Source organism: Gossypium raimondii, chromosome 7 (genome assembly GCF_025698545.1).
Source record: "Gossypium raimondii isolate GPD5lz chromosome 7, ASM2569854v1, whole genome shotgun sequence".
NCBI classification, from domain to species: Eukaryota; Viridiplantae; Streptophyta; class Magnoliopsida; order Malvales; family Malvaceae; genus Gossypium; species Gossypium raimondii.
Genome location: NC_068571.1, coordinates 47,436,962 through 47,509,050, shown reverse-complemented (window position 1 = coordinate 47,509,050; position 72,089 = coordinate 47,436,962). Strand labels below are relative to the sequence as shown.

Genomic DNA, 72,089 nt, shown 5'->3' with positions numbered 1-72,089 from the left:
TGTTACAGATGTTGATTGGTCCCCTTTTGGAATTGATGGACTCAGCATCCCAAGCCTTATTTTACCATCCTCTTCTGGTGCTTTGATAAAAAAGTATGTTACAGAGGCAGCTGAAGAGGCAAGAGTAAAATTCATGAGATTCGTGCTTACAAGTTTTGGCACAAAGCCGGCACCACAAGTGGCTGATTTCTCTTCGAGAGGACCAGACCCCATTAACCCAAACATTCTAAAGCCAGATATAATTGCTCCAGGGGTCCAAGTGTTAGCAGCATTCCCACCATTAATTCCAATTGAAGGAATGGGCAACTATGGAGTAGCTACAGATTACGCATTATTATCAGGCACATCAATGGCAGCACCTCATGCTGCTGGAGTGACAGCTTTGCTAAAAGCTATTCACCCTGAATGGAGCCCAGCAGCTATCCGATCAGCCTTGATGACCACAGCAAACACCATTGACAACAATAGAACTACTTTGACAAACCAATACACTAACCTACCCGGAACACCTCTAGATTATGGGGCAGGTCATATCAATCCGAACAAAGCAATGGATCCTGGACTCATATATGATATAGATTGGCAAGGTTATGTTGATTTCTTATGTGGCCTAGGCTATGATGATGCTGAGATGAGAGCTATTCTTAGACAAAGCCAATGGACTTGCAACCAAGACGGAACTGACATAAACTACCCATCTTTCGTTGCCATGTTTAGCAAAAATGCCAGCGCTCCAAATGTAAAGAACTTTACCAGAGTTGTGACAAACGTGGGAGATGACCAATCAGTTTACCAGGCGACTGTAGAAGCAACTCATGGGATGACGATTAAAGTAGAGCCTGCCACTCTAACCTTCACAAATAAATATCAAAAGCAAAAGTTTGTTGTGAGTGTGCAAATGGATGGAAAAGCTCCTCCGGTGGCCTATGGTTATCTAAAGTGGGTTGATCAGAATAGCCACATCGTTGCAAGTCCTGTGGTGGTCCTAAACACCTAACATACATTCTTAGCATAATAATAATAATAAGATGTGATTGTTTATCATGAAGCTTTAAGCCTTAAGATAGATCAGCCAGTCATAAATTCATGTGGACGTAATGTTCTTGGTAGAAGAAAAATTATGTTTTCAATTTCCTAATTTTGTTTGAGCAAGAAAACTTGAAGTATTATTTGACATTATGCTTTACTTTTCTAAAATTGATTATTTTGAACGTGGAGGTGAACTCTTGATTCCAAGCTTTTCATTTTTAAAAAATCTTAGAAAACTTTAGGGTAAATTAGCCTATGAGATAAGTCTAATGCTATGTTTGGTTTTAGAAAATTTTAGGGTAAATTACATTACTAATCGTCTAATTATGTTTTTTTTGTCACCCACATATGAAAAGTTACAATATGATCACCTAACTATGTTTGTTTTTGTTTCGGTCACCCAATTATGAAAAGTTACAAAATAGCCACCTAACTATTCAATTTTTTCTTTTTTGGTCACTAGTTGGCTAATGTACAAAATCAAAACACCTAAAAATTCAAAATAGTTAGGTGACAAAAAAACAAAATTACATAGTTGAATGATCAATTTGTAGTTTTTCATAGTTGAGTGACCAAAAATAGAAAAAAAAGATAATAGAAGGATCATTTTATAACTTTTCATTATTAGGTGATTACTACTATAATTTACCCAAAATTAAAAAATGAAGTTGCTGACGCAAAAGTTGGGTGATTCAAATTTTTACTACCACAAATTATATGAAAATATTTATTTTAATATTTTTAAGTGTATTTGATATATTATATTTTAAATTTATTTTTATATAAAAATAATTTAAAATTATTTTATTACAATAAAATCGACTCGAACTCAAGTTTAACATTTTTAATATAAATCGAGTTTGAATAAAATTTTTAACTTATTTTTTAAATTAAATCAAACTCAATTTCAAAAAATAAATTTAAAATTCTAAATCGACTGACCCCACTCAACCCATATTTTAAATGATTAAGATGTAGACTTTTGCATTTCTACATCTGAAAAAGACATACTGAGACATTAGGTTGGCCGGCAGCCATTCTCTCTAGGGATAAAATAAATAAATAATGGGATAAATGATTAAAACAGTCAATTTTATTTACCTCAAATTATATTTTGGTCATTTATATTTGAAATGTTACATTTTAGTCATTTACATTAACGTGTTGTCACATTTTAATCACTAAGCTGTTAATTACAGTTAACGATATAACGGTAAGCTGACGTGGCATATTAAATCATCATTTCAAATAAAATTTATACAATTGGTCATTATATTTTTTCATTTTGAGCAATTTAATTTTTTTCTTTATTTTCATTATCTTCCGCTTCCCTCTGTTAAAATAAATAAAAAATAAAAGGGCTAGTTTTAACAAATGGAAAACATAGAAAACTACGTTAAAATAAATAAAAAAAGATAGGAAAATAGAGGGAGAATGGGAAGATAATGGAAAATAAAGAAAAAAAAAGAAAGTTCAAAGAACATAAAAAATTGCTTAAAACGAAAAAATATAGGGACCAATTAGATAATTTAATCTAATTTTTTTGTTTGAAATGATGTTAACGTGCCACCGTTACACCGTTAACGACAATTAATGCTCAGTGACTAAAATGTTGCAACATTATAACGTAAGTGATTAAAACGTATCGCTTCAAACATAAGTGACTATTTTGGTAGTTTACCCTAAAAAATATATCATTTGATACTTTAATTTGATATTTTTTTAATGTAGTATTGTATGATTTTTATTTAATATAGTATTTGTATTTGATAAAAATTATATATTTAGATTAAAATGAAAATTTCCCACTATACTATTAGTGAGTGTTGAAATTTCTCATTATATTTTATTTTGATTAATAATTGTCATTATACATTGAAAATATGATTAAATTTAATACATTTTGCCATTAATATTGATTTTGATGATTTGAAAATAAAATTTGACAAGAATTTTTTCAAATATTTTATTTTAATAGTTAATAATAAATAAATTCATAAATATTAAAATATAATAATTAACATATATATTTTATTTAATAAAAATGACTTGAAAATAAAAATGAAAAAAATTAAGTTTACTTTTTATAAATAATTTTTTATTTATTGTTGATAACATATTTATTAATTATTTTAAGTTTTAAATTATAATATTATTTTTAATTAAACTTTTCTCGAAATCTTTTAAATTGAATTGAATAGTAAATTCAATCAAAAATAAAATATTAGAGATAAAATTCAATATAAAAGGGTTAGTTTGCAAATTTACCGTTATATTTTAAGTTAAATTTTGAAAATTTTCACTATATTTTATTCTAATTTGATATTATGCTTTTGAGTGAAAGAAATTTGAGAGTTTTATCATAATAATATAAAAATTTTAATTAAGATAATAATATAAATTATTTACGAAAATACAATTTATAGTATTTTTTAGAGTTGCACCAGGGTTTTTTACCAAAATATTACAAAAAAATAAAAATACTAAAATAATATACAAAAAAGATTATTTACCAAAATAATACAAAAAAAGACGGCTGAATGGTGCCACTGCCACAGGTGGCACCCCCCTTTGTTCGTATTTCAGCCATTTGTTCGTATTTTTTTTCCGGATTTTATTACTTTTAAAAAAATACTATTTTCTAATTTATTATTTTATATTATTTTAGTACATTATGCTTGAAATGTATTCATTTAGTGTGTTTTTTATTGAAAGTAATAAAATTTGAGGAAAAAATACGAACAAAGGGCCGAAATAAGAGTTTTTTTAAATTTATTTAAAAACACAATAAATGAATACATTTCAAGCCTTTAATGAAGTAATAGTAAATATTCAAGGCATTAGTTGAAGTAAATTACATTTCGAGAAACAACACTGAAATATTGAAGATAATATGATTAAGAGAGATAATTATGAATTTTGAACATAAATTGTAAAATAAATATTAATGATAAAAGAAATTTGTAATTATTTTAAATTAGTAGTGAAAATGAAGGCTACAAATAATAGAGCAATAAAATAGCACGTATCTCTAGGACTCTAAGCATATTTGAAAAACTAAAATATAAACAAAATTGAACATTTATCCTCGTATTAACAACATGAGAGGCGGCACCAACGTGTTCGTATTTCAATATTTTATTCGTATTTTTTTCCTGGATTTTATTACTTTTAAAAATATAATATTTTCTAATTTTATTATTTTACATTATTTTAGTACATTATGTTTGAAATGTATTCATTTAGTGTGTGTTTTAAATAAATTTTAAAAAACCATTGTTTCGGTCATTTGTTCGTATTTTTTCCCCGAATTTTATTACATTCAATAAAAAACACACTAAATGAATACATTTCAAGCATAATGTACTAAAACAATGTAAAATAATAAATTAGAAAATAGTGTTTTTTTTAAAGTAATAAAATCTAGGAAAAAAAACGAACAAAGGGCTGAAATACGAATAAAGGGGGGTGCCGTCTGTGGCAGGCCCTCCATTAGCTGTCTTTTTTTGGTATTATTTTGGTAAATAAAAAAAAGTTTATTATATTTTGGTATTTTTTTATTTTTTTGTAATATTTTTGTAAAAAATCCTGATAAAGTTAAATAATTAAAATCCATTGTGTCACGAGTTCAAAATCTTAATATGATTGAATTTTTATTGTTTTTATATAAATATATATATACATATATTAGACAAACATTGTTCTCATAATATAACTTGCTTTGCGTATAAAGGTACTTTAGTAATTTCTCAATTGAGTTGATATTTAATTGACTCGTGACACCAACTTAATTAATGACTTAATACAAGTATAGGTAGAAATTATAAAAAAATGTAAAGTCTACAAACGTAGTTATCTAATTATTAGAGCATTTTTATTTTGGGCCATCTAATTACAAAAATTTCAATTTCATCACTAATATTTTCAACATTCTATATTTTAGTCACTTGTCCATTAAATAGTTAATCAAACGCTAATGTGTCCTTTTTTATTAGTATAACCATAGATTTGGTCTTCACAATTTACATATTTTGTCAATTTGATTTTGATTTTAAAATAGTCAAATGTATGAATTATCATTTCTTTTAATTTTATGATTTTATGATTTTATAGTTTTTTTAAAATTTGGTTCTTATTCTTTATAACATTTTTATGATTTTTATAATATTTAATAATATTTAAATATTTATTGATTTTCTAGAATTAAAATCAAATTAATAAAATGCGTAAAATATATAAATCAAATTTATTATTATACCAATCGAAAAAGGCCATATCAACATTCATTAACGACAAAGATTTACACCCTTAAAGAAAATTTCATTAATGACTTAGCAATTGAGAGAACAAAATATCAAAATTGAAAATGTTAATGATAAAATTAAATATATATAAAAATTAGTGAACAAAATGAAAAGGATATTATAAAAAAGGTTAAATTTTTTATTAGTTCGTACTTTTAAAATTTGAAATAACAATCACTATCAAATGATAACTCTTAAATCCATTAAGTTAAGTTCTTCTATTTCTAAAATCTGATACGATAAACATATTATCATATATGTAATAGATTAATGTCTATCATTTCTATCAATATTGAAATTTCAAAATTCAAAAATATAAGGATTTTAAAATGATGCAATTGGAGAATATGAACTAAATCTATAATTGTACATATAATGCATAACTATTAATTGAAGCTAAAATTTTAAAATTCAAAAGTAAAGGGACTAAAATTGACCAATTCAAAAAGTACAGGGACTAAATTAATCAAATTAAAGTATAAAAATTAAATTCATAACTTTCACAAAGTACAGGGACTAAAGTAGAATTTAACCTAGAAAAACTATTTTCAACGCCGTTACATTAAAATCAATAATCTAAAATTGGTAGGGCACGTCATAAATTACATCAAAGTCACTGTCAACAGTCAACTGTCAAATCCTAATATAAATCCCCATAAAGTTACAGTCAGCTTACATCTCAATTTCCATGGCGGAAACGGATCCCAAACGTTTAATGGATCCGAAAACCGGATTCAGTCACCAAACCGGAACTTACAGTAGCCTTAGACCGCCCCTCCCTTTGCCGCCTATCAATCAACCGCTTTCCGTCGCCGAATTTTGTCTCTCCCTTTTATATCGGACTTCCACCGACGGCTCCACCGCTTTCGTCGTCAATGAAATCGCCGGCGAATCGCTATCTTACTCTCAATTCGTTTCTCAAGTACGTTCCCTAGCTTATTCTCTACAGCAGCGTTACTCTCTTTCCCAAAACGACGTCGCTTTCGTTGTCTCACCGCCTTCGATTCATATTCCCGTTGTTTACTTCGCTTTGCTGTCTTTGGGGATCATCGTTTCTCCCTCAAATCCACTCAGTTCCAACTCGGAAATCGCTCACCAGATCCAACTCAGTAAATCCGTTATTGCCTTCGCTACTTCAAAAACCTTCCATAAAATCCCTTCTCTTAAACACGGAAACATACTCCTCGACTCGCCCGAGTTTCTCTCCATGTTAACTCAGTCCAATGTCGATAACATCATGAAAAGCGTGAAGGTAAACCAGTCCGACATGGCAGCGATATTGTATTCTTCTGGAACCACCGGCCGAGTTAAAGGCGTGATGGTGACTCACCGAAACCTAATCGGAATTATGGCGATTATTCATCGCTATAACATGAATCAAGGCAAAGATAACGATAAGCCGCCGCGGCGACCGGTGACGTTTTTCACGCTGCCTTTGTTCCACGTTTTCGGTTTCTTTATGTTGTTGGGGATGGTTTTGTCAGCGAGTACAGTGGTTTTGGTAGAGAGATTTGATTTCGAGGAAATGCTAAGAGCAGTTGAAAAGTACAAGGTTACAGGCATGCCAGTGTCGCCGCCGGTTGTGGTGGCGTTTGTTAAATCGGATTTGACAAAAAAATACAATTTAAGCTCGCTTCAAAGACTTGGCTGCGGTGGCGCGTCGCTTGGAGAGGAAATGGCTCAGCGATTCAAGAAGAAGTTCCCCAATGTGCTATTGACGCAGCTACCTTTTATTTGGTTAAAATATGCTCTTAGTCCTTCTATTTTTTATTTGAAGATGTCAACCTAATCATTAAAATTTTAAATACTTTGTATCAAAATTTCTCAATTTTAAAATTGGCTTGCCTCATTTGATACGACATATATAAATTGACAAATTTTGATAGAAATTATCTATGGTTATAATAATTAAACTAAAATTTTGAATTGAAAAAATAAAATTTTGAATTTTAACATTTAAAGTTTAGAAATTAAATATTAAAATTGTTACAAATATAAGGACTAATAACATATTTTAACCTTTTATTTACTTGTTTGTTTATTTATTGGCTTTATGTTCAGTACGTAGCACTTTCTCTAACGATTAAAAATATAACAACAAAAATGAAAATTATTAAATCATTTAGATTAAGTTGGACTAAAATAATAACCATAATAATTAAAATTTAAAATTTATTTTTAAATTAAATTTAACAATCTCATTAAATAAATAAATTTAAAACAAAAATTTTAATGTTCCAAATTACACTATAAATATTTTAAAGCATTATAATAATATAATTGTAATGGTATTTTTATATATTTTTAAATAAAAATTATAAATTATAAATCAAGAATCCAATCATTCAAAAATTTTAAAATACAAATTCATTATCACTCCATTTATTTCATGATTGAATAAATTTTTAAAAATAATATAAAGTATATTTGACTCACACGAGAGTGACAAAATCTTATATATATAACTTTCTTAAATATTTATTTACAATGAGATTTTTATTAAAACATTGTTCTTTTATGAAAATATTGGAAAATAAATTCTTAAATGTGCCTTTTAAAATGCAAATTAACTACCCTGAAAATTTTGATTGAATCTCAATCTCCATTCATTATATTAACGTTGATGTTCCAAAAAAAAAAGTAATGAAAATATTAGGAAAATACTAACATCATAATTAGTATAATAACACATAACATTTTAAAATGTCAATAAAACAACATATTACAACATTTTGATAATGAAAATAACAACATCAAAATTTCATAGTAGAATCAAAACACTAATTCACTATAATACTGAAGTATATATATAAACTTTTTTAACATCCTAATCAATACACTGACATATAACATGTCAACAATCACAATAAAAATAAGGTATAATGCATGATAAAATAAAATGAAAATAACATTTTCAACTTTTATAAATAATTTTAAAAATAAATACTTACAAAGCGTCATGGTAAATTTTCAGAGTAATTGAGGGGATTATGGTATTGGAAGAGGTAAAAAGTGAATACGAAAAGGGAAGGAGTATATATATTATTAATTAACATATATACTTTATTTTGATTAAAATGTTTGCACGAATTTTAGGAATCGTTAACACGATTAAAATTCTCTGTTAATTTAGGATCATTACGATACTATTTTTTTGTCATGTGACTATGGTTTTCTTTTTTAATTTTAGAATGTCACGCCAATAAATTTAATAGAAAAATTTTAACACCGTTAATAATTGAAATTGAATAAAAGTATAAAAACTAAATTCTAAATATATAAATAGAACATATTGTAAATTTTAAATTGTAATTTTATAATTTAGTCCGAAACTAATTAACTCAGAACTATACTAGTTGAAGATTAAAACAGATAAATTAGAACCATAAGATTCTTAGATTAAAATGTCCGGATTTTTGTTTTTTTTCAAAAAAAAATTCGGATGTTTGTAGGCTTCTCGTTTACACCCACCTTATATATATGCGACCATTCCCATGCCCACGTACCATGACAGGCATTAGCGTCCAGAAAACCGGCCAATCCCTTGCCTCTTAATTAATAATTTAAAGAAACGGTCAGTACTAATATAAATAAATGATACTAAAGAAGTTTATGTTTTATTATCCAATTTTAAAAATTTATCAAATACCATTGAATTATTTAAAAATTTTCATTTGAATCATCTAATTGTTTGAAAACTTTGATTTAAATCGTTAAACAACTAAGGTTTTCTTTTAAATTCGGTTAGCAAGTTCTAAGCGATGATTTAGTAATCAATATGATGGTCAATAGCCATCGCCATGTCTTAGATCCAAGTCAATCTGACAATTAGCGTCAGAGATCGAAAAAAAATCATTTTAATTTTAGTTCACATATTCGTGACGTCCAAAGTTATTTCATAAAAAATAAAACTCAACTGTAGAAAAGAAGCAAAATAAGAGTTTTTGATTAGTGCAAACAATGCGAACATAAAAGGTCATATGGCAGCAATTTTAATTATTTATCTTAGTTACAATGATAAAAGTTAATTATTTATCACTTAATTAACTTGAGTTCAAATATTATTAGGATTAAATTTATACAAGGCGACCATGATGTCTAAAATCACAATCTTACATTTATTTTTAATTTAACTTTTCTATAAATATATTTGGTATAAAAAAATTCATGGTCTTGCCATAATCCAGTATGTTTTACATTTTTTCATCCAAGTAGTAGATTTCTAACAACTAAAATATATTTAATCACATTTTCTCATTTGATTACTAAATATATTTTAGTTTTTGAATTATATCATTTATACTAGAGAGTTTGACTGAATTTGTGCTACACATTAATTAGAATTAATTCAATTATAAAATTACTAAAAACTATTTTTTAATAAAGTAACAAATATTATTTATATTTATAAAGTAAATTATGAAATTTGAACCCAAAATATTATAATCTTCACAGTAAAAGTATCATGGAGGCCTTTGTACTAGGAGTCAAATTGTATTTTGTCCCCTTATTCAAAAAATCGATAAATTGGTTCTTTTTTTAAAAAAAAATTTATCTATTTATACTGTTAAAAATTGATGTGGTTGACAGAATAATCGGATAATGACACGTGGCATGCCATATGTATTTCATGCTGACATATAGAGACCAATTTTTAATAGCAAAAATGAATGAAACTTTTAATGGAAGAATCAATTTACTCTTTAATCTAACGTACAAAGACTAATTTGTCTATTTTTTTGGGTAGAGGGGGCAAAATGCAATCAAACTCTCAGTACAAGGGCCTTTATAGTACTTTTATCTAATCTACTATTTCAACTTTACCCTTTCAACCAAAACCATATTTTTTATATCAATCTTTATTAATTTATCCTTTTTTCTATTTAGAAACATTAAATCAATTTACGTTTTTTAATCAAAGATTAGGTTAAACTATTAAAATAGTTACTTTTGTTTCTCTCAAGTTACATTTTAGTCACTTATGTTTGAAATGTTACGTTTTAGTCACTTACGTTATCATGTTATAACATTTTTGTCACTGAGCATTAATCGTTGTTAACGGTGTAACGGTAAGCTAATGTGGCACGTTAATTCATCATTTCAAACGAGAATTTTAAGTTGAATTATACAATTGATCCTTATATTTTTTTTCGTTTTAAGTAATTTATTTTTTTCTTTTACGTTAAAAGAGATGAAGAATAAAGGAAAATAGAGGGAAAAGCAGAATAGAATGAAAAATAATGAAAAAAATTAAAATAACATAAAAGAAAAAAATAAAGTGCTCTAAACGAAAAAATATGGGGATCAATTGTACAATTTAACTTAAAATTTTTTGTTTGAAATGATGATTTAACATGCCATGTCAGCTTACCATTACACCGTTAATAGCAATTAACGCTTAGTAACTAAAATGTTATAACAGGTGGCTAAAACGTAACATTTTAAACAAAAATGACTAAATATAACGTGATGAAAACAAAATTGACTACTTTCATAGTTTACCCAAAAATTAAAATGAACCTTTTTGCGGTACTTACAATTACTAAATATATATATTTTTTTGTATTACGTCTAAAATTATCTTTTAAGTTATCATCATCATCATTATAATTATAAACGGATTAAAATTATAATTAATACATTCGTACAATTATAATCAAAATAATTTATTATAATAAATAAAATGATAATTAAAATATATTTTAACTTAAACCATAATAAATTTAATTAAATAATTTTCACCTCAATTACATTCAAATATTGGTAATAAATAGTATAGAAAGAATCAAATTACATAGGTAAATAGCAATCAAAACCCAAATCAAAAGAAAAACATAAAGGTTAAAATATTCATTTAAGTATTTCTACTTTTCATAAATAAAATTTAATATTTTTACATTTATATTAAGAAATTTAATTTATCAACTTTTAAATTTTAAAATTTAAGTTCAATTGTGAACACAATTAAAAATCTTCTATTAAATTTACTGGTGTGACATTTTAAAATAAAAAAAGTTACTTACCTAGTAGTCATATACAAAAATTGACATTGTAACCAACTTAAATTTAATAGAATAATTTTAACGCCCTATCTATCCTCATGAGGAGAAGTTTAATTTTAAACACCGGTTCGAACAGTAGAAGTACAACATGCTAATGTGCCTTGGATGATTCACATCTCAAGGTTAGGCGTTGATGAGCACATTGAACTATCTATATGGCTGAGAGCCCTCAGTCTAGGCACAATGACACAATTATTAGAGACGCATTTTATCACTAAACTAATAACCTGGCACGCGGGCCACTCACTGGGGGCCCGCTATGCCAAAAGCAAGAGAGACTTCATCCCTCTCTTTCTTTTTTGCGCCCCCATGTCGATACATGGGAGAGACTCGAAGGCGTAAGAGGAGATCCTATCAACTTATTCCGATCTAAAATAATAAGCTCATGAGCTTGCCGTGGAACCTGAATTAATAAATACTAAATTTCTTAGAATAAAAATAGAAAGTAAATTTCAAATATAAGAAAAATATAAAAAATTATAACACATTAAAACCAAAACACAAATAGCCTGTTTCAGCCAATTTTGAATCCGTACTATTTCAAAATCATTGCATCAACATACACTTAATCCTAATATAAATCTCCCAAAAGAATTTCGAGTCAGCTTTCATTTCAATTTCAATGGCGGAAAGGTATCCAAACCGTTTAATGGATCCGAAAACCGGATTTTGTCGCCAAACCGGAATTTATAGTTGCCTTAGACCGTCTGTCCCTTTGCCGCCAATCAGTCAACCGCTTTCCGCCGCCGAATTTTGTTTCTCCATTTTCAACAGTACTTTCACCGACGGCGCCACCACTTTCTCCGTCAACACAACCACCGGCAAAACGCTATCTTACTCCCAATTCGTTTCTCAAGTCCGCTCCCTTACTTACTCTCTGCAACAACGTTACTCTCTTTCCCAAAACGACGTCGCTTTCATCCTCTCACCGCCATCGATTCATATCCCCGTGGTTTACTTCGCTTTGTTGTCGTTAGGAATCGTCGTTTCTCCTGCAAATCCTCTTAGTTCCAACTCGGAAATCGCTCACCAGATCCAACTCAGTAAACCAGTTGTTGCCTTCGTTACTTCAGAAACCTCTCATAAAATTCCTTCTCTTAAACACGGAACTGTTCTCCTCGACTCGCCCGAGTTTCTCTCCTTGTTAACTCAGTCCAATATCGTTAACGGCATCACTAAAAGTGTAAAGGTTAACCAGTCCGACACTGCTGCGATATTGTATTCTTCAGGAACCACCGGCCGAGTCAAAGGCGTGATGATGACTCACCGAAACCTAATCGCAATGATGACGGTGATTCATCACCTAAATACGAACCAAGGCCAAGGTAACGAGAAGCCGCCGCGGTCGGTGACGTTTTTCACGGTGCCTTTGTTCCACGTGTTTGGTTTCTTTATGTTGTTGGCGGTGGTTCTGTTAGGTAATACAGTCGTTTTGGTGGAGAGGTTTGATTTCGAAGAAATGTTAAGAGCAGTTGAGAAGTACAAGGTTACAGGCATGCCGGTGTCGCCGCCGCTTGTGGTGGCGTTTGTTAAATCGGACTTGACAAGAAAATACGACTTGAGTTCGCTTCAAAGGCTTGGCTGCGGCGGCGCGCCGCTTGGGAAGGACATTGCTATGCGGTTCAATGAGAAGTTCCCCGGTGTGTTATTGGTCCAGGTATTTTCTAATTATTTATGTTTATGTTTTAATAATTACCACGTAATGGTTTCTTTTTAACCAAGGATTAAGGTAATATATAAAAAAAAAAAACAATATGAAAGTTCATAACAATTTTATACAAAAATTTATATAATAGTAAAAGATTTAAATTTTATAAAAATATTAAAAAATTTATAATAAAACACGTGAATTATCATGCGTATGTTTAAAATTTATTCAATCAATATTTTTGTTAAAAAAATAACTCAATCCTTTTAAAAAGTTTAGCGTGAAATTTACCTAAAAAATAATAAAAAGCAAATGACAAAGTTATAAACGAAATAAATTTATTGTTATATTTTTATTTTATATATACAAAAATATTTTAAAAACTAGAAGATGATAGAAGTAGAACATGAAAATGTAAATAAAAGTTGTAATTTGTAAAATGTGAAAATATTTCTTAAAAATAGATAAAATTTAAATGAATAGTTATAATTTAAAATTAAATAGTAAATTTGAAATATTTTATTTATTTCTAATTTAATTGATGTTAATTAAGATTCAATCATAAAGGTTCAGCCATATACTTTGTATTGGTCAAAGCTCGGATAGAAAATGAAAAGAAGTTAAGTTGGATAGAACAAAATTAAATAAAAAAATATTTTGAGAAATGTTAAAAGAGAATATATTTTAATATGTACTTATTAAGTGCATACATTCGTATATTTTTATTTTAAATTTTTATAGTATTTCTTAAACGTTTTTTTATCAATCTATAATTAAATTGATGCTACTTAATAATGGATTCAGTCAAAATAATTAGCATGGTTTTTAAATATTTGCTTGACTGTGCTATAAAAAATACCAAAAAATGAAAATAATAAAAATAATAAAATTAGATCTTAAAATTCACTTGCAATTTTTCAAAAGTTTTGATTTGGTACATAAACTATAATTTATTAATAATGTTGAGGTGAGGCCGACTTCTTCCAGAAAAGTCTTCCAAGTATATATGTTCAGAGCCGATGAGCTTCTTAACAAGTCGGTATTGTCCACGGGTCGAGCCACATTTTGGCTCTAAACTTTGTTAAAAGCTTAAGCCAAAAGCAAGATTCACAAAGTGTGAGCACCTTGTCGGATTGAGCCTTGCATCTTTATAAAGAGTCGGTCTCATTTCAACAGAAATTAAATTTGTTCCCAAAAACTTTTACCTTCTGATTGATAAAAATTGAGACATCATTGTGTTCTAATTATACCCTCAATTTATGTGCTCTTCAAATGTTTTAAAGTTAATCTTTTATTAAATTTCAAGTGATTAGCATATTATTTGATTTAAAAATTAAACTTTATTTGATAGCATATATTTAAAATTGATAGAAATCAATTGATAATCTTATCAATTAAATTTTAATTTTTAAATTAAATATTTATTTGAATATCAAATACAACATATTCAAATTTAACATTTAATAGAAATCTATTTACATGTTATCAACTGAAATTTATTTTTCAAAATCAGACCAAATAAAGGGATTAATACAGAGATTAAATTTCAAGAGTCTGAAGAGCACAGGGACTGAAGGGATAATTAAACCCTGAAATTGAATCCGTCGATAAATCTGATGAAAAAGCAGTTCAAAAAAATAATAAAAAAGCCTAATTAAAACTCACTGCAAATCACATTGACTTGAAAAAGTTAAAAAGTTCACATGGCGGAAACAGCATTACTGTTCACATCTCTTTCTACGTTGCCGGCTTAACATAATAAATTAAAGAGAACCAACTTCAGTTTCCTCAGTCCTGTATTCAAAAATAATAAATAAAAAGTTAAACCTCCCTGTACTCCATCTAATGAAATTTAATCTTACTCTTTATATTTCAGAATTTAAGTCTGCTAAATTTATTGTTGTAATATTTTTTAAATGAAAAAACACACATAATCATATAACAAAAATTTAATAATTTTAATAGTTGAATCTTAATTTTAAATTTAAAAGTTAGAAGAATTGAATTCTATATAATAAAAATATAATATAAGATCTAAATTCCTAAATTTTAAAAAGTAAAAGAACTTAGTGCCACATTTTAACCTAAATTAAAATCACTTAATTGATCATCTCCTCGTCATATTATTCGCTATCTAGGCCTAAACTACTCTCACGTTGGGGTTAATTTTTTTCAAGTTAATCCTTGAAGTTGGTAGGTATTTTTAAACTAAGGCCTGAACTAAATAATTGTGTTCCCTAGCGTCTAAGCTTTACGGTTTCTAAGGAAATATTAGGGATTAATTTAGAAAAAAAAATTCAAGCTTTAATACAAGAAAAATTGTCGTTTAGGGATTAATTTGAACAAAAATTTTTTAACTCAATACAGGAATAATTATCAAGTTCAAGAAGATAAAATAAATAGGCCTCAATATAAAAGTAATTGTCAAGTTCAGACTCAAATACCTATTTAACCCTATATATAACTATATATAATAATGATTATATTCATATTCGGTATATATCCACCCGAATTCAGTTAATAGAGTGTAATTGTCTATGCTTTTCATGTTACTTTCGTTCAAAAAATTTTAGATGTTGGGCTTTTGGGTGCAAAAGTAGATTGATGTCAAATTTAAATCAGTACAATCTTATTTGGGTGAATGTTAAAGAGTATTGTTACTGTTAATTTTGATGTGCTAAGGGGTATGGGCTGACTGAGACCAGTGGCGGAGCAACCAGTGTAATAGGGCCTGAGGAGGCAGCTCAGTACGGTTCGGTTGGCCGCCTTGCTGAAAACATGGAAGGCAAGATAGTTGATCCTGAAACTGGTGAAGCATTGCCTCCTGGGCGGAGAGGAGAACTATGGTTGAGAGGGCCAACAGTCATGAAAGGTACCGTTCTATCTTATTTATTTTTATTCGATATCTATATAAAGTCTTAGTTAAATATATGGATATGGCAATACACTTGTATATGAAACTTACAACAAAATCTGAATAATTTAGATTTATCATAGGGGGAAAGAGAGATTGTTTAAAGAGGTAAATGTGCTGCCAGAATTGTATGCTTGGGAATTGAAACCCACATTAATTTACCGGCTTCTAATAGGGAGTTAGTTTTCTTTTTTCTTTTTAAAAGCCTTGGGCCCTTGGCCTATAAGTTTATTTAATTATGTATGGCTGATAGTTGACTGAAGAGGAACTTCCCTCATTGGTCTACTAGTATTGGGTGTTCACTTCAAAAATTCAGATCGGTTTGAATCATAAAGAGAATCTTGTTTGTGCTATGTGAGTTAGCAGTAATTTGTTCCTATCAATTCTAAGTTTTGTTTGTGGTGTGTGAGTAGATCTGTTTATTCATTCTCAAGCATAAAGTTCCATTCGTAATTTAGAAGATTTGAGTAAAATTATTAAGTTTGAAAATTGAGTTTTAACAAAAAAATTTAGATCTTATAAAATATGGACTAGGATCAAGCTTGAACATTCAAGACTCGAGCTGGACTCATTTTTTTTTTAATTTTTAAGGTTTTATATTATGTTATTTTTATATATTATGTAATTTATAACAAATAAAAATTATAAAGTGATTATATATCAAATTTTAATACATGAAAATATATAAAATTATTAAATATTAAATAAAAATAATATAAATATATCTTTTAAAAAATAATATGGCGGGACTTAAAATGAGTTTTAGTTTAATTATTTACAAATATAATTAGGATTGGATAAAATTTTATGCTTGTATTTTGAATCGTACTAGACTTAAGATAAATATAAATTATTTTAATATTATGCTTAAATCCAGCTCAAGAATACTTTTATATTTTGAGTTGGCACTAAATTTTCCTATTAAAGGACGATTGATAATAATATCTTGTCACTATCGTTCCTTTTAATTACGAATAACTATTCTAATTTTGTAGCATAAGCATTCTTGATATTTGAAAATAAGTACCTGACTAGAATTACTCATGTCTATAAAATAATTAAATGTGTCATATATATATATATAAATATACAACTCACACTCCATTAACATGAATGAATTGTCGAAGAAGGCTAACATAAATGTGATACGTCAAAGCCAATTATAAATGAGCAAAATGACATAGATTTTAGGCTTTACCAATGTATAGAAAATTGAAAAGATTGAAAATATAATTTTCCATTTTCATAAGTATGCGTGGTAGTAATTATTGAAAACATTAAAAGACAATAATTTTCTTTTCAACTATTACTCAGTAAATTTGAAAAATAAAAGTAAAGGAAATAAAGCATATAACAAATGAATGATTTTGAATTAATATAACATTCTTCTTTATTTTTCTTCTATCGTCATTTCAATTTGGAAGAATTAATTTTGATGCAGATGACGGAAAATAATCGTATCTCTTATTTATTTTCCTCTCACTTTTCTTTGCTACTAAGTATACTCAGAATTATTTTATTTATTCTACTTTTCCACTCTCTCCTTTCATCTCTTTACTTTTTACTCAATTAAACACACTCTTAATCCTTCGACATTTTATGAAATTCATAAAAGCTTATTATTGTTTATATATATATATATATATATATATATATATATATAGGTTATGTAGGTGATGAGAAGGCAACAGCAGAAACCTTGGACTCAGAAGGGTGGTTAAAAACTGGTGACATTTGTTATTTTGATTCTGAAGGGTTTCTCTATGTTGTTGATAGGTTGAAAGAATTGATCAAATACAAAGCCTATCAGGTAAATCATCATTTACTTTACAGCTTAGGTTACTTAACCTCAAGGGGGAAACTAGAAATTAATTTAGAAGAGCTCGAGGTTTTTTTATTAAAAGTTGAAATGCAATTTCTGTTTATAATTTATGATTTTGAAAAGGATTAAATCAAAATTTTATTATTTTAGGGACAAAATAATAATTTTACTATATATTAATTTAGGATTTTATGAATTTTGGGCTCAAGGTTTAGAGTCCGACTCATTAATTTTTTTCAAAGGACTCGAGATTAAATTACATTTTTTTCAATAGTTAAAATACAATTTTACCCTGAATTAAAATTTTAGCATTTTTAAAAGATGAAATTATAATTTTACCATCTAGGATTTTATGAATTTTGGGATAAAAAATAGCAACTCCCATTTTAGGGGAGTCAGTGCTTGCCTTCCTCCCTTCAATTGATTAAAAACCGACGAGAAATGACAAAGACATTGGTTGGACTTGTTGGTTTTTAAACCTTTTTGGACAATACAATCAACGTCATTGTATGGAAAACCAAAATGCAGGTCCCTCCAGCTGAATTGGAACATTTACTTCTCTCCCATCCAGAAATCGTTGATGCTGCGGTGATTCCGTACGTACTTTATATATATATATATTATCATGTGTTCTTTAACTCAACATCATAAATCTTATATTGATTGATCAGGTACCCGAATGAAGAAGCGGGACAGATTCCCATGGCATATGTAGTCAGGAACCCTGGAAGTAACATTACAGAGGCACAAGTCATGGATTTCATTGCAAAACAAGCATGTTTCTAAAACACCACCACAAATATTATGTTTCTTTTTTCTTTAGGCAAAACTGTGATGCCGGAGCTGATTTTTCAACATTTGCAGGTTGCACCGCACAAGAAGATCCGACGAGTTGTTTTTATAAATTCAATACCGAAAACTCCGGCAGGGAAGATCTTAAGGAGGGAACTCGTTAATCATTCTCTATCTAATGGTTTATCTAAATTATAGAACCATATATATATGAGCACATATAATCTTATTATAGTGGCGAATATTGACACTGGACTTTGATTTATCTAAATAAAAAATTTATTTTATCATGAGTTAAAATTTTATTATGAATTATTTTATTATTTATAAAATCGTGAAAAAGCTTTAATGGTAACTCGTTTATTTTTATATAAAAATATTTTAATAATATTTTAACTAAATTGTTGACTCATACATTAACTCAATGACTTAATATAAGTATAAACATACATTTTATAAAAATATTTTATCAGGTATTACCAATGAGAACTATATATGTAAGTTTTGCACTAATAAAATTAAAACATTTCTAAAACCATAAAATTTAATGATTCATATGCAATAAATATAAGAAAACAAAACATATAAATAATATACGTTGCTTGTAAAATTTTTAGATTTAACGAGAAAGTTCAATGAGTTCACAAATTTTCTATTAAAATAAATATTAAAAAAAACAAAATACATGACAATTTTAAAATTTATTCAGAGAATAAAAAATATACTGTCGATGTACTAAATATTAACCTATAATATTATTTAAAATTTTGAATAATGTTTTTGAAAGAAATAAAATGTTCATGAGATGAAACCAAAGCGAATGTCTTTTAATATATTAAAATTATATTAATCAAATTTCCATGCCAAGGCATTTTTAAAATTAAAGAACTAATTAATAATAATAAATGTTGTGGAAGAAATATTGAAAGCATCTCAAATTACATACAAATATAAGGACTAATAACATATTTTTACCTTTTATGTTTTTTATATTTATTTTGTTGGCTTTATGTTCACTGCGTAGCACTTTATCTAACGATTAAAAATATAACTACTAAAAATGAAAATTATTAAATCATTTAGATTACGTTTGGACTAAAATAATATTAATAATAATAATTAAAATTTAAAATTATTAGCTGTATATGTTATTTTATAAAAATTAAATCAAGGTTGAGCGTAATTTCTTTTCTTTTTTTAATTAAATTTGAAGATCACATTAAATATATAAATAAATTTGAAAACAAATATTTTTAATGTTCCAAATTAAATTATAAATATTTTAAGGCGTCAAAATATAATTTTATGGTATTTTTAACAAAATTGTAAGTATTACATCAATATACATAGTTTTATCTAGATTTATATGAATATTTTTTTACATACACTTAATAACATGCAAAATAAATATTCGTTCTTTTAAATTATAATAAAATTATTGTAATGATATTTTGATCGGATCTCGATGCCAACCAATGTCAAGATCCTATCTATGTCCAAACATCATATCCAATTTATAGGATTTTAACCAAGCATCAATACTTAGTCAATGTCAAGATAAATATTCAAACCGACCAACCAACCCCCTTCATCTTCAATTCTATATATAGTTCTTCCCCAATTGCTATTCTCCCCTACCTTGCAACGTTCAACTAGTCACTAGATGAACAACCATCCCAACTCCTCATCCTCCAAGTCACCCGCTTTTTAATATAAATATTTCTCCAAATGTAAAGACTTTTTTAAGGGATCACTAGAACCCACTTAAACATAACAACTTCATACTGTTTGAAAGGAATATGAGAATGAGTCTCACCAATTACATTTCCCATGCACTCCATGATGATAATCCAATGATAACAACTTGCCATATCACCACTACCAAACAAGAGGGCCTTCCATATAAATACCCTCCATAACGATGACATCCATTAGCAACCCTAAACACTTAATCTTTACACCCATACTCTGTTACCTTCACAGCAATCATCCTCTTCCTCTTGACCTTCACAACAATCGGCCTCCTTTGATACACTACCTCCTTTTTCTTATCTCTTCTTTTGTTGATATCTCTCATCAACACATTTAATTCAATATTCTTCTATTGATGCGGCATAAACGTGTTGGCCATATTGGTTCCTATCTCTAATATTTGAAACATGTGTAAGTCTTTATAATTATCACTAAAGTGTTGCTACGACTAGAAGTAGGATTATATTAAACTTTTGATCTGCTAAAGGAATCGTATCATCAGTTGTGCTGAACTTTAAATCCACAATTATGATTGTATCGCATTTAAATTAAGTCTAATTTCCAACCACTTTATTTTATAATCTCCTAAACTTGCTTCTTTTTTCTTATATGCGCTCCCTATACCCGCCCCAATTGCATGTTTGGCTTCATTATGCATTTGATTGGTGTAGACTCGGTCATGTTTTAGTCTATCAAACCTTGGTTGTTGTGAGCATGACCTCTTTTGATGAAAATTGTAGCCCAAAACAGAGATCAATACTACATACGAAAGAAGGAAAATTCAAATAGGTTACTATATGGGTATATTCCAGAAATTAATCTCCATCCATTATATATGTTGATGGTCCACAAAAATAGTAGAGGTTGATGTGTAGATGCATCCGACAGCAGCAATTGGAATTTCCTTAGCCTTGGAATCACTATCCTCCTTATCTTTGACCTCCTTAAGGTAGCAATATTAGTATAATAACACATCACATTTCAGTAACGAAAATAAAAATAACATATACATATTAAATTCTTTCTTTCTTTCTTTCCACGTATATATATATACTAAATAAAATAATAAAATATCATTAAAAAATTCAAATCAAATATTATAAACTAATAATCTAAAATATCTCCAACATTATCATTGCCTTCTAGATTTCTCTCTCCTTCTAATTGACTATTTTGCCCTTCATGATCTTTTAAAATTCCATCCTTGAGTCATCACTCAATTTGGTAAAATTACGATTTAGTCCCTCATAATTCTTCACTTATTCAATTTGGTCCTAATTCATCCATTTTCCTTAGTTTCTATATCATTCCACCCTTAAAATATTTGCACAATTGATCCTTCAATTTTTCCATATTTACACTTTAACCTCTCAAATTTTAAATATTTACTCTTAGCCAACAAAACTTTTCTCACTTTTGTGAATTAGTCCTTTCTTGCATTAATATGTCATAATATACTTCCCAATGTTGACATAATCAAAATTTTCCTTTTGTCACTTTATTTCCTTATTTTACTATATCAAGTATACCTACTCTCTTCTGTAGTAATTTTCGGATATTACATTCAAGTAAGAGAACATTAGTACATTAATATTGTTCACATCTCTTTCTACTTTGTCGACTTAACATGATAAATTAAAGAGAACAAGTTCAATTTCCTCAGTCCTGTATTAAAAAAAACATAATAAATTAAAAGTTAAAATATGCGTTATTATACTTTTCAAAGTGAAATTTAGTCCTATTTTTCAGATTTTAGAATTCAAGTCTAACTATTAACACTGTTAAATTATTAATTTATTGTTGTGACATTTTTAAATGAAAAAATACTCGATAGAATTTGAATTTTAACATTTTAAAAATAGAAAAATTAAATTTCATGAAATAAAAGTATAGGGACTAAATTAAAATCACTTTATTGGTCATCTCCTCATCATCATTCACCACCGAAGCCTAACCTTCAACTACTCTCACATTGGGATTAATTTTTTTTAAGTTAGTCCTTGAACTTGGTAAGTATTTTTAAATTAAGACCTGAATTAGACAATTGTTCTCACATTAGGGCCTGAGTTTTAGGGTTTTCAAGGAAATATCAAGGACTAACTTAGAAAAAAAAGTTTAAGCCTTAATATAGGAACAATTGTCAAGTTCAAGGATTAATTTGGATAAAAAAAGTTCAACCCAATATAGGAACAATTATCAAGTTCAGGAAGATAAAAAAAATAGACCTCAATATAAGAGTAATTGTCAAGTTCAAGACTCAAATAACTATTTAACCCTATATATAATTATATATAATAATGATTATATTCATATTCTGTATATATTCACCCGAATTCAGTTATCAGAGTGTAATTGACTATGTTTTTCATGTTACTTTTGTTCAAAAAATTTTAGATGCTGGGCTTTTGGGTGCAAAAGTAGATTGATGTCAAATTTAAATCAGTACAATCTTGTTTGGGTGAATGTTAAGAGTGTTGTTACTGTTGATTTTGATGTGTTAAGGGGTATGGGCTGACTGAGACAGGCAGTGGAGCAACCAGGGTAATAGGGCTCGGTACGGTTCGGTTGGCAAGATAGTTGATCCTGAAACTGGTGAAGCATTGCCTCCTGGGCGGAGAGGAGAACGGCCAACAGTCATGAAAGGTATTGTTCTATCTTATTTATTTTTATTCGATATCTATATTAAACATATGGATATGGCAATACACTTGTATATGACACTTACAACAAAATCTGAATAATTTAGATTTTTTATAGGGGGAAGAGAGATTATTTAAAGAGGTTTGTGTGAAATGTGAACGTTTGGACAAAAATATTAAGCTAAAAAAAAGTTTTTAGTAAAAAAAATTAAATCGTTCAAAATATGGATTGGGTTCATGCTAGAACATTCAAGGCTCGAGCTCGGTTTAACCCTTTTTCTAAGTTAATAATATTTTATATTATGTTATTCTTATATATTATGTAATTTATAACAAATAAATATTATAAAATGATTATGTATCAAATTTTAATGCATAAAATATATAAAAATATTAAATATTAAATAAAATATTTTTTTAAAATGAAAAAACCTGAAATAGTTTTGAATTAATTATTTACTAACATAATTGAAACTCGTATTTTAAGTCATACCAAACTTAAATAAATATAAATTATGTTAATATAATGTTTATCAACATTAATTTGTTTCATTAATCCTAAACAATAGGACGAATGATAATAATATCTTGTTACTACCGTTCCTATTAATTACCAATTATTATTCTAAATTTGTAGCATAAGCATTCATGATATCTGAAAATAAGTACTGACTAGAATTTCTCATGTCTATAAAATAATTAAATATGTCATACATATATATATATATATATATATACAACTCACACTCCATTAACATGAATGAATTGTCGAAGGTTTCCTTTTGGAAGTTTGATTGAAAATAGAAAAGGTGAAGATAAATGTGATATGTCAAAGACATATATAAATGAGTAAAATGATAGATTTTAGGGTAAAATGCATAGAAATTTGAAAAGATTGAAAAAATATAATTTTCTCATAGAAATGTTTGGTAGTATAGATAGGAAAATTAAAAGACAAAATAATTTTCTTTCATCCATTGCTCAGTAAAATTAAAAAAAAGTAAAATATTTAAAAAACACATGATTTTGAATTAATATAGCATCTCTTTTATTTTTCTTTTCTCATCTTTTAATTTGAAAAGATAATTTTGATGCGTTAGTATGAATCACTTTTCTTTACTACCAATTACGCTCAAAATTTTATTTTATTTCTTCTATTTTCTACTCTCTTTTCATCTCTCCACTTTCTTAACCAATTAAACACATCATTAGTTTTTCGTCATGAAATTCACAAGAAGCTTATTATTGTTCCATGGTGTGAATATACATACATATATATATAGGTTATGTAAGTGATGAGAAGGCAACAGCAAAAACCTTGGACTCAGAAGGGTGGTTAAAAACTGGTGACATTTGTTATTTCGATTATGAATGATTTCTCTTCGTTGTTGATAGGTTGAAGGAATTGATCAAATACAAAGCTTACCAGGTAAATCATCATTTACTTTACAACTTGGATTTTTTAAACTCAAACGCGAAGCTAGAAATTAATTTAGAGGAGCTCCAGGTTCAATTATGTATTTTATTAAAAATGAAATACAATTTTATTTTATATTAATTTATATCTTTGTGATTTGAAAAGAATTAAATTAGAATTCTAATATTTTAAGAATCAAATTATAATTTTGTCATATATTAATTTAAGATTTTATGATTTTTAAGGTTTAAAGTTTAGAATCCAAGTCATTATTTTTTGAAGGAATTGAGATTAAATTATATATTTTTTCGTTAGTTAAAATGCAATGTCACCATTAGATATTTGTGGTTTTTGAAAAGAAATAAATTAAAATTTTAATATGGTTAAGAGGTCAAACTATAATTTCACCATGAACTTTGACATAAAAAGCAGCAACTTCCGTTCTAGGGGAACCAATGCTTGCCTTCCTACCTTCCCCTAACTTGAGTATGTGTGTCTGATACATATATTTCTTGATTCAATTGATGACATGGCCGAAGAAACTGGTTGGCAATGTTGGTTTCTAAACCTTTGTGGACAACACAACCAATGTCTTGTATGGAATATCAAAATGCAGCTCCCTCCAGCTGAATTGGAACATTTACTTCATTCCCATCCAGAAATCGTTGATGCTGTGGTGATTCCGTGCGTACTTTCTTTATATATATATTATCATGTGTTCTTTAACTCACCATCATAAATCTCATATCGATTGATCAGGTACCCGGATGAAGAAGTAGGGCATATGTAGTCAAGAACCCTGGAAGTAATATTACATAGGCACAAATCATGGATTTCATCGCAAAACAAGCATGTTTCTAAAGCAACACCACAAATAATATATTGCCTTTTATTTTAGGCAAAACTGTGAATCGGATCCTCTTTTTTGACGCACCATACAAGAAAATCCGACGAGTTGCTTTTATAAATTCAATACCAAAAATTCCGGCAGGGAAGATATGGAGGAGGAAACTCATTAATCACTCTATATCTCATGACTTATCTAAATTATAGCGGCGAATATTAACAATCAACATTGAAGCCTACTTAATTATGCAACAAATAGAATTATTTGAATCCCATATAAAAGCTAAGTAAACTTTCTACCTAAATGATCAAAATTTCATTATATCATGAGTTCAAAATTTACCATAAATTATTTTATTAATACCATATAGAACTGTAGAAAAGTTAAAGCAATTTACTTTGTATATTTACTGTGGATATAAAAATTTAATAATTTTTAACAAAATTGTTTACTCTTTAACATTAACTCAATGACATAATATAAGTATAGATATGTACCTTTATAGTGTATTATCAATGAGATATCAACGAGAACTATATATGTAAGTTCTGCACTAATAAAACCAAAAATATTTTTAAAATCAGTTTATTAATTCATGTGCAATAAGTATAAGAAAACAAAATACATAAATAATAATATTAGAAAAATATTTAGTAGACTGTTACTCAAAATAGTCAAAGATTAATACATGCCCGATAAGAGTATAGCAAAATATTAAAAAATAAATATTTGTAATTTAATTAAGAAAAAGATTTGTTATGGGTGGAAAAAAAAGCATCCCCATAAGAGATTGACCCACATGCCATAGAAAAACTATAAATCGTGGCCAATCCTAAAAAATACCATGAAATTTATATGGAAAAAATCATGAACCGCGGCTTACACAAGAAAGAATGTAGCTATATTCTTTCTATTTCAGATATTATAATCAAAATTAATATCATGAATAAAATAAATTCTACCAATTATATTCAATGTCAAGGTATATATAGCTTGAAATATGGAAAACTTAAGCCTGGGGCAAGCTCGAACACACATTACCCATCTATCATAAATTTTTACAGAATACGGCGTGAAATCTACAGATTTTTAATACTATAAAATTTCAACCTACTAAGCACGTCAGTAAATTGGCCACCATATGAATCAAGGATTTATTAGAAATTTCCTAGAATTAACCTTCTTTTTTTGAATTCTTGTTCTAAGTTCTAAATCTTCCGATATTTATTCAAGTTTTACTGCATTTTTATGGAGTTTGAATTATATTAATAATTAATAATAATTGAATTAAATAACATAAAAATTCTTACATAAATTTGAGACATAAAGACTTGAACCACTGACTTCTACATAATTTACTTCCTAATTTTCATTAAAACATCGCCATGCTAGCATATCAAATACCAACCCTTTTCACAAAAAATAACGTTATGAACAAATAAGATTTACATAATAAAAATCAATACTTCAATTCACAAAAATTATAGACATTGAAGCAAAGATCACAATTTTAATTATATATATTTAAATCAATTCAAAATTCAAAAGTATATGTATTTTGAATATTCAGGCTTCATTTACCATATGCTTTTTCCTTGAGAAAGAAATGGAAAATAACAAAATAACCTCAATACCATATATATATATGAATCTAGCAACGTCTGTAAAGCATTTTGTGATGTTTCCTGAAGTATTCAGCAATCAAAGAGACACTTATACTGCACAGAGACACCCGGTGCATAGTTTTCACCCATTTCGCAGTAGAACCACCACCCACCCCATATGCCATATCATTTATTCAACGTCGTCGTCGTCATCATCCCGACAAGAAGCTTCATAGTTACGAAATTTTGGTCTACAGCAGTAGGCGGGGCACCACTCATCAGTTCTGCTTTTTAACCGTTCCCATGTAGAAAAGTAACAGCAGCTAACACTACTAACTCTCACTTGCGTTCTAATTGGCAGTTAATTCCTTCAAATCATTATTAGCACATATATCTTAACAGCAAACCCAGAAAACCATCCATCATGATCATTTCATATAAACAACCATACCTCTCAAGTTGATGATCCTTCAGAGTCGACTTGGTTTGGTTCAATCACATCCGCTTGTACCATACAATTGTTTCATTCTTACAGTTCAAGATGGTAAAAGCTGTAAGAATTCCTTAATGAGGAGAAAAGGATAAATGAAAAGAAAAAGTAAACTTTATCCATCTTCAGAGTCAACTTGGTTTGGTTCAATCACATCCGCTTGTACCGTATATTTCACTTTTACAGTTCATGATGGTTAAAGCTGTAAGAATTCATTCATGAGGAGAAAAAGGATGAAGGAAAAGAAAAAGGTAAGACATGATACACTTTAACCGTCTGCAGAGTTCAACTTGGTTCGATTCAATCACTTCCACTAGAATCATATAATTGTTCCATTTTTTACAGTTGAAGATGGTTAAAGCTGTAAGATCCATTCATGAGGACAAAGGAATAAAGGAAAAGGAAAAAGAAAAGAAAGAGTAAGAGATGACACGCTTATAAGAGTTCTTTTTATCTTATATTTCTCCATCAGTAACATCTGCATATGTTAAATCAGAAACATCTGTTAATCATATCCAGCCAATTACTCCATAACATCAATTCTTTTGGTCATAATTATACTAACAGTTCGATCAAAAGATAATAAGGTAAGACCAGCAATGCATAAAGCATCTTACTTGCACAATAAAGGATAACATAAATGCGTGTAAGCTGCAAACCTTCCCGCAATGCTGCAACAATTGCAACAGACAAGAAAACAAAACCAGCATCTCATTAATGATTTAATTCATTTCCAAAGCACTCAACTTACTGCTTATGAGCAGGAAAGACCAATGCTGTTCGCTTCCAAGCATCAGTAGACTCTTGCAAGCAATGTGAAAAATTGAAGGAAACAATGTGAGCGATAATTTGAGTATGACAGTAAGGAAATTTTTAAACATGGCTAAAGATATATACACAAGCATCTGATACAATATACTAAGAAAAGGTAAAGTCAATAACCTTCACCTTTCAATCGGTGCCAAGGACCATTACAATTCATCACAAAATCATCCTAATAAGTGAATTGAGGAAGGCTGTAACTCAATCACCTCGAAAAATTAATCTCTACAAGCAAGTCATCTATGTGCCTGCCAATCAATGATATAAGTTTCTTGCAATACTTTGCCACCAAAACAAGCAATTTCTGCAACTAACCTCTTGTTAATCATTGGACCAAGATACAAGCAGAATGAAAAATAGCATAGTGGCTCTATGCACCAATCCGCTAGCCCCACAACAGTATAAAAGGGATTTTTTCCCCACTGCAGCTGCATCACATTCAGATCATGGTTCCTTGTATATGTCTCTAAATCAACACAAAAACTAAGATACAACTATCACTGCAAACCGATTCAAACTTTAGGGCGGAAAGTTGGCAAGAATTCTTTAGATTTTGGTAGAGGAAGCTCACGGAACCAATCATGTTTAAGAGCATCATCAGCTGTTATTCTCTGCATAAATAAGAACCTTCAATTAGTTGGGACCTATACATATAAGCTTAAGGTTAACAAATTGGAATGTTAAAAACTTATATATTTACCTTTTCAGGATCGTATGTAAGAAGCCTGTTTAATAAATCAAATCCAGCATCAGAAAGAACAGCAGATCCTGTGAAAGATGCCACAGGGAACTTTTTACGCAACAAATTATACCTGCAAAAAGAAAACAAAATCAACTGTTCATTGAACTGAATAAATACTAAACATATAGACACCGTAATATATAATAACAAATGATAACATAAGAGTGACCAATAGGGCACTTACCGTTGCTTAGAATAATTTGCCTTGGACCCAGGTAATTCAGAAAAGCCAGCCCAAATCTTCTCATTTGGAGTACCAAGAGTATCAAAGATCTACAACCACCAACCATAACAACCAAACATCAGAAAACAATTAAAAAATAAGATAAAAGATATCCAAAAGTTCAAATAGGAACAACAATTACCTTGCGAAGCTGATCAATTTCACTTGTCCCTTTGAATAAGGGTTGCTTAGCTAACATCTCTGCCATTATACAGCCTACGGACCACATGTCAACTGCTGTTGAATACGTCTTTGCTCCAAGTAAAAGTTCAGGTGCTCTGAAATGAACATAAAAAACGGTGATCAAATTAAAAGCTCAGAAAATTTCATATGAATGTATAAAAGAATACATAGACTACTTACCTATACCACTGTGTAACCACTTTAGTTGTATATGGCTTTTGAGGGCTTCCATACTGGCGCGCCATACCAAAATCACATATTTTCAGTTCCCCTTGGCTGCTCAAGAGAAGATTGGATGTTTTCAAATCCCTATGGAGCACCCAATTATCATGAAGATATTTAACACCCTCCAATAGTTGTAGCATCAAACATTTAACATCACTTGTACTAAAGGGCCATTTCATGGACTCCATTAGAGCCTTCAAGTCATGTTCCATATACTCCATAACCATGTAAACATTGTCATGGTCATCTACAACAACTTCTTTAACTTTCACAATTGAAGGGTGGTTAAAAGAAGCAAGAATGTTAATTTCCCTCAGTGATGTCAAAGGGAAACCGAATTCTTCTAATTCTCTTCTGTCTAGAATCTTTACCTTCTTCAAGGCCACGATTTCACCCGTCTTCTTATCCCTAGCTCTAAAAACAACACCATATGTACCTTCACTTATTTTGTTCAATCTTTCATATTCATACACACTTCTGCAACCCAAAAGCATGTTCATACCTCCAGCTAACTCTTCAACATCTGAATCTGACTGATCATCAGAAGCATCTTCACCAAATGTTCCATCAATGTCCATCACACCATCCGATTCCAACTTGCATTCCATATCTTCATCCTTCCAAGCAGACAATACACTGCTACTTCTTTCGTTGGACAGCACCCCATCTCCTTCCAATTCCTCTCTTTCAAACTCTCCACTCTCTAGACTCGAACTCCTCCTAATCTTTTCCTTGCTTCGAGAATCATCTTCATCATCACTATCAGAGGCCCAACGAGATGTGAATATGTTAGGCCCTAGACGTTTCTCTTTTCCCGTCATATCTTGTTCTTGTTCATCACCCTCACATTGCTGGCCAACAAGCGGAGATAAAACAGAACTAAAATCAGACACCGTAGACTTGGGAAGCGAATTCTCCACTAGATTCGCAAACAGCGGGGCCCTAACTGCATCTAGGGCTCCATTCCTAGACGAAATTCTCACTTCCTTCTCTTCTACGTCCCATACAATCGGGGAAAACTTCCTCTTTTTCTGTGCGGGCTGCTGAACCCCATCATCCAACATCGGGGCTAAATCACTCTTAACTCTCATAACATCCTCTAACCCACATCGCCTAGGACCCAAATTGAACCCATCATTACGCCTGGTAGATGGGTAATCGTAACCATTCTTATCGACCCAATTCAAATTCCCAACATCAGTTCTCCTAGGAACATCAACTCGCCCTGCCGCCATATCAATAAAGAACCACAGGTCCTCTTCTCAATAAAATTTTACTAGATCTCAAAAAACAGATACCAAACAAAACTAACAATCAAAGACACCCCTAAAAAATTACAAACCCTAATAAAAGAAACAAATCTCACAAATTCAACACAAACAAATATCAAAACAAACTATTACACCGTAGAATCACAGATACGGCATTTAATCAGAGTAAAACAAAAAACAAAAAAACAACCCTAGAAATTGAAATTTTTGTGCTTCTCTGGGCGTATCTAACGTGACCTCAATAAAAAATCAAAGGCAAACGAAGATCTTACCAAAAAGGGATGTGAGAGAGAGAGATCGAAAAGAAACAGAAAATAAAAAATTGAGATTTGAAATCGCTAGAAACCCTTGTTGAATCAAACGCGTTGATTGAACCAATCTATTTCTAGCCGCCTCTAACCTTTGCCTTCGTTGCGAAGGGATCCTATTTATAGAAAAGCGCGTTAGGTAAAGGATTATTTTTATTCAAAGTCGGTGTTTATTCTGTTAATGGGTCATTGCTCGGCCTAGGCTTTTAACGGTTCAATCCAACTTCCCCAATTTATTCATATAGGGATATTTGGGCCTTTCCTTAAAAAATTCGAATTTAGCAGATTGACCCTCTCTAAAAATTTTGAAGCAATTTATTCTTTGTCGATTTTGAAAGTAAATAACTAAGGATAATTAGTTACAGTGTTAATATCTTAATGTGAATTCTACATAATTTTAATTAGTATATATAATAACAATTTTAGCTCTCAATGTTTATATATTATATGTGAATGATTGCATAATGTGTAAATGTTACAGTAAATTTGTTAAATCAATATTAAATTGATAAAATATGTAAATTGGAGGCTAAATTTATTATTATACCAATAAAAATATGTACAATTGATGAAAACATTGTTCGATTAATTGTTCTTAATTGGTCATTTTCAAATTGATAAGAATTAAATTACTCTAATCTTTTAGTAAAACCAATTTACTTAATATTAAAGTTGAGAGGGACCAAAGAACTCCTTTTACCTCTAAACTCAAATTTTGGACATCTTCATGGCTCCTAAAATTTCTAGATAAATGAGGTCAAAATATACAAAGAGTTTTTATACTATTATATAAAGTTCATTTTAATCCTTCAATTAAAATTTATTCTAGATTAGTCCTTATATATTAAAATTTATTCAAATGATATTAATTTTTTATTAATTTAAACAAAATATATTATGCCCAATCAATTTATCCATCACTCAATCCATATTCGCCAATTTGGGCCTTAAAAGCTCAACCCAAATTTTGGATTATGAACTCAATTTTTTTTGTCCATAGGCTAGCCTCCGTGAGGAGCCCAACTCTAATGTGCACAAGCACAACATTGAGAAATATAAAGAAAGTTATTTCAGCTTTTCAAATAAGTGGTCAAACCCTGTTAGATCATTGGTTTATCAGATTTCTCAATCCAACTAAACTTTTTTAAAATTGGATTTGTGATCGAATTAATTAAACCGATTGATTAATTTGAGCAGCTCCATTAAAAATTCATAACATTAAGATAGTCACTAAACTCGTAGCCTTGGTTGCTATAGTGAATACCTCTATTGTTGTTGTGGTCTATTTTTTTCAGGCTTAATACATAATTTAGTGCCTCATTTTGACACGTTTTCTAATGTGGTACCTATGTTTTGTGTTTTTTCTTCTTCTAATTTTGGTAATTGTATTTGACAAAAGTTATCTATTTTGGTACCCAAATGTAACGGTGTTAACTTTTTATTGTTTCGTTTGAATATCAGAATTTGATTTAATGAAAGTTTATGATTAGCTAATAATATTAGCAATTAACTTTCACCAAAACAACTCTAAAAGCCAAATTAAATAACATCCATTGGATTGTATTTGACAAATTAAACACAAAATTAAACAAGTTCAAAATTAACACTAAGTTTATTTCATTAACAAAATCATGGAAATTTCTAATCTAATAATATTAGTAATTAATTTTATCAAATCAACCCTAAAAGGTTAATACAATTATTTCTAGGTGTCAAAATATATAACTTTTATCAAATTCAAATGCCGTTTAGATAATAAAAATAATACAAATACTACATTAAAAAAACGTCAAACTTGAATACTAAATATTATATTAAACCTTTAAATAAGGGTGGTTAGTGCATCATATTTCACCTTGTAATTTCTACTTTTGGCTCTTGGATATTAACATTTCCTACTGATAAGGTATTCCCCTTTAGCTTTCTCCATCCTTTTGATCATTTTCTTTTTCCAATCTCATGTGTGTTATAAGGTTGATACATTCAACAGTTGTTTTCTCTAATTGTATTTAATCATTGAATTTTATGTGTTTCTCGATGTAGTCAGACTAAATTTATTGTTATCGGAACTTGAGTAGTAGATTTATTAACTGAAGTGAGTAGGGTTGGATTTGCAAAGTTGGGTCTCGGGCCATGCTACGTGTAGTGAACTCGATCTAATCAAACCTATGTACGAGTTTCTTTCATTACCATCTTGTTGAGGGAAATAGGCTCTCGCCACGTAGTTGGTCAAACCCCTAACAATGGTTAGTATTGTCTCCAATGGGGTTTTGTCTCCCACCTCCTCCTCGAGCCTTGAAGGGTTTGCAGTGGGGTAGCACCTCGATTAGTAAAGATAAGACCTATAAGGCTCACAATATAAATGTTAATATAGTGCATAACATTAATTATGTAAATCACCTATGTGGAAAATTCCAACCCAAGAGATACAAGGCAAATACTTGTACGCATAGTACCACTTAAACTTAAGAGTCCGGTCAATCGCTCGATAGAAAACACTTTAAAAACTTTTTCCAATTGAAATTATGTCCTTTAACAAATATTTAGGTTGATTTGTTTGTAAAATATTCAATAATTTATAACTTTATATCAGTACTAAAATTCTTAACGCTTTGATTAGAAATTTTAATCTCTGTTTTATTAATTGGATCGCATTGTAAAATTTTCCACTTATCTAGAAAATGCGAATGGGATTATTTCACTTGATATTATTTTCTCTTTCAAAATTATTTCTTACAGTTAGGTCCTCTTGGTCTGTCCATTAACATAGATAGCATTCCAACTTAAACAGATCGCTTTTGGCCCAAAACTTTAACATAGTCTAATATACGCAATAACTTGAAAACAACGAATAAACAAATACCATATGTCGTTATATGATTGGTTTTGAATTTTAAATATATTTTTTTGCATTCAATTTTCAACAAATAAGTTTTATTTCTTTTAAATTATTTTTAATTATGTTTATTGCTTAGAAAATAGAAATAAAAGGAAAAAAAAATCTCAAATTTAATCAATTTGTAAAAATTATATTCAAAACCTAAAACTAATACATGTGACATTTATTTATTCGTTGACTGAAAATTTAGGAGCCAATTGTGACATTAAAATTTAAAAATAATTGTATTATTAAGTTTAAGAAATGAATTAAATAGAATTTGTGATAGTTATACATTTAAAAATAATTATGATTTAATTTATAATTATTGTTTAAAAAGTTTGATGTAAATAAAGTTTTGCTAATTTAAAATAAAATTATTACTTGAATAAAACTAAGCATAAAATTTAAGAAAATGTTGTGATATTATAATTATAATTTACAATTATTGGTTAAAATTATAATTTGAATTTGACATTATTATAAAATGACATTTTTTTAATTTTTGGTATTTTTATTCATGTAAAACAATGTCATTAATTGTACGAACTCTAAGCATCTTAATTATCATTTAATTAGTATTAGAGTTATTTATCGATTAAAATTTAACTTTAGCTTTATAAATAGCATTCAGTAATTAAGTATATTCAATCGGTAGCATCTAAAAAAATTTACCGATAAAAAAATAGAGATTGTTAGCAATAATAATTTTGACTTATATAAAAAGACCGGACATTAAAGTAATGATTTTTCAAGAGATAATATTGAATATATTCAAACAACAATTGCATCAGAGAGAAATAGAATATTATTTTGATTAATAATGATATAATACAATATTATGATATTATATATATTTTAAGTTGTTTATATTTTACGGAGCAACCAATCTTTAAGTCTATCTATTTATTTATTATTTGATTGGTGCGGTGAAAAGATTTCGTGAATTTGTTTTGAAAAGGAATTTAAATTTCAACAATTATTTTTAATAATTATTCTTAAATATGATTATTAACTTAGTGTAATTATATTTTATAGTTAATTTTTTATATAGATTTAAATTTATATATTATTTTAATAGTTTTATGTATCAATTTAATTTTTAATTTTATTGTTTTTAAAATAATATTTTACTCTTTCATTTGCTATTTCAAAACTAATTCAACTTTAATATAAATTAAAATAATAATTATTTAATTAGCACAAATATGCATTTGAAATTATAAAATATATTATTTAATAAATAAAAATTATATAAAATCACGTGCAATACATATAAGTAAAAGCATCGATAGGTTTTTATACTAAGAGTCGATTGCATTTTGCTTATTTTAGTTAAAACGGGTAAAATAGTCATTATACTTTAGATCAATGAGCAAATTGATCATTTCTATTAAAAATTCATCCATTTTACTATTAAAATCAATGTGGCTAATAAAATAACTAGATAAGTGTATGCGTTATGCTAATGTATAGTGACCAATTTTAACCGAATGATTAGTTTGCTCTTTTATATAACTTATAGGGACTAATTTACTCATTTTCTAAGTAGAAGGGACTTCCATGGTACTTTTACCACACATGATATTAGAAACTAATTTTATTAAAGATAGGATCTAAATTTCACTAATTAATAATATTAACAATATATTATAGATTTTTAATTTAAATTTTCTAAATATTAAATATAAATTGACTCTCAAATGTCACTATAAGTGTCTTAAATACTAGTATAAATATATAACAATCACCTTTTATAACATTTAAATATTTGACAAAACAAACGGAGTTGCAAAAGCGAAGATTGATGATAAAAATACCATAAAGATTGTAAGAATTGGATTGCATTTTGACTCATCTATTAAAAATAGATAAATTAATTCCTCTTTATTAAATCAAAGAGTAAATTAGTCATTCTATTAAAAATATTACTATATTATTATTCTATTAATTATGTAAATTTTATATATTTTTATAAAATTTGAATATTTAATCAAATTATTCGAATTAATTAAACCTATAAATCAATATTCCGAAGGATTCCACTATCTATCTAGTTTTAAGATAAGAAATGGAGGTATGATATACCAAATATCCAAACAAACTGCACATCCCAAGGTAGAGGGCACACATTTCGAAAACTTATTCTTATCCTACGCTCTGCCCATCTTTCGAATAAAATAGGAAGAGGTGGTGGCGTCAGAGTTTACGCAGGTGAAGCCATGCATCTCTCCAAAAATAGCAAACATACAAAGTAACGCTTTCATTTGATGATGATGATGATTGCCTGCCTTATCGGTGGTGGTTCCAACACTCCAATAGTGGCGGACACGCCTCAAACACCAATCCAATATTTTGGCATTATTAACTCTTTTAACTTGCTTGCTGACTCGGTTAGTTTCAACTCAATTAGCAAATGACTTTCTTGACGATAACGCCCATCGTTGCTATCCCTGCTCAGGTGTGAAGTTGGAATATTAAATCTTTATTTTTAAATTTAAGTTTGATTAAGTTGGTTTGTTCTTTATTATACTTAAATTTCAAATTAACTCAATAATCAAGTTTAAGGTTAATAATTAGACATAGTGTCAGTAGGGGTAAAGTCAAAATATTTATTTCGAAGGAGGATAGAATTAAGTTGTATATTTTTACATTAATAAAAATAAAATTTCACTATTTTAATAGTCTATATCTTTATAATTTTAAATAGTTAAATAAATTTTTATCTTTTTCAAGAGCCACAGTGTAATATTACTATATACTAATTTAAAATTTTATAAATTATAAAGGAATAAAATAATAACATTTTCAATTTAAGAGGCGGCCTTACTAACCCCTTGGCTTCACCCTAAACATTAGGGGGTGACAACGCCTAACCCCTTTAAATTTAAATTTTTAAATTTTAATTCTTTTATAATTTATTAAATTTTAAATTAGTATATAATAAAATTATATTTAACTCTCTTAAAATGATAAAAAGTTAATTTGGTTCTTTAAAATTATAAAAATATAAATTATTAAAATGATAAAATTATATTATCGTAAAGATATACTTACTCGTGCCAAAAATTTGAGTATGGTGAAATTGTACTTGTTGAGCTTTTTTTATATAATATCGTGTTGATTTGAGTATGGTGTGTTTATATTAAACTTTTGTCTACTTTTCATTTAATTAAATCTCTAAATTTGCTATAATTTTAACTTTTTCTGATATTATAGAAAATAATAAAATATAAACTCAGTTAATTAGCTCAAGTAAAATAAATTATTTCAAAACGATAAAGCTGAGATGAACCTCTAAAAAAACCGATAACGCTCAGTGTAGTTATCCACTTCCTCTTTACTCTCTCGTCTTCAGTATATATACACATATATGGGACCCTAGGGGAAGAACTTGACATCTTATAAAATGGAAAATTTCTTCTTTCTTTCTTTTTTTCCTTTAAATTTTATAATATTTTAATTTAATAAATAGTAAAAGCACATTGATCTCCTTAAAAAATAATATAAATTATTAAAGCAATAATATTTTATTTTATTATAAAATATATAACTTAATTTTAATTTTATAATGACGATGTTGATAGAAAATATGTAATAATTTATAAAAATAAAATTTAAATAAAATTTAGGTTGAAATAATAAAGATGAGATAGTGAAGATTATAATAATTTTGATTTAAATTTTATGATTCTCATTATATGTATCTATTTTTAAAATTTATCATAATGTAAATTATAAATACTCTCAAAATAATGTTTGTTAGTTTGTAAAGAGTTAAACTTTTAAAATTTTATAATTAAATTGAGATTCGATACTCATCAATCTTTTACTCGATAATAACATATTTTTATTTAAAAAAAGTTCCAGACAGTATGAGGCCTTTTCTGACAAATTTATCAAAATATTTTTTAAGTATAACAAAAGTATATTTCTAACTAAAATTTAATAAAAAACCCTCATATTTAATATTGAAAGAAGTTATTATAATATAGATGTGGATAATATAATTATTAGCTCCTAAACCTAGCAATTAGGTTCATTTTGTTGCTTATATTATTTTTGAATTTGATAATTAGATCCATTTTGATCCTGAATTTTGATTCTGTCAAGATTTAATGATCTAACTAGTATTACTGAAACAAGAGTAGATCAGATGAACTGAGAACTAATTGATATAATGCCCGAACAAATGGGCTAAATCAATTGACTTGGAAATTAATAAAAGTCTAAGAGAGATAAAAAGTGATAGTTGAAACAATTTAATGATTTTTTTTTACTTTTTTATTTTTATGAGTTTTTAAGTAATTAATTAATTATTATTACTTAGACGATCGAATCGATTGAACTGCTTGAATAAGAACTAGTGATCGAACCAATTTAACCACTGATCTGATTATTAAAGCACTCAATGTGTCACTCTGAGATTGTATCATATAGTCACCTAAAAATTTATATAATTATTTTTTAATTTTGAAGTGATTATGTGACATAGTATTACAGTGTCATATCATTAAACTTTTATATTTTTCAAGTTCAAAAATTAAAATAAATCTAATTGTCGAGTTTAAATTCTAAAATGAATAAAAAAATACAAATGTTAAAATAAATCTAGTTGCCAGTTGAGCTGAAAAATTATATTATGTGAAAAATTTCGGGTGTGAGAAGCATTTTTTTCTTTCAAAATCAAATTTAAATGTTAAAATCTGAAATAAAATCGAGTTTTAAGACAAAATCAAGACTGAAAAAGCTACCAACCTTTGCCAATCGCCATCCCTATATATAGTCCACCATTTTTACACGTTACAAGCACTCATTCAAGCATCCATTTTCAAAATTCCAGAGGTTTTTAGTAACCAAATATGATTGGCCTTGGGAGTTACGGTTACACAGCACCATCTTCCAAAAAAATCAACGCCTACGATGTTCCTCAAGGCGTTGATATTCGTGGTCGATTCGATGAAGAATTCGCTAAGATTTTAACAAAGGATGCCTTACAATTCGTCGCTGATTTGCAGAGAGAGTTCAGGAACCATATTAAGTATGCGATGGAATGTCGCAAAGAGGCGAAAAGACGATACAATGAAGGGGCGTTGCCTGGTTTCGATCCTGCAACGAGGTATATTAGAGAAGGGAAATGGACTTGTGCGCCGTTTCCGCCTGCGGTGGCTGATCGGAGGGTCGAAATTACAGGGCCGGTGGAGAGGAAGATGATCATCAACGCTCTTAACTCGGGAGCTAAAGTGTTTATGGTGAGTGATGTTTGTTAGTTATATGTCACTTCTGAATTCGTCTTCCATTTTTTTGATAAATTGCGCAGCTTGGGATTTTCTTTTCTTTGGCATTCTGATAAATATAACTCAAAAGTTTTTGATGATCGGTGAGTTTGGCCATCAGCTAAGGCGACCTCTTTAAAATGGTAAATTTCATATTTAAGGTTTATAAAATTATAAGTTAATACAAGTTAAAATTGGATTTTAACCTCACAAAATGATACTTTTTTATTTAAGAAATTATAAAGCTAAGCTAATAAAAGTTAAAATTACATTTTAGCTCTTATAAAAATATAGAAAAAATTTGTTTCACCATTGCCCTCAACTTTCTAAAATGATCGAATTTAACTATCTTTTAAAAGAGTCAAATTGTTGTTTTTCAATAGAATTATTAACTAAAACATTAACTTTTATACATGACAGCATATACGACAATTTACGTATACTTTATACTTTTTTTTGAAATTAAATTTTTTTGTTAGAATATTTTATAATCTTTAATTATTTGTTGACGGGTTTATAAGATAAGAAAATATAATGTCAACATGAAGTGTACATAAAATGCCACAATATTCTAATTAATCCTTCCGTTAAAAAAGTAATTTGATTCATTTTGAAAAAGTTAACAATTAAAATTAACTTTTAAAAGGACTAAATTGATAAAAATATAAATATTAAAGATTAAATTTGTTATTATATCTTTTCCTTTCACAGGCTGATTTTGAGGATGCACTGTCACCAAGTTGGGAAAATCTTATGAGAGGTCAAATAAACTTAAAGGACGCAGTGGAAGGGACAATAACGTTCAACGACAAAGCAAGGAACAGGGTTTACAAGCTGAATAATGAAATAGCAAAGCTATTTGTTCGGCCACGAGGTTGGCACTTACCGGAGGCTCATATTTTCATTGACGGGGAGCCTGCAACTGGTTGTCTAGTGGATTTTGGCCTTTATTTTTACCACAATTATGCCACTTTCCGCAACACTCAAGGTCAAGGCTTTGGACCCTTCTTTTATCTTCCTAAGATGGAGAATTCAAGGTAATTAATCTGTCTCAAATTTTCAAATTTATTATTCATTTAATATTAAAAATATTTAACTTCAGCGTTTTATTAATTGACAACGGGTTAACTTAGGCTTAATTTAGTAATATTTTTCAAAAGTATTTTGAGAAAAAAATTTTGGGGAGAAGTTAAAATTTTCAAAAAAGTGATTTTGGGCCACTTTTTGTATTGGAAGAAGTACTTTTCTCTTAAAAATAGTTTGTTTAGGAATATTTTGTCCCAAAATACTTCTTAGAAGTAATACTAAACATACTCTTAATATGATATGTGGTGCATTAAGAATTTAATGAGATTTTTTCAAAAAATTTGGAGATTTAATTAAAATTTTTAAAATTTGTGAAATTAATTAGAATTTCAAAAAAATTAGAAAAACTTAACTAAAATTTTTAAAGAAATTAAAAGTCATAATAATATTTTAAAAAAATTTAGGGGTCAAATTAAAATTTTTAAATAAAAAATTTCAAAAATTTTAGGGAGGCAAAGGCCTTGGCCTCCATTACCGTCCCCATTAGTGTGGGGGAAAATACTAGATTATAAAATTTATAAAATTAAAAAATGTTATAACAAAAGAATTTGAAAAATAGTTATAAATTAAAAAAATTATTTTAGTAAATACTAGATTATGACACATTTACTTGGTAAAAAATAATTATATAATGTATTTATTAAGAATTTATAAATCTCATTATAAACATGTATTTTTTATTTCTAGATTTTATGTAAAAGATAAAGATACCCTTGAGTTAATATTTATTGCTTTGTTAAAATAAGAGCATTTTAGTAATTTAACAACTGAGTTGAGATTTGATATTTTATATAAAAGGATAAAAATACCCTTGAGTTAACATTTATTACTTTGTTAAAATAAAAGTCTTTTAGTAATTTAATAACTCAATTGAGACCCGATTATAGATGATTCCAACTCAACCAAATCTTTATATATAGTATAGATATAGATATAGGGATGAGTTTGAGGCGGATTTTACTTAAATTTATCTTAATTTAACCTTAAAATTTTGAATAGAGAGATATCGACTCAACCCACCTTCGAATCCGATTAAGAAAAAACACTCTACAAAAAATTGTGATGGTTATAACATAGCATTTTAGGGTCATAAAATCTAGAGTTGATATTCAACAAAGTGATGAAAATTATGTTTACCTGAATTTGCAGGGAAGCAAAGATATGGAATAGTGTGTTTGAGAAGGCAGAAAAGATGGCAGGCATAGAGAAAGGAAGCATAAGAGCAACAGTTTTAATCGAAACACTACCAGCAGTCTTCCAAATGGATGAAATCCTTTATGAGCTCAGGGATCACTCTGTTGGTCTCAACTGTGGCCGATGGGATTATATTTTCAGTTACGTTAAGACCTTCCAAGGTCACCCGGACCGGTTGTTGCCAGATCGGGGTCAAGTCGGTATGACCCAACACTTCATGAGGAGTTACTCCGATCTCCTCATCCGAACCTGCCATCGACGTGGCGTCCATGCCATGGGCGGAATGGTATGTATGAATATAATTATGACATTTCAATTCATATAATACATAAACATAAAGGTGTTCATGAATCGGATCGGATCAAATTTGAATTAAACTCATATATTGTATTAACATCACATATAGTTCTCCAAATTCGATCCGGTTCGAAATATGAGCCTTAAATTTTAATCAAATGATTAACTTAAAACCAAGTTTTTAGAACCGGGTTGATGGTTGAACAAAGTAGACCATCGATTCTCGATTCAACTGATTCATTTCAATAAATTATTTAAAAAATAAAAAAATACTAAGAAAAACCCGTTCAACCGGTTTGATCTCTTATTCCAAATTGGTACCTCAGTTGATTATCAGTCCAACCAACCGATTTGATTTTGAAAATAGTACTTAAAACGGCTAAATTCATATTTAAAAAAAATATTATTTTGTTAATATTTAATATTTTTATTTTTTTATCAAATTTGTTAGCATAATCAATTTAAATTTTTTTATTATAATATTATATATTTAGTTATACAATATATAAAAAAAGAAAATAAAATAACATTATAAAATAAAAATCTAAATTTGACTCATATTCTAAATGAGTAGTTTTTTTGACCCAAACTCATTTTCATGCCTAAAACTTTTTTGCTCAAATATTCTCATATATTGAGTGAGCTTTCATTTTTGAGAAAGTAACTTAATCCGGATCTTGAACATGTTTTGATCCCACTTATAACCAATGTTTTTGAAGGTGAATCAATGGTCGAAACTAGTCAAGTTACTGGTTTATTGGTCAGATCGGTACAATTAAAAATTATTAAAAATTTAAAAAAAATTAGAAACCCTGCTCAATTAGTTTGTACTGATTCCTGTTCAAACTTATTCAAAATCTTTTTCTTAATTAATACCTCAATCGATTTTTAATTTAATTAGTTTGACCGGCTAATCTAATCCGGTTCAAACATCCTTGCCTATTACACGCACCATTTTACATTCAATTTTGTGTTTTTAATGTGTTAATGAAGGTTTCAATTGTCTTAAACAGGCAGCACAAATTCCCATTAGAGATGATCCAACGGCAAATGAAGCAGCCTTTGAACTTGTAAGAAAAGATAAACAAAGAGAAGTTAAAGCAGGGCATGATGGAACATGGGCAGCTCATCCAGGTCTCATCAAAACATGCATGGAAGTTTTCACCAACAACATGGGGAACACTCCGAACCAAATCGAAACCGTCAAACGCGATGACGCTTCCAACTTAACTGAAGATGATTTATTGCAAAGGCCTCGAGGTGTTCGTACGATGGAAGGCCTCCGTTTGAACACTCGTGTCGGGATCCAATACTTAGCAGCTTGGTTAACCGGTTCAGGTTCGGTCCCGCTTTATAACCTAATGGAAGATGCTGCGACAGCCGAGATCAGTAGGGTTCAAATTTGGCAGTGGTTGAAATATGGTGTTGAATTAGACGGTGATGGGCTTGGGGTTCGAGTGAACCATGTGTTTGGGCGAGTGGTTGAAGAAGAAATGGCTCGGACTGAACGTGAGGTCGGAAAAGAGAAGTTTAAGAAAGGAATGTATAAAGAAGCATGCAAGATTTTTACTCGCCAATGCACTGCTTCAACTTTGGATGATTTTTTGACACTTGATGCTTATAATTATATCGTCATTCATCATCCAAAGGATGTTTCTTCTAAGCTTTGATGAAGCTTCCATGAAAGCTTAGAATTATGGGTTTTGAGTGAAAAACAATAGTGCCATTGCTAAATAAGCAAATAATCATAATCGTGGTTTTACGGGAAATGGTTCAATAAGGTATTATGGATGATGTTTTATTTCAATGTTGGGTTTTAATGTATTATTTGAAAGTTTTTATTTAAGTCATTAGACTTATAAAATTGTTGTTGTTTGACTTTTTCTGTTTGCACCGCTTGCACCAATAGAAAGTTCTCTTTCCCTTCTCTTCTGCAGCTTAATTTTTTTCATGAAAAAGCTTTAAACATCACGAAGCTGCGAATTAAAATTTAAACAACTTTCTTCTTCGATTCCTGACATTAACCTTCATATCATCTTTGATTTAAGGTATATTATTCTACTTGTCGATGGATATTGATCCACCGTACCAATGATCGAATCATCTTGAAACTCACTAGCCAGACATAAAAAAAAAACTTAACAACCTAATGACTTAAATAAGTACTTTTGAATAATTTAGTAACTATTTTGTAACTTTTTTAAGTTGAGTAGTCAAAGTGTAAACTTACTAATAGTTTAGTGATTTGGTGACTTTAGGTGTAGTTTACGCTGGGTAGCCAAGTGCAGAGCAGATAACTGCCAAAAGCATCTAAGTACTAAGCCCACCCCATGATTAGTGCAAGGGGTTCTCTATTCCCGCGGGGATCGAGTAACATAAATTTTGAGAATTCAAGAGAAGGTCAGACAAGACAAACCATTTATCATTATGATAGGTGCCAAGTAGAAGTGCAATGATGTATGCCGTTGAGCATCCTAACAGATCGATAAATTTGAACCTTGTTCATACATGATCCAATCAATTCGATTAGGCACATGATTTTAAAAATTATTCTTGCTTAAAAAATAAAAATAAAAATATGGTTTTTTCCTATTCACTTCTTCTACCATTATTTTCAATAAATATAATTTATTTTTTATGTAATTTCTAAAATTAAAATTAAATAAATATAAAACATAAAATATTTTTATATATAAAATAAAACAAGTGCCATTGCTAAATAAGTCAACAATCAATCATCATTTTCAGTGCTGGTTTTAAAAAGGTTCAATAAGGTAGGCAAATGTAGTTTTATTTCAGTAAATATGGTGGAATTGAAATGTTTTTTTTTTTGGAAATTGAATATTTCTTGTTTCTTTATGGTGAAAATATTTTAGTTATTGAAACTCAAAATTAAAGTTACTTAAGAAGAAAAACTATGCAACAATGCAAAAAACCCTAATTGCACAAATTAAAAAAACATTTATAAATAACAAAACAAAAATATTTAGTAAGAGTATCATGGAGTTTTGTACACTAAAAATTAGATTGTACTTTGCCTTATTTACTCAAAAAGGGCAAATTAATCTTTATACATTAGATTAAAGAGTAAATTGGTTCTTTTTATTAAAAAATTCATCCAATTCTATTATTAAAAACTGGCATCGATGGTGGAATAAACAAATAGTTGCACATGGCGTGCCACGTCAACCTCATGCTAATATATAGAGACTAGTATTTAACAGTAGAAATGGATGAGATTTTTAATATATAGAATGATCAATTTGTTCTTTGATTTAACTTACAATGACTAATTTGCTTTAAATAGAGGAAATAAAATGCAAGCCGACTCTTAATACAAGAGCTTCTATGACACTTTTACTCTAGAGTTGCCTCTCCAAAAGTACAAAGTTTCTATTAAGCTCATCAAATGAAGCAATCGATAACATCGTCAAAGAAAAGTTTAGCGAAAGTTCAAAAAATTGTAAAAATTGCAGAATTCATATGATTTTTGAGCCTGCTTGAGTTGATATTGATGCTTGTATCCTATGATTGACTAATAAATCATTTTATCTAAGCATAACATTACAACCACAAGTGATTTACCACCGAACTAAGTAAATAATTCTCGTGTTTTATTTAACTAATTGTAGTATATCTTAATCAATGACATTATAATTTTGTTTTCCAACATCTTTTGCAACACACTTACATAATGACTTTTGGCCCACTAGACAAGCAAAGGATGGGATCAATAGGGTGATTGACTTGTTAACTATTGTCCCCTCATCTGTTTTTTCTTTTCACTATAGTTTGAATCAGATTGGATTGGTCAGTCAATTGGTTCTCGATCCAAAAAAAGATTTTGAATCGATTAACTTGAAAATACGTATGGATCGATTGAATTGGATGGTTGAACCAAATTTATTAATTATTATTAATAATTTTTCAATCAATTGTTATTACAAAACTCCGGTAAGGAAAATCTCGAACACACGATCGGAACTCGAAAAGAAAAAGAAGAAATAGGACAAGACTCCAAGGCGTGTATCAAGCCACTATCTTTAAGGTTATATTCGCCCCCACTTATCTTCAGTGTGTAAATGAGTTCCAAGCAAATTAACCTCGAGGATACAATGAAGCCAATGACTATTTGCGTTTTGCACCGATTTAGAGAATAGTCCACTATGCACCGAGTAATGTGTAACAAAACTCAATTTCTACAAAGGATTTCTGCAGTAATACTTTATAGAATAATCTAATAATATTAGAAAATGAAGGAAGAGAAGAAATAATATTAGAATTTGTTGATATATTTCCAAATGAAAACCCATTCCTATTTATAGGAATTTTCTTGTCTCCTCATAGAGACATCTTTCAATAGGTGTCTTTATGAATAAATATATAATAATAATTATTCATTTAATTTTGTAACTATTCAAATAATATTTTTGAATAATTATAATTCTTTTAAAAAATCAAATGATATAACTTTTGACCAATGACCAAAAGATTTATCTTTTGATTAATTACACCATTCATTTATAGTTATTGGGATACTATAAATATTTGAAAATGTTCCAACAATCTCCCCATTTTCAAAATATTTAGATTTTGATATTCTTGGAAATCAATTTGCATAAATAAAGGTGTCTTACGATTGAACCTTCACTTAGTGAAAAACATGTTAAAGTTAATGAAATTGCATGGTAGACTAAGCTTTGAACCAACTATTCCATTTGATTAACGAACACATCTCACACAATGATTTCAACATCACCAATGCTTAGTATCTAGGGACACTATTATGGCCATGTCTCTATGTCCTCTTTTCATGAGTCTTTGTCGAGCCAAGCCCTTAAGCTCCTAGAAGCGGCCACACTTCCACTCACATAGGTAGATCCCATCAAAAGTGTTCCCGTAATTATAACACTCTAACATATTTATGTTATGGGTCCATTAAGAGTATATTACGCATCATTCCCTTATCATTACGGGTACCTAGCACTTTAATCTTAGGATGAATTTATTTATAGTGCTAACAGTCACATACTAATGATGTACTTTGTCTCATTGAACTCAAGACTTGACGTTATACCAAACGTTGAGTCGAGTTTCCATCATGGGTGACTCTAATTAATAGGCTTGAGTCCCATCCCTTTTGAGGTCCTTTTACTGCATCTCTAGCAAGACTTTTTGTCAAAGGATCATCAAATTTTCACTTGACCTCACATAATTAATAGTGATCACTCCATCGAGATTAATTGTCGGACATAACTATGTCTTAATCCAATGTGTCTAGACTTTCCATTATATACTTGGCTATATGCCTTTGCTAGAGTAGCCTCACTATCACAACGGATAGAAATAGGTGAAATTGGCTTAGGCCATAAAGGTACATCATAAAGCAAATTTTTAACCATTCGCTTCTTTAGATGCAATGCTAATGCAATAAATTCTGCGCCATGGTGGAATCGATAATACATGTTTGTTTCTTGGAACCCCAAGAAATGACTCATCCACCAAGAATGAAGATCCATCCACTAGTAGATGCATGATCTTCCAAACTTGTAATCCAACTAGCATCCAAATACCCTTCTAAAACTGGAGGAAATCCATTATAACACAATCCATAGTTAATAGTTTTCTTTAAGTACCTAAGTACTCTATTCAAAGCTTGCCAATGCAAACTACTTGGATTACTTGTGTACCTACTCAATTTTCCAACAAAGATATGCAATATCTGGTCTTGTACAAGTCATTATATACATAAGACAACCAATTAGACTTGCATATTTCAATTGATCAATTTTCCTACCAGCATTAGATACTAATTTTAATTGAGGATCCATGGGTGTAGATCTTTGGTATACGATTGAAGAGATCAAACTTTTAAGCACATTTTCAATGTAATGTGATTGTGATAAAGCTATAGTGCTTTCATCTCGGGTTATTTTAATCCCAAGGATAACATCTGCTACACCCATATCCTTCATAGCAAAGTTGTTTGACAAGAATTTCTTTGTGTTTTCTATTTGTTCCAAATCCGTGCCAAAAATGAGCATGTCATCTACATATAAGCAAATTATGACACCCTTTCCATTATCAAATTTGCTATATATGCACTTATCGGATTCATTTATTTTATAGCCATTAGCTAAAACAACCTTATCAAACTTTTGGTGCCATTGTTTTGGTGCTTGTTTAAGCCCATATAAAGATTTAACAAGCTTACATACCTTATGCTCTTGTCCTGGAACAACAAATCCTTCCGGTTGCTCCATGTACACTTCCTCTTCCAATTCACCATTTAAAAATGCAGTTTTAACATCCATTTGGTGAACAACCAAATTATATATAGAGGTAAGTGATATTAATAGTCTAATTGTAGCAATTCTTGCTACTGGAGCATAGGTATCAAAGTAATCAATACCTTGTCTTTGTGTAAAACCTTTTGCTACCAACCTTGCTTTAAATTTATCAATGGTTCCATCGACCTTCATTTTCTTTTTGAAGATCCATTTACAACCTATTGGTTTGGAACCTGGTGGAAGATCAACTAAGATCCAAGTTTGATTTCCCATTATTGAATCCATCTCATCATTTATTGCTTCTTTCCAAAAAGCAGAGTCTTGAGATTTCACTGCCTCTTCAAATGTAATAGGATCAGATTCGGTATTATAACAATAAGGTATCTTATTGCATATACTTTCACCTTTTCCTTCTACAAGAAACATAATGAAATCGGTCCAAAATCTTTTACCTTTTAATCCTCTTACTTCTTCTTAATTCTTGACAAGATTCATCATTATTATCAATTTGTTTCAATGGAATCTCATTCTCATTTGAAGAATGAATCAATTGTTGTGGTTGTAATTGTCTTGATATAGAATTAAATCTATTTTCATAAAAAATAGCATCTCTTGATTCAATAACAGTATTAATTGAAATTGAATCATTTGGTTCAATTACCATGAACCTATATGCCTTGCTATTATGTGCATAACCTATAAATATGCATTCAATTCCTCTTTCACCTAACTTTTTACGTTTAGGTGTTGGAACTTTAAGGTTTGGTTTCCTTTTCTTCCATTGTTCATAGGGGGTTATTTTAGTTTCCTTATTAGGAACTCTATTCAATATGTGACAAGTCATTAGAACGACTTCTCCCAAAAACCTTGTCCAAGACACGAATATGATAACATTGAATTTACCATTTCAGTCAAGACTCTATTTTTCTTTCACTACACCATTTTGTTGTGGTGTGTAAGGGTGAAACTTGATGGACAATTCCATGAGTTCAAAATAACTTGGATTATAGTATTCTCCACCTCTATCCGATCTTAAGCACTTGATAAATGATTCACATGAAGTTCAACTTGATTTATAAACTTTAAATTTATCAAGCGCTTCATCTTTGAATGCAATAAATATACATAACAATATCTAGAACAATCATCAATAAAAGTAACAAAATATTTCTTTCCACCTAATGTAGGAGTATTATGCAAGTCACATAAATCACTATGTATCAAATCAAGCAATTTTGTTTTCCTTTTAACCTTAAGGAAAGGATTTCTTGTAATTTTAGTCAACATACGTAATGCATTTTTCAATATTATTATTAAAACAGAATTAAATCTAATTTATACATGTCATTCAATTTTCTATAATTCAAATGACCTAATCTATAATGCCACAAACAAAATGATTCAACCATATAAGCAGAAATAGTATTTTTATTCTTATTAATAATATTAAGTTTGAACATGCTTTCATACATATACCCTTTTCCCACAAAAATTCCTCCTTTAGACAAAATAAACTTATCTGCCTCAAAAACAAGTTTGAAACCAAACTTATTCAACAGACTTCCAGACACTAAATTTTTCCTAACTTCTGGTACATAATATACATCATTTAAGGTTAAAACCTTTCCAGAAGTGAATTGTAGTTCAACAGACCCTTTGCCTTTAATTGTTGCAGTGGAAGAATTTCCCATGTACAAGACATTGTCATTTTCACATTGTGTGAACTTTGTGAACATGCTTTTGTCTTTGCACACATGTTTGGTTGCTCCGGTATCAATCCACCATGTATTATCATCTTGTGCCATATTAATTTCAGATATCATTGCAACGAACTTTTCATTATTATCAGCCTTAGAAGATGGTTTCTTCTTTAAAAATCGACATTCATTCTTGAAATGTCCCGGCTTTCCACAATGATAGCTGTAATCACTGAATTTTGTCCGGCTCGATTTCGTTTTTTTTAAAAAAATTCAAAAAAAATACAAAAAATAAAAAAATTATATTTTAACCCCTAAACTTTTTGAAATTGCATTTTAACCCTTAAATTTCATAAAATTACATTTTGACCCATAAACTTTTTGAAATTATGTTTTGACCCCTAAACTTTCTCAAAATTTTGTTTTGGCCCCAAAAATTTTACTGCATTTACAAATTGGTCCTTCATCGAAAATCCCCAATAATCGACGGATTTCGCACTGCCCCACGATTTCCGGCCACGGCTTAGGGCATGGCCTTCCCCACCTGCTACCTGCAAAAAAAGAAGCAAAACCAACTATAAAAAGGAGTTTAAACTCAAAAAAAGAGACCCCCCACGAATCAAAAAAAAAAGAAAAAGAGAGTTTCAAAAACATTTTTTCAGCAGCAAAAAGAAAGAGGAGAAAGAGGAAGAGGAAAGAAAGGAAGAGAGGGGAGGAGCGATGGCGGTGCAGCGGCGGCGTGAAGGAGGCCGAACGGAGAAGACAAAGGAGAAAAAAGAAGAAAAAGAGAAAGAAGGAAGGAAGAAGAAGGAAGAAAAAGAAAAAAGAAAAATATTTTTTAACAATGGGTCAAACCGACCCGACCCGACTCGACCAACATCTGCGACCCGACCCGCCACTGCATACCCAGGCCAAGCCTAGCACCAAAGAAAAAAAAAAAAAAAAGGGCAAAAGCAAAAAAAAAAAAGCACCAAAAACAACCCAAGTGCAGGCCCAACCCAACGCCAGCCCAACAACAGGCCTAGCAGCCCGGCCAACAAGAACGCCAAGAAGAAGCCCAACAAATAGAGCCCAAAAGGCAAGAGCCAAAAAAAAAGAAGAGAAAAAAGAGAAAAAAAGAAAAAAAAAAAAAAAGGAAAAAGGGTTCAATTTGTGTAACTCGTTCAATGAAGCTCGTGTTTTGGATATTTTCGGTAATTTTGTTTATTTCATTTTAATTTAATACTGTATTTTTATGCTATTTCGTTTTAATATTAATAGCACTTTATGCATTTTTATATTTTTGTATTTATATTTTTAATTTAATTTAATTTAATTCTATTTTAAATTTAAATAATTTTAATAAATAAGGCAACGAATCGATTTAACATTAAATCGTTGATTTCATCGCTATGTTGGGTGAATATAATCGGTTTGTGTTAAACACTATACGCCCTTTTTTTAAAAAAATCGAAAATATTCTAATATTCTCATTTTTTAAAATTCTCGTGTTTTAATAGAATCACGATTAAATATTAAGTTGAATCGATTTGACACTAATTCGATGATTTCATCGCCATGTAGGGATGAATATCATTTATTCATGTTAAATACGGTACTTCTTAAAAAAAATCGGGTTTCAAAAATTTTCGTGTTTTCAAAAATTCTCATGTTTCAAAAATCTTCGTGTTTTAAAAATTCCAGTGTTTCAAAAATTTTCGTGTTTTCAAAAAAAATTTCCCGTGTTTTTAAAAATTCCCGTATATCGAAAATTTTCTTGTTTTCAAAAAAAAAAATTCCATGTTTCAAAAATTTCCGTGTTTTCAAAAAAAAATTCTCGTTTTTCAAAAATTTTCGTTTTAAAAAAAATTGATCGTGTTTCATAAATTTTCGTGTTTCAAAAAAATCTCGTGTTTCAAAATTTTCGGGTTTTTTTAAAAACAATTCATGTTTCTAAAATTCTCGTATTTTAAAAAAATCGTGTTTTCAAAAAAAGAAAAAATTGTTGTGCTTTAAAATTATCGTGTTTCAATCGGATCACGATTAATATTAAATTGAACTCGTATTTTTGAAAATGAAGACAACGCCCGTTTAACGAGATACCAATTTTGGGCGTCATGAGGGTGCTAATACCTTCCTCACAGAACCGACTCCGAACCCTAATTTTCTCTGGATTTTTACGTGGACCTAAAATTACCTCTTTTTGAAAAAGTTTAAAATAAATTTTTCTTCTAAAAAGAGAATTTTGTAGGTGTCCGATCACACCTAGAAAAAAGATCGGTGGCGACTCCTTTTTTTCAAATAAAATCGAGATTCAGTTTTCAAATTTACAAAATTACATCGACTAGCGCTGCATTCAAATTTTTAGGTCGCTACAATTGGCGACTCTCTGGGATCTTTTTTTTTGAGAGTCGAGTCTGATGTTAAACGCGTGTTGTCAAAATTTTCAAATTTTCTTGTTCAAATTAATTTTTAATCGTGATCCTTGAATTTTGTTTTCAAAAGTCATGCATTTGCATTCGGTTTTTATATTAATATTTTTCTAATGTGTTTTATTTTTCTGTTTTTTTTAGCTCTAAGTTTTACGTTTTTGTTTTAGTAAATCAAAATAAAAGGTTTGTGAGTTTCTCTCACACACCATGCACTTGCATTTTTGCATAACATGAGCTCTCTACCCGGCTCCGTCTGCTTTAAGTGGAAGTAAACGCTACGCCTTGTGAGTTAACTCGTCCCTCCGCACAGGCTAGTAATTACTTCCGGGTTACATATGACTTATGCTTTCGTGAGTTAACTTGTCCCTCCGCATAGGCGTAAGTAAATGTAATCCCTCGAATTGAGCTCGCAAGCCCATGACGGGCGATAATCGAGGCTCTATACTAACCTTAGTAGGTGACAGTATGGACAATTCGAGTACCTCTCTAGAACCGAAACCACATATAGTGAACCGTACGAGCCACCCAATTAGAGCTATGCCGAACCTCTGTCCGATGAATAGTCACCAAAATAAGTACACGGGAGAAATGCCTCTTACCTTTTATTTCTTTTACATTTACACTTATTTGCAAGTAAATTGAGTCTGTTTAATAAATTGGGTCGGGTAGATTGTCTGATGGTATGTGGGGTAGGTTTTTGTAAAGCATGTTGGGGCAAAAAAATAAATGTGGATCTGTTTCACCAAATTACATGATTGAATAGCTTAATTTGTTAAATTTTCCATAGTATTTATTTTTCATTTTCCTTCTGTTTATATCGGTTGTGATCTCTAGCCAATGTTATTTGTTCTTTATTTTATTTTTCATCATGCATCCTAGACATCTCATTAGGAAGGTGTTGATTAGAGATTGGTTGCCAAAAACGGGTTTCTGATGGAGGAGTCAAATTACACAGGTAATCAAGAAAAATGTCGTACTCAGAGACTGGTCTTTGAGGGCCGAGAAAGTAAAATGGACAATTTAAAGGAAAGATATATCTCTGATCTTTCCGAGAAGGCGACTTCGAATGCTCGTCAGAATAACCCTGAAGATTTGACTAGGATCTGGAAACAGTGAAACTCAAAAACTAGGGTCATCTTCGTTGGCAAAATATTTTGTAATTGACTCTTTTGATAAATGAAACGCCAAAATATGGGGCTATCTTGAAATCAACACCATTTTTTGCATATTTACGTATGATTAACATTCATTAGTTATTCATTCATTTATTCATTGCATGCTCATATCTCCCTAATCATTCGCTAAGGTTAAAACCATCTAATCCACAGTTACCACACTACGAGTCTGGAATCACGTCACTCTTATAGGACACGCTTAAGAGCTAGAGCTATGGATGCCGAACTCAATGAAATGATGGAAAGGATGGAAAGAACCCAAAAAGAGTTGCAGGAGCAACTGGCCAAGTCGCAGCAAGAGGCGAGAGATTTGATAATGAGATCTCGAGAAGAATTGCTCGAGCAAAGGGATCAAATGGCTAAAATGATGGAAATGATGACGGCCTTGGTCAAAGGAAAGGGACCTATGCAGAGCCCTGACATCGTAGAACCGCCTCAGTCAAGAGCTAATCAAGATCCACTTTATTCCCCGAGATTTACTCCACCTCATGTCCACGCAATGCAAAGAGGATACCCCCAAAGAGAACATACAGGCCTGAAACAATATCCTACTCCATCTGCTCATTTAGGATAAGGAATGTTTGTATCGAACCCTGGGGCTAGTCCTTCAGATCCAATTGTCCCAGACCTAGATGATCCTGTAGAAATAGCAAGGCTGAGAATTGATGACAATAACGCTCAGGATAAGTATAGGATTTTGGAAGAAAGGATCAAGGCGGTAGAGGGTGCCGAAGTTTTCTCTGCTTTGAATGCCAAAGAACTCAGTTTGGTACCTGATCTAGTCTTACCCCTAAAATTTAAGACACCTGATTTTGAGAAGTATGACGGAACAAGATGTCCAAAGGCGCATCTGATCATGTTTTGCCGAAAGATGACTGGTTATGTAAACGATGATAAATTGTTGGTGCATTGCTTTCAAGATAGTTTGGTTGGCTCAGCTCTTCAATGGTTTAATAGAGAGAGAATCCGATCATGGAAGGATTTGGCATCAGCATTCTGTGAGTAATATAAACATGTATCGGATATGGTGCCTGATCGACTAACTTTACAAATGATGGAAAAGAAACTGACAGAGACTTTTCGACAATATGCACAAAGATGGAGGGATATCTCTGCTCAAGTGGAGCCCCCGTTAACTAAGACAGAGATAACAGTTCTCTTCATCAATACTCTGAACGCTCCGTTTTATGATAAATTGGTAGGAAGTGCCACAAAGGACTTCGCGGATATTGTAATATCCGGGGAGCTTATTGAAAACGCCGTCAAGAGTGGGAGAATGGAAGGCCCCGAGAGTTCGAAGAGGGTAGTACCCGCAAAGAAAAAGGAGGTAGAGGCCCATATGGTTGGAGCCGAGAGTCACTGTGCCCCCAATTCGTACCCCGCCCAATCACGACCTCATTATCGCCTACCTTCAAACTTCTACTTTCCTCCTCAAGGTCCTTACCATCAAGCACCTCCGTCTTACCCCGTTTATGCTATGAATAACCAAAGACCATTCACCTTGTTCCCACCAAACACCATGCCTACACAAAGTCAACCTAAAAATGACCAAAGACCAGCAAGACCCATTCCTGAAAAACCTCAATTCACCCAAATTCCTGTGCCATACGGAGAATTATATCCAATACTGTTGGAGAAGCAATTGATATCCCCACATTACATGGCACCCCTGAAGCCCCCATACCCAAAATGGTATGATCCTAAAGCTAATTGCATGTATCACGCTGGAAATCAGGGGCATTCTACAGAAAACTGCCTTGCCTTAGAAAAAGGGTTCAAGATCTCATTAATGCTGGCATTCTGCGATTTGATGGCGTTAGTAATCCTCTTCCTAACCATGCTGATGGGAATGTGAATGCGGTAACAAATGAAGATGGGGGCCAAGACAATCTAAGAAGCGCTTTGATTGAAAAGGGTCTTCAGAATATCAGCCTAAATGCTATCGACAATGAGAATGATGAAATTAAGAATGCTTCAATGATACGCCCTTGTCCTCCTGGATTTGCTTTGAACAACTGGACTGCTGTGGATCTCCTTGTAGTTTCTAAGTCCTCTTCAGAGTAATGCCCAATGTTAACCCCTTCGTTTTGTGTGTCCTTAAACAGTAGGGTTCCTTTTGTAAGAGCTTATGTTTGCTCTTTATCATTTCAATAAACATCAATGAAGATGCATTTTGTTTTATATTGTCATGTTCTTTTCATTTCCATTAACTTCGCGAGTACTCATTCTGTTCATATCCTTTTCCAGCATGTGTCTCATATCATCTCATATCATTGTGTGTTGATTCCAATACCTCAATGCTCCTCTATAGTTTTCTTTCTCATTCATCTTTCAGGCGCTCAGATATCCACGGCATGAACAATTCCGTTACAAGTCCTGAAATCGATTTTGAGAAGGCTGTTTGTTTAGGAGAATTCGAAGCAGAAGAAAGTGCTGAAGAGTGTGCCCTGCCTCCTGACTTACTGAGAATGGTTGAACAAGAAGAGAAACAGATTCTACCCCATCAAGAATTTGTTGAGACAGTGAATTTGGGAAGTGAAGAAAAGAAACAAGAGGTGAAGATTGTGACTTCCATTTCAGAGAACACCAAACAGAGTTTGATCGCTTTGCCCCATGAGTACAAGGATGTGTTTGCATGGTCTTATCAGGATATGCCAAGGTTGAACACAAATATGGTGGTCCATAAGCTCCCACTGAAACTAGAATGCAAGCCTGTTCAACAGAAGCTAAGAAGGATGAGACCTGAAATGCTGTTAAAGATAAAAGAAGAAGTCAAGAAACAATTCAACGCTGGCTTCCTACAAGTCTCCAAATATCTAGAGTGGGTGGCTAACATAGTCCCAGTACCGAAGAAAGATGGCAAGGTACGAATGTGTGTAGATTATCGTTATCTGAATCAAGCAAGCCCCAAGGATAACTTTCCTTTACCGCACATCGATACTTTAGTGGATAATACGGCAAATCATTCTTTGTTTTCTTTCATGGATGGTTTCTCAGGTTACAATCAGATAAAGATGGCTCCTGAAGATATGGAGAAAACTACATTCATAACAATATGGGGGACCTTCTGCTATAAGGTAATGCCGTTCGGATTAAAGAATGCTGGGGCAACATATCAGAGAGCTATGGTGACATTGTTCCATGATATGATGCACAAAGAAATAGAAGTTTATGTCGATGATATGATTGCCAAGTCCCGGGGAGAAGAAGAGTATGTTGGGAATCTCAAGAAGCTGTTTAAAAGGTTAAGAAAGTTCCAGTTGAAACTTAACCCAGCCAAATGTACGTTTTGGGCTACCTCGGGAAAACTGTTAGGTTTCATTGTCAGTAAGAGAGGTATCGAGGTTGATCCAGACAAGATAAAGGCCATACAAGAACTGCCACCTCCGCGTACACAAAAGGAAGTCAGAGAATTTTTAGGAAGGTTGAATTACATTGCTCGATTCATCGCTCAACTTACCAATCAGTGTGATCCAATTTTTCGACTCCTTCGAAAAAATAATCCAGAAAAATGGAACGAGGAGTGCCAAGCAGCATTTGACAAGATAAAGTAATATTTGTCTAATCCTCCGGTACTAGTACCGCCAACTCCGAAAAAAACCCTTAATATTGTACCTGACCGTGTTTGAAAACTCAATGGGTTGCGTACTGGGACAACATGATGAGTCGGGGAAAAGAGAAAAGACAATTTACTACCTCAGCAAGAAGTTCACAGAATATGAGGCAAAGTACCCTTCAATTGAGAAGTTTTGTTGTGCATTGATTTGGACGGTTCGAAGGCTCAGACAATACATGCTGTATCACACGACATGGTTAATTTCAAAACTGGACCCATTAAAGTACTTGATGCAATCACCTGCACTCTCAGGGAGAATGGCACGATGGCAGATCCTATTAACTGAGTATGACATTGTATATGTGAGCCAAAAGTCGATAAAGGGAAGTGCAATAGCTGACTTCTTGGCAAGTCGAACAACGGAGGAATACGAGCCTTTGAGATTTGATTTCCCAGATGAGGATTTGATGTGCATTTCAGAAAAAGAGGGTGAGTCATCAAAAGAGAAATCATGGAAGATGAGCTTTGATGGTGCATCGAATGCATTGGGGCATGAGATCGGAGCAGTCTTAGTGTCGCCGGAAGGAGATCATTACCCACTCACTGCCAGATTGAACTTCTTCTGTACCAATAATATAGCAGAGTATAAAGCTTGCATCATGGGACTTCGTGCAGCTATCGAGAGGAAAATTGAAATCTTAGAAGTACACGGGGACTCAGCATTAGTCATTTACCAAATCCGTGGAGATTGGGAAGTGAGGGATTTGAAATTAGTCAAATATCACGATCTTGTTGCGAAATTGGTCAAAGAATTCAAGGAAGTGACTTTTAACTACTTTCTACGAGAAGAGAACCAATTGGCTGATGCTCTGGCCACCCTGGCTTCAATGTTCAAAGCAAACAGAGAAACTGAAATAATGCCTATCCAAATGAGCATATATGAGACCCCCACACACTGTTTTAGCATTGAGGAGGAGTCAGATGGACGACTATGGTTCCATGATATCCTAGAGTACATCAAGAATCAAAGATACCCCGAGCAAGCAAACGAGAATGACAAAAGAACAATCAGAAGAATGACGATTGGATTTGTTATTGACGGGGATATTCTATACAAAAGGGGAAAAGATCAAGTGCTCCTGAGGTGCGTAGACGCTGTTGAAGCTAGAAAGATAATTGAGGAGGTTCATGAAGGAATTTGTGGAACGCATGCTAGCGGTTTCACCATGGCCAAGCAGATTATGAGACTTGGTTATTTTTGGCTGACGATGGAAAGGGATTGCATCGGCTACGCACAAAAGTGCCACAAATGTCAAATTTACGGAGATAAAATTCATGCAGCTCCATCGCCCCTTCATGTCATGACTTCTCCGTGGCCTTTTTCTATGTGGGGGATGGATGTTATAGGGCCTATTTCCCCGAAGGCTTCTAATGGACACCGATTCATCTTTGTGGTTATAGACTACTTCACAAAATGGGTGGAAGCCACTTCGTTTGCTAATGTGACAAAGGCTACAGTCTGTAGGTTCTTAAAAAAGGAGATCATATGTCGATATGGTCTGCCTGAAAGAATCATTTCAGATAATGCTTTAAATTTGAACAACAAGATGATGAAAGAAGTATGTGAGCAATTTCAGATAAAGCATCATAATTCTTCGCCCTATCGCCCGAAGATGAACGGAGCAGTAGAAGCGGCTAATAAGAACATTAAGAGGATTCTCGGAAAGATGACTGAGACATATAAAGACTGGCACGAGAAGCTACCATTCGCTTTGTACGCATATCGCACCTCTGTACGGACTTCTACAGGGGCAACTCCTTTTTTCTCTGGTCTATGAGATGGAGGCCGTTCTGCCTATCGAAGTAGAGATCCCATCCCTGCGCGTCTTGATGGAGACAAAGTTAGAAGAATCAGAGTGGGTTCGAGCTCGATATGATCAGCTAAACCTTATTGAAGGGAAACGCTTGAAGGCAATTTGTCATGGACAGATGTACCAGAAAAGAATGATCACGGCCCATGATAAAAAGGTGCGGCCAAGAGAATTCCGCGAAGGGGAACTGGTGCTAAGAAAGATCCTCCCGTTACAAAAAGACTTTCGAGGAAAATGGTCGCCAAATTGGGAAGGGCCATACGTTGTAAAAAAGGCATTCTCAAGAGGGGCTCTGATTCTCACTGAGATGGACGGGAAAGAATTACCTAATCCAGTGAACTCAGATGCTGTGAAGAAGTATTATGCCTAAAAAAACAAAAAAAAACAAAAAATAAAAAAACAAAACAAAACAAAAAAAATAAAAAAAAACAGAGAAAAAGAAAAATCAAGATGAAAACCCGAAAAGGGCGTCTTGATAAACAAAAAAGATTAGGATGAAAACCCGAAAGGGCGTCCTAATGAAATGGGCTTGAACTTAAGAAGCAAGACGACTTGAATGGGGAGTCGAATGGCGAGATTACAATATTTGAAGCATTCTTAGAAGCTCAAAATCTTCTACACAAGAAGCCGTGCTCGAAAAGATCCAAGATGAAGAAACGTGGAAAGTTCATGCATTGGATATCTAGAGCATTTGTGGCCATTGAATTCGCTTTCCTTTCTTTATGATGTTTTTTTATTTGAGTTTTTCCTTGTCAATTTTCTTTGTTTGTTGCTTTTGAAAAAAAATGAATGTGAGGTATTTCTTTCATGCCTACTTTGCCATATTTTCATGCATCTCGTGTTTGATTCATTTAAATGATAAATAGCAAGATGACATATTCTAAGCAAAAGGAATGTTGAGCATTACCTGGATGAGAATTTAATAAGTACGAGGGCCCCAAAGTAAGAAAAAGGTTCAACAGGGGGCAGGAGGGTGAAAAATTTGAATATGAGTACAAAATTGGAGAGAAAAATCAAGAATTGAGGAAATGAATGCGGACCTTCACGAAAATCAAAAGTTGGGCATGTGACAAGCAACCCAGGGCGCATGACATGATCATGTAGGCATAAAAGCATTTAGGACAAACACGTGCATATCATGATAACATCATACATGACATATACAGGTATACCAGTAGAGCAAGGAATACTAGGATAAAGCTGCACAGAATCGATGAAGAAGAAGGCTTTTAGTTTCACCAGAGGTTTTTTTGAAACCCTGTTTCTTTCAAGAAATATATTTTTTAAAATTTCTGTCTTTTTTTTTCAAAAATCAACTCATAATACAGAGGTGAGTTGAGCCTCGGGTCACGCTGAGGTATTTCTTTTTTTTTAAATCAACTCATAATACAGAGGTGAGTTGAGCTTCGGGTCACGTTGAGGTATTTTTAATTTCGGTCTTTTTTTTAAAATCAACTCATAATACAGAGGTGAGTTGACCCTCGGGTCACACTGAGGTATTTTTAATTTATGTCTTTTTTTTTTAAATCAACTCATAATACAGAGGTGAGTTGAGCATCGAGTCACGCTGAGGTATTTTTAATTTCGGTCTTTTTTTTTAAATCAACTCATAATACAGAGGTGAGTTGAGCCTCGAGTCACGCTGAGGTATTTTTAATTTCAGTCTTTTTTTTTTAAAATCAACTCATAATACAGAGGTGAGTTGAGCCTCGGGTCACGCTGAGGTATTTTTAATTTCGGTCTTTTTTTTAAAATCAACTCATAATACAGAGGTGAGTTGAGCCTCGGGTCACACTGAGGTATTTTTAATTTATGTCTTTTTTTTTTAAATCAACTCATAATACAGAGGTGAGTTGAGCCTCGGGTCACACTGAGGTATTTTTAATTTCGGTCTTTTTTTTTTAAATCAACTCATAATACAGAGATGAGTTGAGCCTCGGGTCACGCTGAGGTATTTTTAATTTCAGTTTTTTTTAAAATCAACTCATAATACAGAGGTGAGTTGAGCCTCGGGTCACGCTGAGGTATTTTTAATTTCGGTCTTTTTTTTTAAAATCAACTCATAATACAGAGGTGAGTTGAGCCTCGGGTCACGCTGAGGTATTTTTAATTTCAGTCTTTTTAAAATCAACTCATAATACAGAGGTGAGTTGAGCCTCGGGTCACGCTGATGTATTTTTAATTTCAGTCTTTTTTAAAATCAACTCATAATACAGAGGTGAGTTGAGCCTCGGGTCACACTGAGGTATTTTTAATTTATGACTTTTTTTTTAAATCAACTCATAATACAGAGGTGAGTTGAGCCTCGGGTCGCTGAGGTATTTTTAATTTCGGTCTTTTTTTAAAAATCAACTCATAATACAGAGGTGAGTTGAGCCTCGGGTCACGCTGAGGTATTTTTAATTTCGGTCTTTTTCTTAAAATCAACTCATAATACAGAGGTGAGTTGAGCCTCGGGTCACACTGAGGTATTTTTAATTTATGTCTTTTTATTTTTTTTTAAATCAACTCATAATACAGAGGTGAGTTGAGCCTTGGGCGACACTCCGAGGTATTTTTAATTTCTGTTTTTCAAATAAAAAGAAAATTTTTGGATAGTCGAACAAAATTCAGTGCTTTTAAGTCTTTGCTCTATCCCTGTTTCACAGCGATGAGCAAAGAGGGGCAGCTGTAATCACTGAATTTTGTCCGGCTCGATTTCGTTTTTTTAAAAAAAATTCAAAAAAAATATAAAAATAAAAAATTACATTTTAACCCCTAAACTTTTTGAAATTGCATTTTAACCCCTAAATTTCATAAAATTACATTTTGACCCATAAACTTTTTGAAATTATGTTTTGACCCCTAAACTTTCTCAAGGCCCCAAAACTTTTGCTGCATTTACAAATTGGTCCTTCTGTCAGAAAATCCCCAATAATCAAAGTGATTTGCACCGCCTTACGATTTCCATGGCCACGCCTAGGGCATGGCCTTCCCCACCTGCTACCTGCAAAAAAGAAGCAAAACCAACTATAAAAAGGATTTTAAACTCCAAAAAAAAAAAGACCCCCCACGAATCAAAAAAAAGAAAAAAAGAAAAAGAGAGTTTCAAAAACATTTTTTCAGCAGCAAAAAGAAAGAGGAGAAAGAGGAAGAGGAAAGAAAGGAAGAGAGGGGAGGAGCGACTAGGCAACACAAGCGTGAAGGAGGCCGAACGGAGAAGAAGAAGGAGAAAAAAGAAGAAAAAGAGAAAGAAGGAAGGAAGAAGAAGAAGGAAGAAAAAGGAAAAAGGAAAAAAAAAAATTTTAACAGTCGGGTCAAACCGACCCGACCCGACTCTGACCCGAACACTGCAACCCGACCCGCCACCTGCATACCCAGGCCAAGCCCAGCAGCCCAAAGAAAAAAAAACAAAAAAAAGGGCAAAAGCAAAAAAAAAAAGAAACAGGCCAAAAACAGCCCAAGTTCAGGCCCAACCCAACGCCAGGCCCAACAGCAGGCCTAGCAGGCCAGCCAGCCCAACTCCAGCACCAGGCCCAATAGCGCAGGCCCAAAAGGCAGCAGGCCAAAAAAAAAGAAGAGAAAAAAGAGAAAAAAAAAAAAAAAAAGAAAAAAGGAAAAAGGGTTCAATTTGTGTAACTCGTTAAACGAAGCTCGTGTTTTGGATATTTTCGGTAATTTTGTTTATTTCATTTTTAATTTAATACTCGTATTTTTATGCTATTTCGTTTTAATATTAATAGCACTTTATGCATTTTTATATTTTTGTATTTATATTTTTAATTTAATTTAATTTAATTTAATTTTAAATTTAAATAATTTTAATAAATAAGGCAACGAATCGATTCAACATTAAATCGTTGATTTCATCGCTATGTTGGGTGAATATCATCGGTTTCTGTTAAACACGATATGCCCTTTTTAAAAAAAAATCGAAAATATTCTAAAATTCTCATTTTTTAAAATTCTCGTGTTTTAATAGAATCACGATTAAATATTAAGTTGAATCGATTTGGCACTAATTCGATGATTTCATCGCCATGTAGGGATGAATATCATTTATTCGTGTTAAATACGGTACTTCTTAAAAAAATCGGGTTTCAAAAATTTTCGTGTTTTCAAAAATTCTCATGTTTCAAAAATCTTCGTGTTTTAAAAATTCCAGTGTTTCAAAAATTTTCGTGTTTTCAAAATAAATTTCCCGTGTTTTTAAAAATTCCCGTATATCGAAAATTTTCTTGTTTTCAAAAAAAAAATTTCCATGTTTCATAAATTTCCTTGTTTTCAAAAAAAAATTCTCGTTTTTAAAAAAATTGACCGTGTTTCATAAATTTTCGTGTTTCAAAAAAATCTCGTGTTTCAAAATTTTCGGGTTTTTTTAAAAACAATTCGTGTTTCTAAAATTCTCGTATTTTAAAAAAATCGTGTTTTCAAAAAAAGAAAAAGTTGTTGTGCTTTAAAATTATCGTGTTTCAATCGGATCACGATTAATATTAAATTGAACTCGTATTTTTGAAAATGAAGATAACGCGCGTTTAACGAGATACCAATTTTGGGCGTCGCGAGGGTGCTAATACCTTCCTCGCGCGTAACCGACTCCCGAACCCTAATTTTCTCTGGATTTTTACGTGGACCTAAAATTACCTCTTTTTTAGAAAAGTTTAAAAATAAATTTTTCTTTTAAAAAGAGAATTTTGTAGGTGTCCGATCACACCTAGAAAAAAGATCGGTGGCGACTCCTTTTTTTCAAATAAAATCGAGATTCAGTTTTCAAATTTACAAAATTACATCGACTAGCGCCCGTACCCGAAATTTTTAGGTCGCTACAATAGCATGATCCCTTTTGTTTCTTTTTGAACTTAGGTGCTCTATCAGCCTGATTGAACTTTCTTTTGAATGATTTAGTAGTCATACTTCCTCGTAACATGTACTTTGGCATTTTCGAATTTAGGTTCGATCTTGTTTTCGATACTCTTCTTCAATACGAAGATGATTTGCCAAAGCCTCAAAAGATATTTCCTCTTTCTTATGTTTTAGACTTCTTTAAAGTCTTTCCAAGATGGAGGAAGTTTGTCTATTATAGAGGATACCACAATCATTTCATCCATTTTCATATCATATTGCTTAAATTGATTCAAAGATCTTTTCAATATCACGAAATTGTTCCATAACGAATCGACCATCAACCATTTGATAATTATTGAAACGACCGACAAGAAATTTCTTACTTGTAACATCTTCGGTCATGTATCTTGCCTCCAATTTGTCCCATAATTCTTTAGCGGTGACGTCGTTTTGGTAGGTGTCGAACAAACCATCGATAAACCATTCAATATGTGGCCCATGCACATGTAATCACATTGTCCCATTTTTGTCTTTCTCAAAGTTGCAGACAAAGATTCGTTTTCATTCTCTTGTGTCTTGGAGTATCCAAAACATAAGCAATCTTCAAAGTTGATAACAAAAGTGAATCTTTTTACGCCATCGTCGAAAATTGCCACCATCAAAACGATCAAGTTTAACAAAGTTGGAAGCCAACTCCCTTAGTGTTCCACTTTCATGTGTTGTGGTAGTCATCATGAAATATAACCTTAAAATTGTTATTACAAAACTCCGGTAAGGAAAATCTCTAACACACGATCGGAACTCGAAAAGAAAAAGAAGAAATAGGACAAGGCTCCAAGGCGTGTATCAAGCCACTATCTTTAAGGTTATATTCGCCCCCACTTATCTTTAGTGTGCAAATGAGTTCCAAGCAAATTAACCTCGAGGATACAATGAAGCCAATGACTATTTGCGCTTTGTAATCGATTTGAGAATAGTCCACTATGCAATCGAGTAATGTGTAACAAAAACTCAATTTCTACAAAAGATTTCTGCAGAATACTTTATAGAATAATCTAATAATATTAGAAAATGAAGGAAGAGAAGAAATAATATTAGAATTTGTTGATATATTTCAAATGAAAACCCATTCCTATTTATAGGAATTTTCTTGTCTCTTCATAGAGACGTCTTTCAATAGGTGTCTTTATGAATAAATATATAATAATTATTCATTTAATTTTGTAACTATTCAAATAATATTTTTGAATAATTATAATTCTTTTAAAAATCAAATGATATAACTTTTGACCAATGACCAAAAGATTTATCTTTTGATTAATTACACCCATTCATTTATAGTTATTGGGATACTATAAATATTTAAAAATGTTCCAACATCAAATAGGTTAAAATAAGAAGAATCAATAGTTTAATTGATTCAACCACAAATTGGATTTAAAAAATATTGCTTTTTTTCTCATGTTTTAATTGGTTTTTGAAGGAGGTTGCGTTGGAGGCCCCAGGGGGGAGGGGGGGGGTCCGTTTTGGACGGGTGTGTTGGGTATTGGTCATTGTCCCTAGTACACGTTTCTACTGTTGGTGGAGTTCTAATAAAATTAAATTCGTATATTAAAAAAATTAAATTAAATTTTAAGGTTAAATATGTATTTTGGTACTTGAATTTGGCCTCGAGATTCGGTTTAGTGTGAAATCTTTTTGGTCCAATTAGGTACTTGAAGTTGGCTTAAAGTTCAAATTAGTTTAAATAACTAAGTGTGTGTTCGATAAACCATTGAAAATTTTCAACATTTAAGATTTTAAATGTGTTTGATAGTCATTTTAATTTTTTACTTAACATAAAATTTTCAACAAAATAGTGTTGAAGAAGATAAGCAGGTAGATAGCTACTTATCACTTAATGACCATTTTGTAACTTAAATAAAACTTTCGAATAATTCAATGACCATTTTGTAACTTTTTGAAATTGAGTGGCCAAAATATAAATTTACTAATAATTTAATGACCTTAGATGTAATTTACCCTTAAATGGATTGTGGACAAATCAATGTCAACTTTATAGCCTTAGATAGTAAGCAACTTTTGGGTGTGACTGAATAATTAGCTTCTACTAAGAGGAGAAAAGAAAGAAGATAATATAGTTTAATTTAGTTTGAAGCTATTTTAAGTTTAATTTATTTAAATTAAGTCCTAGAGTGATAGGTGTCTTTGCAGGAGACAATATCCATATCAACTTATGGAATAGACCTAAAACTAACTAGGCTTATGTATTGTAATAGTTTTGTATAGGCATAATGATAATCTACGTGTACTTCATGCTAATATTTTAAATTTTTATGAATTTTTAAGTTTTTAACTCAAGTGGATTCCTCTCATTTGTAATCTATATTAATATATATATATTTAATGGTTAAATTTTTTATATAAAATAAATAATTATAATTTTAATGTATACCAAATTTATTTATATAAATAAAATATTAATTGTAGAAAATCTCCTATATATACATATTAATCATCATTACAGTGGAGAGTTTGGTAGTAATTGTGAATGATAATGTATATTTATAGCAACCAATAACTTTCTGCATGGTGAGTCAAAATATTTACCCAAAAAGGTGACCTAACTATAATTATACTAAAACCATGTCTCCTTCAATTCTTCACTCACTTTAATCAAAGATTCCACTAACAAATTAAATTAAGATACCTTTTGAAAACCCAACTAAAGAAGTTTATTTATATGGATTTTAGCCTCTAAAAATAGAAATTATCTTTCAAGCCTTTATAAAAAGTAAAATATTTTATAAACAAAACAAATTCGATCTTCGTCTTTAATATGGAGTAGTTTTAAAATTAGTGGTTAGTGTCGATCACTCTAATGGGCCTACTGAAGACGAAAGGTTAATTATTAGGTGCGCTCCAGTAAATACTTTAGGCATCAAAAAAAGAAATTATGCATTCAACTCGTATTTTTATTTTTTATAAAAACCATTATAAATTATTCCTTAATTATTAATTTTCAAACTTTAGTTAAAAGAATGTGAATTTTCAAAAATAATTTTACGTAATATATATATAATTTTCATTAACCACCAAAGGTGTTAAAAGCTAAAAGCAAATAACATGCTGTATTGTCTTTAACGATAATTTTAACCTAACTTTGATATGATTACGGCATATAATTTATATGCACTCTTTGGTTCCATTAAGTATAATTTACACTCCTCTATCATATGCCCACTTAATATGTCAATGGTTTGCCGAGGAAATTAGATTATTTTACTTCATTTTTTAATATTTGTTGGGAATTGGATGTCATAATTATATCAAATTTAGTTCTCAATGTTTATGCCTTTTGTTAATTTAGTCTTTCTTTTTGGAGTTGAATTTGATAATTATATCCTTTTAGAAAGAGTTAAATCGTTAGTTTTAATGGAAATACTAACTAAAATGTTAAAATTTTAAACATTACAGCCCGTATGACAATCCACCATGTACTCAATACTATTTTTTTGAATTTTATAAACTTTTATAATATTTTTTGAATAATTCTTAAATTATTTGCTAACATGACATATAAGACAAATAGTATCATGTCAAGCATGAAATATATATAGACGCCACACAAGTTACTATGTCGATAAAAAATAATTTACCTCTTTTCGAAAGGTTAATAACAAAATTTACCTAAAAAATAATCGAATTGATAAAAGATGTAAGTTAAATTTAACATTATGCTAATATAAAATTATAAAAAAAAAAAATTGAAAAACATAGCTAGAATATGCAAAAATAACTCTCTAGGAACACATATACATACACATAATTAAATTAAAAGATAAAGCAACGTGGGTGGTTCAGAATATTAACCCTACTGTTTATATTATTTGGAGTTGGGTGTAAGTGTCAAACATGATTAAATTAAGGTAAGTTTGTAAAACTTTTAAACATTACAAGTGGATTGATGGTGTGCTAAATGTCGCATTTTTATATATTTAATTTTTTACTATACCTTACAAGATATTTGTTACACTTTAAACTCACTTGTGAAGTTCATAAAACTCCGTATAAGATAATTTTCCTTCAATTAATACTTCGTTAACTCGTCATGTGAAAATTAGTTGAAATTTGTATATAAAATTAAGTTTGAAATGATGTACATTAGAAGTGAGCGGTGACAATACTTGAAGTCTCTTTATTATGAGAACATGATTAAATTAGGTCGTTTATTAATAGATAGATTAATCGGATCCTTGTACTATTAAAAAATCAAATAATACCAAATTGAAATAAGTTAACATTTAATGTTTAAAAATGACATGAAAATTATTATTATTCATTTACAGCTCACCTTCAAACAAAATATTTCATTTGTATAATCATACAATGCTTTCAAAATATAATTTTGTTAAACAATAAATGACATTTTTTTAAATAGTAAGGGTGTGTTTGGTTTGCGAATCTTAGATTACATTTCATAATAGAATTACAAGAATATAATATTATAGGTGAAATATAAGATTACCTTGTTTGGTTTATTTGGCTCGAATGTAAGGTTCATGTGTTTAGTTGACGGGATGCAAGATTACCTAGTTAACTAAATTGTCCTAGATATAAAATTTTTGTTTTTATAAATTCAACTTTTAATCTTAAAATTTTCATAAAACTATAATATCTTAATAAATTCATTTTTATTACACATAGAATATTTTATCAAATTAATTCAATCAAACAACTATTTTATTTATATGGTTTGTATATAATTGTTATTTTAAAGAAATTGGTTTGCTTTTAATATAAAAAGGGAAGTGGAACTAAAATTTATAATATAAACCTCCAAGTTTTATGGTCTATTTAACTTAAGGAAGAAGTTGTAATGGGATTACACCCTATATTACGACATTTTGACACTGTCCGGGAATGTGATATTATGGGATGACTAGAATGTTGAGAATTCAAACACTGTAATATTGATAAGTGTCAAAAGTAACATATTTTGGTCTCCTTTTTAGTGTATTTTTGGGTGATTATGTGACCTTAATTGTAAATTATATACTCCTAATAATTTATATTCATGTTTTGATGCTTAATATAGCACTTGGGAGACATAGGAGTGAAAAACGGGTGGAAATTAAAACATTGAGCATTCTAGAAGCTCCACACGGGAAGTAGAGTTTCACACGGGCCAACCACACGAGCATATGAATTTCAGGAACCATGTGTGCTAATAGTTGAAAGTTACAATTTTTAGGTTTTTTTGGCACTTTAAGAATATATAAATAAGGAAATACAAGAGGGAGACAACAACCGTCATAGAATAGCACAAAAATTACCCAAAAGAACACCATTAAAGCCGATTTCCAAGCAATTTTCTATCAAGATTCAAGAGTCCGAGTTGATTTCCAAGGGAGTTATCATGGGTTTCTTTTATTTTAGTGGTTATATTGTATCGTTGGTGTTTATTCTTGCAAGTATGAATTAATTTTCTAAATACCTAGAGGAGATGAACCCTAAGATGGATTCTATTGTCAGATTTCTAGTTTTATGCAATAAAATCTTAGTTCTTTGTTTTCAATTATGAACGCTTAATTGTTCTTAGGTTGATAATTTTAGAGTATTAATCCATGTTTGATGTGCATAAGTTTGAGGTTGAATAGACCCTTCTTGTGATTAGATTCTGCATAATTGAATGGAGTTGCATGTAATCCTAAAAATAGGATAACATAAATCTATTGGATTAAAGTCAAATCTAATAGGGTATTCATAAAACAAATTAATGCGATAATAGAGGTTTTAATTTGAAAAAATTTCAATTAATCAACATAGAGTTAGTTGCTCTTATTCTCGAAAGAGATATTCATATAAATTAAGGATTTCTACGAATCAAAGAAACTAAGAAAAGAAATGGCATAAATTAGATTGAGAATTATAGATTAAGTCTAGGTGGATTCTTACCTAGGTATTATTTTGTCACTTGGCTGATATTTGATTGTTTTTGCGTTTTATTTTTTTGATGCATTCATTAGTTAAATTTAGTTTTAATCAATCCTTTGAATTATTAGGTTAAATAAAAAAAGACGATAATTACTAGTAATTGTAGTCCTCAAAGGAGTGATATCTCTGCTCACCATAGGTATACTATTAACTGTAGTTCTGAAGGAATGATATCTCTGCTCACTATAACTATACTATTAATTGATAAGTGCACTTGCCTTAATTGATTTATTAGTTAGTTTAGTGGACATCAATCTCATTCTAAAATATAACATTACAGGTCGTAATGTAAGATTTGATGAACCAAACTCTCTTAAATGTTAACTTTATTGAAATTTGGCATCATTAGTTTCTTTTTAACAGTACAAATATTAAATTAATCAATTTAATAGTAAAATGACTAATTTGATTCGATTCTTACAACAATGAGGTGTAGTATGGTGGTTGCTAGAGGTGCTCATGGGCCGGGCGGCCCGGCCCGGCCCGGCCCGATGGCCCGCCCGAAATATGGGAGGGTTTGGGTAAAAATATAGGCCCGAAATATGGGCTTGGACAAAAACGAGGCCCGTTTAGAAAGCGGGCGGGCCTCGGCACCACTTTTTCAAGCTGAGGCTGCTTCGCCCGATTTAATAAATATATTTATTTTTAAATTTTAAAATATTTTTTACATACTTTTTTAATTTTTTTTTAAATTTTAAAATATTTTTAAAATACTTTTTTAATTTTTTAATTTTTTAATTTTAAAATATTTTTTAATTTTTTAATTTTAAAATATTTTAAAATATTTTAAAATATTTTTAAAATACTTTTTTAATTTTAAAATTTTTAAAATAAAATGGGCGGGCCGGTCGGGCCGGGCTTATAATTTTTTCCTGTGCCTGCCTGGCAAAATCTTAGGCCCATATTTGGTCGGGCCGCCTAGGACCCGGGCCGAATTTTTATGGGCCGGCCGAACCCAGCCCGGCCCGGCCCATGAGCACCTCTAGTGGTTGCTCACCTCATCTATTAACCATGTGGTCATATATTTGATCCCTACTTATGGGAATAGATCACATTTTGTGACCAGCCATTTACCTATTCGAAAAACACCCACGGGGATACCCTAGTTACGACAAAAAAAAATTGTCATCTACATTCTCTAAGCAATAGGCAAATTAGCAATTAGTTAATGGAGTCTTTGGTGGAGTATAATTTATAAATCGGGTTTCCCTTCCCAAGAATAATATTATTAGTAATAAGACTTACCCCATATCTAATTTTATAATTTATACAGTGCGTAACTGAGCTGGTGTCATGAGTCAACTCAATACAAACTTAATCAATAAAATTACTAAAATATTCTTACACATTTTAAATAAGTCATATTATTATGAGAGTATTTTAGTCTTTTCTTTTTTAAAATTAATAAAAAGTTACAAATGTTAAAATTAAACCCATGCACTAGCATATATAAAATATTTTTTATCACTTTAACCAAAGTTTTATTTTGATTTATATATTTATTTTAATATTATTACACAAATTATTTCACCCACATTATTTGTATATTTCACATGTATTCTAAATACATAATTTCCACACAAGTATATGATTGTGATAGAGTTTTAGTATTGATAATATCGTTGATTGAGTTGATATTAAAACCAACTCGATGTCAATTCAAAAAAAATAACAATATCATGATAAACAATTGAAGTACATTTAATATTCTTAATATTATATATTTACTTATTTAAACATTTTACTCACAATTCAAACTAATTTTTATTTTAATTTCGTACATATATATATATATATATATATATATATATATATATGTTGTCATTACTAGTAGCTTCATTATTTATTGTGTATTATTTTCAATCATATGTGTTGTGGTCCAATGAAACGTTTTGACACAACTATCCAACTAAAGCACACAAAAATTAGGTTATATTTTGTAGTTAGTCAGTGTACTTGAACAAATTTTAAAATTTAGTCCTTATGAAAAAAGTTAAAATTTAAGTGTTTTTTTATTTTTCTATTTTAAAATTTCAGTCCAATCATTAACGTCGTTAAAATTTTCATCAAAATTTGTCAACTTAAAATATTGATTAAATAGCTTACACGTGATAAACAAAAATAAATATGTTAAAATAATAAATTTGGACAAAATAACCAATAAGATTGAATTAAAAATTTGTTTTGAGAAGTGATTGAATTAAAATCTTTTAATTTCACAAACCAAATAAAATTAATTATTAACTTTTAAATATAAATATTAAATCTTAAATTTTGAATAAATATTAATAACATGTTTTAACCCGAAAATTAAATAATAGACCAAAGAAAAGAGTGATGAAGTAGTTCCTTTTAAAATTATAATCGTTTCTGAATTTCATCTTTATAAATTTTAGGGTTAATATGGTTAAAAGGATAACTTGGAACACTAAACCTAAACAAT

The 72,089-nt window shown here is 30.4% G+C and overlaps 6 protein-coding genes and 1 pseudogene across 9 annotated transcripts in view; 5 read left to right on the top strand and 2 right to left on the bottom strand.

Annotated features, from left to right (window-relative positions):
• The window catches only part of LOC105803451 (subtilisin-like protease SBT1.5), a 2,321-nt gene extending 1,324 nt beyond the window's left edge, over positions 1-997 (top strand). The window contains exon 1 of the mRNA XM_012635659.2: positions 1-997. This exon is cut by the window's left edge and continues 1,324 nt beyond it. Coding sequence (XP_012491113.1) covers positions 1-997 — 997 coding nt within the window.
• Positions 998-5,902: 4,905 nt separating this feature from the next.
• On the top strand, positions 5,903-7,182 carry LOC128042384 (4-coumarate--CoA ligase-like 9). The gene has a single exon (XM_052633302.1). It carries the CDS (start codon positions 6,022-6,024, stop codon positions 7,120-7,122), a length of 1,101 nt encoding a protein of 366 aa, XP_052489262.1. The 5' UTR covers positions 5,903-6,021; the 3' UTR covers positions 7,123-7,182.
• A 4,540-nt stretch (positions 7,183-11,722) lies between these two features.
• On the top strand, positions 11,723-18,861 carry LOC105786416 (4-coumarate--CoA ligase-like 9). The gene is made up of 6 exons (XM_012612834.2): positions 11,723-13,052; positions 15,726-15,915; positions 17,622-17,767; positions 18,308-18,375; positions 18,451-18,553; positions 18,644-18,861. The coding sequence occupies exons 1-6, from the start codon at positions 12,018-12,020 to the stop codon at positions 18,767-18,769; spliced, it is 1,668 nt and encodes a 555-aa protein (XP_012468288.1). The 5' UTR covers positions 11,723-12,017; the 3' UTR covers positions 18,770-18,861.
• A 2,337-nt stretch (positions 18,862-21,198) lies between these two features.
• On the top strand, positions 21,199-25,464 carry LOC128042575 (4-coumarate--CoA ligase-like 9; annotated as a pseudogene).
• Positions 25,465-26,716: 1,252 nt separating this feature from the next.
• Positions 26,717-31,200, bottom strand: LOC105786451 (cyclin-dependent kinase G-2). 4 transcript variants are annotated; one of them, XR_008197707.1, is made up of 6 exons: positions 29,471-31,200; positions 29,250-29,385; positions 29,069-29,157; positions 28,843-28,954; positions 27,282-28,753; positions 26,717-27,198 (listed from the first exon to the last, which is right to left on the bottom strand). XR_008197707.1 is itself a non-coding variant. In XM_012612900.2 (5 exons), the coding sequence occupies exons 1-5, from the start codon at positions 30,748-30,750 to the stop codon at positions 28,655-28,657; spliced, it is 1,716 nt and encodes a 571-aa protein (XP_012468354.1). In that variant the 5' UTR covers positions 30,751-31,200; the 3' UTR covers positions 26,717-28,654. The 4 variants fall into 4 exon arrangements, 1 of the variants encoding a protein (XP_012468354.1); XR_008197708.1 differs by having other exon boundaries at positions 26,717-27,798; positions 27,938-28,753; XR_001131380.2 differs by having other exon boundaries at positions 26,717-28,390; positions 28,458-28,753.
• A 7,575-nt stretch (positions 31,201-38,775) lies between these two features.
• LOC105786467 (malate synthase, glyoxysomal) lies at positions 38,776-43,703 on the top strand. Its single transcript, XM_012612924.2, has 4 exons — positions 38,776-39,224; positions 39,960-40,285; positions 41,484-41,814; positions 42,839-43,703. The coding sequence occupies exons 1-4, from the start codon at positions 38,835-38,837 to the stop codon at positions 43,493-43,495; spliced, it is 1,704 nt and encodes a 567-aa protein (XP_012468378.1). The 5' UTR covers positions 38,776-38,834; the 3' UTR covers positions 43,496-43,703.
• A 28,352-nt stretch (positions 43,704-72,055) lies between these two features.
• LOC105786493 (uncharacterized) overlaps positions 72,056-72,089 on the bottom strand; it is a 1,219-nt gene continuing 1,185 nt past the window's right edge. The window contains exon 1 of the mRNA XM_012612959.2: positions 72,056-72,089. This exon is cut by the window's right edge and continues 1,185 nt beyond it. The gene's annotated coding sequence lies outside the window, so the exon portion shown is untranslated.

What these genes read in the sequence shown, in the direction of transcription:
- LOC128042384 (XM_052633302.1), top strand. Translation starts at nt 6,022, where the DNA reads ATGGCGGAAACGGATCCCAAACGTTTAATGGATCCGAAAACCGGATTC.
- LOC105786416 (XM_012612834.2), top strand. Translation starts at nt 12,018, where the DNA reads ATGGCGGAAAGGTATCCAAACCGTTTAATGGATCCGAAAACCGGATTT. An exon ending in AGGGCCAACAGTCATGAAAG is followed by an intron (nt 15,916 to 17,621) that starts GTACCGTTCTAT and finishes ATATATATATAG; the next exon opens with GTTATGTAGGTGATGAGAAG. An exon ending in TCAAATACAAAGCCTATCAG is followed by an intron (nt 17,768 to 18,307) that starts GTAAATCATCAT and finishes ACCAAAATGCAG; the next exon opens with GTCCCTCCAGCTGAATTGGA.
- LOC105786451 (XM_012612900.2), bottom strand. Translation starts at nt 30,750, where the DNA reads ATGGCGGCAGGGCGAGTTGATGTTCCTAGGAGAACTGATGTTGGGAAT. An exon ending in GTGGTTACACAGTGGTATAG is followed by an intron (nt 29,386 to 29,470) that starts GTAAGTAGTCTA and finishes TGTTCATTTCAG; the next exon opens with AGCACCTGAACTTTTACTTG. An exon ending in GCAAATTATTCTAAGCAACG is followed by an intron (nt 28,955 to 29,068) that starts GTAAGTGCCCTA and finishes TTCTTTTTGCAG; the next exon opens with GTATAATTTGTTGCGTAAAA.
- LOC105786467 (XM_012612924.2), top strand. Translation starts at nt 38,835, where the DNA reads ATGATTGGCCTTGGGAGTTACGGTTACACAGCACCATCTTCCAAAAAA. An exon ending in CCTAAGATGGAGAATTCAAG is followed by an intron (nt 40,286 to 41,483) that starts GTAATTAATCTG and finishes CTGAATTTGCAG; the next exon opens with GGAAGCAAAGATATGGAATA. An exon ending in TCCATGCCATGGGCGGAATG is followed by an intron (nt 41,815 to 42,838) that starts GTATGTATGAAT and finishes TGTCTTAAACAG; the next exon opens with GCAGCACAAATTCCCATTAG.